A 70,806-nucleotide genomic window follows, 5' to 3' on the forward strand; every position below is an offset into this window, starting at 1 on the left:
AAATGCTTAAAGGTACTAGCAAAAATGCTTAAACAATCAGTTCAACACAAGGCATGAGTGAAAGGCTGACTAAATTGCAAGATATGTTGCACTAAAAATGAGTAGAAATGACTTGACGATTATCAGGTACAAAAAAAAGTAAAAAAAGTGACAGAATGATTATAATTTCATGTGACATTTATTGACCATGACAGAATGCCATAAAACTTCAACATGATTATTACACCCTAATACAGGATAAAGTTTGAAACAATGTCGATTCCAACAAATAACAAAAGTTGGAAACTTAATTTTTTAGTAACACCACCAGAAAATGCTTCTCTTTAGGTAGAAAATGCTTCTCTTAAGGTAGTAAATGCTTTTCCAACAAATAACAAAAATGCTTTTTACACCTGGTAAATTTGCTTTTATACACCTGATAAATTTGCTTTTATAGTTACTACAAAATTGCTGGATGCAGATTGGAGTATTGAGATAAAAAAAATTCATTATGATTTTTGCCTATCATCGGATATGTAGCTTTGATCCAATACTTCTAGTGCCATATTCATGGTTGTTGTAAACGAGTAGGTGTAGCTTGAGATTTAACATTAAACTGCTTGAGAGGACAAAAGTGAAATGCTTTCAATTAATAAGGTGCATAACAAGAATATGGGACAGACCTCAGCTGGTAAGCCTGGAGTGACCTTGGATGAAACAAAGCTTTCAATATCATCCATATGTCCCAGAAGTGACTCCTAGACAACTGAGTGGCATGAACTTTTAAGCTGAAAAAAAAGGAGACAGAACAACACGAAAGAAAAGTGAGATTTTGTGAACCCTCTTGCAGGGATAAAAACTTGTGCATATTAATATGAACAAAAAAAAAAGATTTGAGAATAAAGTTCACGCACTGTTAAGCTTCCAAATGACCCATTTCTGTTTTTGTCAAGCTTGATGACTTTATCGATGATTGTCCTCTTCCATGCCCCAATTCTTGGAATGCAATCAGGAATTTCATATCCGTCAATGACCAAGGAGTCTAGATACATGAGCTGTACATATAAAAAGGAATTTAAAAAATCACAAACTGCCAGAAAAAGAAATTATCTTGTGGAGTTCAAAAGATGAAAAAAGAAAAAGAAAAAGAAACTGCAGGACAAGCTTACCACAAGGAAAAATAAGCAACCCTTCACAGAGTTCCTTTTGTGCATTTGATGTGCAGATTGTCTCAACGAATCTACAACAAACTGACACCAATTCAATGTATTAACCTTGGATAAGTTGACCAGTGCAGGATAACATTTTGGACTGATGCCAAGGCAGGTGGTTGGGCACAGAAATGATGAAACAGCCAACATAAGCCATGTCCTTAGGTAATCTTCATCAGCATTCTTGTTAGCTTTCAGTCTCTTCACTATTGAACCAATCTTCGGTGCATTCTCAGTATCATATTTCTTATGTATAAAGTTGATGGCTTTTACATTGAAGTCATACAACACCTTGTCTCCCTTCTTTGGCAAGCCAAGAATCCTATGAACTGATTCAGCTGTGACACTGATCCTCCCCCTCCCCGGGATCACAATCTCACTGGATTCAGCATTGAAATTCCTTATCACCCACTTGGTAAGGTCAGATGGTAGTGTACTTGTCCCTATATTGAGCAACCCTCCAAAACCAACTTTTGTAATCATGTCACGCTGTGCACCTGACATGCATTTGTACAGCTTAACCAATCTTGATGGTGAAGCTCTGTTCCTGGCACCCTGAGTATGGGACATGGCATCATTTTAAAAAAAAAGCTATACAAAAAGCCACGCTATAGAAAAACTAAAAAAGCACTGCAACACAATACTCCCCTTAAAAAATCATTACTTATAGCAGTTAAAAAAGGCATGATTTCCATACTGTATTCCCTCCAAAAGCAGAAAAGCAAGTTAACATTGTTCAGATAGAAATTCAGGCTTTTCCTATTTGAACCAGTACTTGATCAGCATCAACGCTTATCATAGAACTACTCTATAGGTGAATCTTTACAAATGGAGTGTGACACCATCACACCAAAAAACTAAAATGACTTTTGTTATACGCACCCCACACTGCCGACGATGGTTGCTACGTGATGTAGAAGCCACATCCTCTTTTGTTATTTGCCTTGTCATTACCTATGAAAAAATTACAAACAAAAAATAGACATATGGAGATCAGAGGAGCTGTGTGAAAAAACAATGGAAGAAGAAAAATGATGAATAATTAAAAAAAGAAGATCAGCGTGTATGCACGTGGAATGTTACTTACCTGTTTAAACAAATTTGCTAATACGAAAAAAGTAATTTGCTTATCGTACCATAAGCAATTTAGGCTACACAGTAAAAAGCATTAAAATGCTTATAATACATAAACAAATTGTCCTATTAGTAAGTGTTAAAAAAACAATGATAAAACATAGCATCAAGGGAGATGTCGAATAAAAAAAGGAACCACACAGATTATATATATGTGATGACCTAGTAAATACATAACAAAGTTTTTTAACCATTCGACGATAATACATAAATGACATAAAGAAAAAAAAACCTTGTATATATGTATGAATGTAAATCCACTCATATCAATAGCAACTGTGAACAGGTTGTGCCCTATGACATGGGCTAGCTACAAAACAAGCATTGAACAAAAAAAGAATGAAAAGGTGAAAAAAAACTCATCCAATGTTTGTTGACCTTAAAAAACCTTGTATATATGTATGCAAAAAAAAAGTGAGCATAAAACCATTGTATGAAGAGTGAATGGATCAGGTTATAACTATGATGTGTTTTAGGCAATTTGGGGAAAAAATTTGCATTCAGAGAATCGAGTACGCACATTCAGAGGATGTGAGGTTATCAACGATTTGCACTGGATCAGACAGGTTCCCCCCGAGCAAATGTGACAGAAGAGAAAATGTAGTACGAATTTTGGGGAGAACGTCACCTTGCTGTTCAATCCTCAACCCCCCCCCCCCCTTGCATAACTGATTTGCAATGGATCTATGCAAAAATCACGAATCAGGAAACCCTAGGTCATAAGATTGGGGAGAGAAAAAAACACATACGAGATAACCAAATATGTGCACACTCAGAGGAATCCACGAGCGGGTACGAAACGATTTGCACTGGATCATACCGTATTCCCGAACAGTTAAATATATGTGCGAGAAGCGAAAAAAACAACACATTCAGACGGATTTAGAGGGGGGGGGGGGCTCACCTTCTGTGCAATCCTCCTCCCCCGCCACGCTACTGATTTGCGCTAAATCAACAAAAAACGCGAATCAGAAAACCCTAAAATCGCGCGAGAGAAGGAAAAACACAGCACATTCAAACGGATTTTGGGGGGAACTCACCTCCTGTGCAACCCTCCTCTCCCGCCGCGCTACCGATTTGCACTGGAACAACACGAACGCGCGAATCAGAAGACGAGAGCACGCAGCTTGGTTTTTTTCTGTTGCGAGAGCGACGAACCTGGAGAAGAAGACGAGCGAAACGAAATGAACTAGTGCGGTTCCCGATGTTTGAAAAAGCCTCGCCTCGACGGTTCCGCGGCTAAAAGCTTCGCTGACGCGTGGGTTGGTATACGGGGCGCGGGCAGACGGACGTATCGCGTATCTCAGTCGTCGTATGAGTCACGCATGCACGGTCAGATGGAGAACCAACGACGATCCGAGCGTGCATGCTCACGCTCGGAATTTAGTCATTGGGTTTATTTATCTATCCACCAATCAGTAGAGATCGGTTCTTGTTCCCACTCCCCTGTCCAAGGAGGTCACAGCGCGCACTCGCACGGAACTCCTACCTCCTCCGACGGCATAGCCTTCCTCCCCTTCTCCCAGGACGCCCAAACCCTAGCTTCGTCTCACCGACCTCACCCTCTCCTCTCCGCGAACCAGCCTACCTGCCCGGCGGCATGTCCTCGTCAGGCGGCGGAGGGCAGCAGTTCCGCTACACGCAGACGCCGTCCAAGGTGCTGCACCTGCGGAACCTGCCGTGGGAGTGCGCGGAGGAGGAGCTCGTCGAGCTCTGCAAACCCTTCGGCCGCATCGTCAACACCAAGTGCGGCGTCGGCGCCAACCGCAACCAGGCCTTCGTCGAGTTCGTAAGCCCCTTCACCCCCTCCTCCATCTCGACCCTCCCCCGTCGATCTCCGCGATCCGGTTGGGAATTCGGGGTGGGCGCGTCTCTGGATAACCTCTACGGTTTCGCATCTCCGTGCAATTGATACGATCGGCGACTTCGGTGTAGGTGAATCGCCGGATCTAGCTAGCTTTTTGTTGTGCAGTCGTGGAATTCCGTCAGCGCTGAAGATTCGGATATGATTTGTGCAGCGGGTCGCAAGGCCACGTGCCTATTCAGATGTACTGTAGATAGAAAATGGTAGATCACATAAGATTGTTCATTTTGTGCATGCATCAATCATCCTTGGATTAAACCCGTTGTGGTAAAATCATTGATCAATGTTTAAAGATGTACGATAAGATAATGGTTGTTGAGTTGTATGGATCAGGCATAATGAAGGGATTTAGTGGCTCAAATGCTATTGTCATGTCTACCAGCTTGTTGTCTGGTTACCTCTGGCCTGTGAGCTCTGGCCTCTGACTGATAGGTTGTTTAGGTGTGGATTTGTGCAAGGTTGAGTCTTGTTTCCTTAACATTGTCCGATGGATCTTGAGGTTTGATTAGGCTGTTCTCATTGGAGTTAATGGAAGTTAGTTGCATATAAATGTTATTGTTATAGCAATAGCTCGGTTGGTAGTGCCTCCAGTTGAGAGGCCACCCACTCGGGCTCTAACCCGGTTACTCACAGGTCATGTGAGTACCTCTCTAAAGGGTTTGATATATCCCTCTCTTCAGACAAAGGCAGGGCAACGTCTTCTCCCCATGGTCGAGTTTTTTTTTATTGTTATATCATTCTGTTGGGAATCTATGTGCATGTGTCACTCTTTATTTTGTTTCATGATAGAATGCTCTTAGTAATTTAGATGGCTGGTTGAACTTCCCCACTTTTTCTTCCTCTTTTTTTTTGGGGGGGGGGGGGGGGGGAGGGGGGGATGTAGCGTGGTGGGGGCTGTAGACAGGGCATCAAGCGATATTGGAAACTTCTCTCTTCCTGGAAATCAAATAATTGTGTAATTCTTCTTTGCAGACCGACGTTAATCAAGCAATCTCAATGGTTTCATACTTCGCATCATCTTCAGAACCAGCACAAATCCGAGGCAAAACTGTTTACATTCAGTATTCAAATAGGCAAGAAATAATCAACAACAGGAGCCCTGGAGAGACTGCTGGAAATGTGTTGCTTGTTACCATAGAGGGTGTTCAAGCTAGTGATGTCACTATAGAAGTGATCCATATGGTGAGTTCTACAAGTTCATTACTTCGTGTCTTGTAAACTACATTGATGATTGTGTTAGTATGGTAATGACATATTTAAGTGTGCATGTTGCTGCCTTGGTTGGCATTGACTGAAGGGATCCAAGGGAGTCTACCTGACCTGATCCTTGTAAATCTAAAATTTTACATAGATGTTCATCTCGTAGTAACGTATTCTGCATGAATCAGCAGGCCTATGTTAACACGGAGAAAATGTCGTTATCAACACCTGCAATTGGAGAGATACCATGTTTGTTTTGCTGCCTCTGTCTTCTAACTAGTTCATTCAAAGTTTTATGAAATCTCATCTTGAGGATGCAATTTTCTAATTGTCCTCCATCGTGTATCTCCGGTGTAGGGCATCTCCCTGTTTACCCAAGTTACTGATGGAAGGTTAAATTCCGAACCTTTTAGACAATAAGTATCTCTATGGTGCTTCTTTTTAGATCTTTTTCTGGTGATATTTTACATTATAGACAGTTTTTAAACAGTATATTTAATTTCATTCATTGCTGATCTCTCTCTATCTCATATTTGTTGGGGGTGAGGGATAAGCTTTATTTCCTTTGTTTGGAAATGAGGTTCATGCATTATTCAATTAGGGCAAATATTATGTGCAATTGTTGTGTTTCTGTACTGCTGTTTTTTTACATATGCCATGAAAGCCGTTTGCATTTCCTAGACTAATTTTGTCTTTTTCCTCCTATGTATGATCCTTTTTTGTATCAACTTTCAGGTTTTTTCGGCTTTTGGATATGTTCATAAAATAGCCACTTTTGAAAAGGCTGCTGGTTTTCAGGTCAGTTAAAGTTCCTTTTTCAGATACTTATTTGTTTTAAAATGAAAGGAAAAGGCTTCATCTTATTCTATCTGGTAGGCATTGATCCAGTACACTGATGCAGCCACTGCTTCAGCTGCGAGAGAGGCCTTAGACGGAAGGAGCATCCCAAGGTGACATTCCATAGTCTTTTCTTGTATTATCCATAGTTGTACTTTATTATCTTTCTGATAAACTGAATTGCTTTGGTTCTTGATCGTAGTTACTTGCTTCCGGAACATGTAACATCCTGTTTCTTGCGAATTTCTTTCTCTGCACACAAAGATTTGAACATCAAGTTTCAGTCAAACCGCAGCAGGTAACACCTATAATTTTTTTCACGGAGTTAATTAGTAATCATTATTTCTGATAAAAGACTGATTCCTGTGCCCCATGTCCTCCCATATTTGATTATTCACTGGTTTATGTTATTCCAATGTGAGCAGTTTTGTAATGTAATGCCATAGCATCACTCATTGGAACACAAGGGGTTACGTGGTTCAAATTGCATGGCTGTACAAGATGTCTATCTTCACACATTTAGAAACTTTGTAGAATTAATATACTAATGAGTTTTGTTGGGCTAATGCCATGAGGCCCTGCTTTGCTAAGTCCTAATACATCTACACGTTTAGAAGCTTTGTAGAATCAGTTTATTGTTTAGTATTTTTGGATTAGATGTATCATGCCCTGCTTTGTTGAGGAAAGCAAATTATGAAAGTACAGTAGTTAAAGAAATAACAGGAAAGAGGAAATTCTGGGTGTAATGTAATGCCATAGCATCACTCATTGGAACACAAGGGGTTACGTGGTTCAAATTGCATGGCTGTACAAGATCTCTATCTTCACACATTTAGAAACTTTGTAGAATTAGTATACTAATGAGTTTTGTTAGGCTAATGCCACGAGGCCCTGCTTTGCTAAGTCCTAATTGCCTACATCTACACGTTTAGAAGCTTTGTAGAATCAGTTTATTGTTTAGTATTTTTGGATTAGATGTATCATGCCCTGCTTTGTTGAGGAAAGCAAATTATGAAAGTACAGTAGTTAAAGAAATAACAGGAAAGGGGAAATTCTGGGTTGATTGTTTGTTGTTCGTGTACCCAACCAGATAACTTAGCCATCACCTCAGTTCAACACCTAAGCAAAACTCAGGTAATCTTCAAACTCTGCAATCATCAAAACTCTACAAACTGAGTAACTAACCCCCCTTTTCTCCACAATTGCTCGACCTTCCTCTTACCAATAAAGCAAACAAAATCATTTTTTGTGCAAGTATTTGTGTTTTTGAGCAATTTATTAGTTATAAACCCTTGAACGTAATTTCATAAGCCTTTGAGAGCTTTATTTGGTTGTGGCAAAATTATTTGTCAATCAGCTGTCCACATTGTATGAAGAGCTGAAATTTCTGCTTGACTACCTATGTTTCCTACAATAGCTGGTGACTGGTGAGATTTTCATTATATGGGAATCAATATTGGTTGCCATACATCATATCATCGTTTGTCATTTGACATTTGTTTTTTTTAGTTGTTTGTAAACTCAGGGATTATTTGAAACTTTGCTTGGATGTTTGTACCTGTTGTGGAAATAGCTTCAAATGTGCACTTGTCATGTGATTCACTTTTTCAATTTTGTTGCGTATTAGGCTTTTTGTTGTTGCAAGTATATGCCAAATTACATTAGATATCTTGTTGGAAACATGCTTTTGTTTGAAACTTTCAATCTGACATTGTGTCATGCGCAAGGATTTGGGCCCTTTCGGCCAGCAGTAGTAGGATTAGAGATAAGCCAGATTAGAGATAGAGGTCGAGTTCAGTTAGGATTTAGTTTGATTTGATTCAGATTCGGTTAGAGATATAGATAGAAATAGAGATGAGTTCGGATTGGCTTAGGAGATTGAGTTACTTTCCAAAGTTGTAGCCAACAACTCTATATAAAGGAGCAGTCGGTATCTATTCAGGGCAAACAAAGAAAGAAGTTTATTTTAATTACGTTCCTATCTATTTGCGTAGTACTGTAGCAGAGCACTGGCCACGGTGCCCAAAACTCGCCCACGACCTCCATCTACACATTCATACCACCTCCGATCATCCTCTCATACCCCTGCCCATGACACATTATTTAAAGCTCCTTATCACTGTTATTTTGCAGAGATTACAACAATCCTTATCTTCCAATTAATTATTCTGCCATGGATGCTAGTACATTACAGGTATTTACTTTTTCAGAAGACCACAAGGATTCAAACATTTTACTTGTCTGTTTTGCCCTTTTATATGGACCTGTTGTTTCTACCTTTTGATGTGCCTTGGTAGTCTGCTGTTGGTGCTGACGGAAGGAAAGTGGAGGCTGAAGGCAACGTTCTTCTTGCATCAATTGAGAATATGCAATATGCTGTTACAATTGATGTTCTTCATACCGTAAGTCAAATTTGGAAAACACTTCCATAACATGCTTCATGATTTTTTTGTTGCATGTTTAATCTTTACTAACTATGATTAATCAAATTCCAGGTGTTCTCATCATTTGGTACTGTCCAGAAAATTGCTATTTTTGAGAAGAACGGGGGAACACAAGCTTTAATTCAGTACCCTGGTACGAGCCTAGGAATAGATCATCACAGGCTTCAAATTACCAATCAATCCAATCAGTTTTTTCGGGGAACTAGTGAAGCTTGAACTGCCAAATCTGGGAAACCTTAGATCTGTACAAAAATAATATTTTTAGCTATCAGATGAGGTTCTGCGGGAAAAACAATGTGCTTTTCCTGTCCCAGAAATAAGAGGCTTTTGCATCTTTAGAAGTCATTGCATTTGCTGTGACTCCGCACTCCAGTGGGTAGTCCAAGTGGGTCTGGGACTACATGAGGATCCAGCCTATTTTTGTGCAAGTATGCGTGTAGGGGTTAGGGAACGTGAGGCTGTGAGCACAGAGCATAACCACAACTAGCACATATGTTTGAGGTTCAATATTGCAATGTCGTGAGTTTTAATTGATCTGGTAATCTTGTATGTTCAATGTTGATTGCAATTTCTAAATTTGCAATGTCGTGAGCTTCAATTTATCCGGTAAAAATAGTTGATGATCATTATAGAAGAGAATGTATCTTGGTGTCATTGATAAAATTTAGCAAGAGCTTAACAATAAGTAAGTTACTAATTGCTTTATCTTTGCCTAGAAAATCAAGTACTAGTTTTGATCCTTGTCTAGAAAAAGGAAAAAGAGAGAGCGAAGCAACACTAGCTAGCAGTTGGAGCAGATACATTGCACAATAGAGTACTAGTTGTTGTTGTTGGGATAGATCGATCTTGTTAGTTGTTTTAATATTTGTTTGACAGATATCGATGTTATTGTTTTCTTTATTATTCAGATTACTCACATGATACTTAATTAGCAGAATTTTTTAAATTAGATTGTGTGGTTTGTGCCAAACTTTAAACCATTATATGGCTTAATCATATTTATTGAGTTGGATATTTTCTCCAAAGTAAGCGAGGACCTAATTGAGACTTTCATGACTATGAGAAAGCGCAAAGTGAAGAATCTAGAGTAGTATTGTAATCTCCTATTTATGTAAGACCTTATTTCATATTTGAACAATTTATATTGTATTTTTTGCAAAAGTGTTGAATTTACGATATTATGATATATTTTTTAATACATTTGTATTGTGCTTTTAGGAATTTTTTACTTATATATTGTTCTCGCAGTCTTATGAAAAGTTGGAGTGCCTACCCAATGCAAAAAATCCTAGCTCTGCCACTGCCGCACTCCTTAATCAATCTGCTTATATGACCATTTACTTTCTGTCGGCTAAACATGCAACGGATTCTGTTTATTCTTTCATGCGCTTTTGTATAGAAATAATTCATCATAATCTGATTAAATCTTCCACTACACTTTAGATGTAACTACAGCTGCAGTTGCAAAGGAAGCATTGGAAGGGCATTGTGTCTATGATGGTGGCTACTGTAAGCTTCACCTGTCATACTCTCGTCATACTGATCTGAATGTAAAGGTATAATAGGTGACTTTGTTTAGTGTACTTTAGTCTTAAAAATCATCTAGGCGATACATGTAACACTGTTTATGTGTTTATGTAACACTGTTCATAAAACCCTATGTTTATGTAACACTGGGATGCCGTATTTTGATTTGTCCCTCATATTAACTCGTACATTCCATTCGTCTTTCAGGCACATAGTGACAAGAGCAGGGATTACACAATTCCAGCAGGTATAATCCAAGGGATACCGCAACCCCCTGGTGTACCGGCAACATCCTCTGGGTGGCACGGTAATCCTCAAGCAGCCAGTGCATATGCCTCACCTGGCGTTGCTGCTCAAAGCCACAGTACCAATGGACAAGTGCCAAATTGGAATCAGGGCAACTCAGGGTATCCCCCAGCCCCAGGAGCATATCCAGGCCAGATGTGCTCATCTCCGGTGCAGTATGCAGCATCAGGGGGCTTCCCTGCCTCTCCCGCTGCTCCGCCGCACGGGTCCCATGCTTCGCAGCAGATGCCTCAACCTCACCACGTAAATCAACAGCTCAGACCTGCAGGTGCACCTGGAATGGGCCAACCACCACCACCACCACCGCAATACTACCGTTAAGTTAATTCATCTTGCATAACTGTTCTTGGTCTTTCTGATTTAAGTTTGTTCTGGCATCAATGTAATACTGTGATACCGCCATCCCAGTAATGTTTGATGGTGGTGATCGGAGATAGATATGAGTAACGAGTACATGACTATGGTTTCCCCCTTTGCTGCCATGAGTTTGTGTCAAAAGGGGTTCTATCTATCGTCAATTGGTGGCTTTGTTTCTCAGTAATCACTGGCAGGCCCGCGATTCTTGAGTCATCGAGTTGGCTTATTAGTAGATAGAGATGGAAGTTAAACAAAGTGTAGTGCTAGGTCCTGTTTAGATTAGCTAGAGCTTATAGAAAGCTGGTTTATAGCTTACAGATTGTTAAAAGTTGTTTAGTAAAAAGCTAGATGTTGTTTGAATTCTTGGATTATAAATTGGCTTTTTGTTGGTTTTATGTGTTAATTGTCTATAGTACCTTTACCTTTATTGTTAATATGCAAACGCTTGCAGGTGAGGGTTGAAAGGCAAAAGGGTTTTTTTAATATGTATTAGTTGAAATAAGTTGGCTTTTCTTAGTTTATGAGATTATAAAAAGCTGGATGGTTGAATTATTATAAGCTAGATAAAACGCTAGATTATTTGAATCAACTAACTTTTAAAAGCAACGTTCTATAAGCTCTAGCCGATCAAAGAGACCCTCAGTAGGTCTACTGGCCAAGAGTTGCTGTCACCTCCTGTTAGCACTTCAAATCTACAATTTACCAAACTGTGAAATGGGGGTACGAGGAACAGCATTTCTCACTGTGCACCGGTCAACCATGAAGTGAAACAGCTGCTTCGGTTCTGGGGCACAACGGTCTAACAAAGCAAGCAATGGGATGAGGGTAGGCAACAACCGGGAGCCCAAGACGCGAGATGTCGTAGCGCAGAATTACGCTGTAGACGAGCTGGTGAGTGAGATCTCACTGCTTGCCAATCTTGTGATGTCCCCGACTGGGGGTAGTGCTGCTGGAGCCGGAAGGCCCTACACTTGTGCCCATAGTCAAATTGTTTAGTCACTCTGTTAGGCCAACTCCAACGGGAGCCGGAAATCCAAGCCGCATCCCTGTAGTTCCGATTTTGTCGTTTCCAGCTGCTGCATTCGGTTCCAGCGGAAGAGGCATCCGCTTCTACAGTGATGCAGACGCGCGACTGTAGCACTAGGCAGCCGGCAAATTTGCCGTTGGTTTTGAGGCTCCCGTAACCCTGTAGACTGAGTATGCGTGTGGGCTCGAAGGGAGGAAGAGAGTAATGTAAGGTAGGAAATAGGGTGTCTGTTGGAGATGAAAAAATAGGGAAGACTGTAATAGTGATAGAGGATGCTGTAATAGTGTTATAGGGTGTGAATTTTTAGAGTTTCTGTTGAAGATGATCTTAAGCTGATACGCAGTGATCACCTTGTAATCGCAAGGAAAAAAAAGCTGATGCTAAAACTGGAAGGGCCCCTACACCGATGCTAGTGCGCACTGCACGCACAGCGCCGAGCTGCTCTCCACCTGGCTGCAACTAGCCAAGTAAACCGCAAAAAGCTAAAAGGGAATCGGTTGATAGAATCAAATGAGTTGTGACAGCGGCTAGGTTCAAATTCGCGGCCTGTTGCAAGATTACTACTATTATCTGTCAAATGGGTCGGCTTGTTTGGATTGAACTTTGTTTGGCTGGAAAGTTTCGGTATCTATTTTAAACTTAAAATGAATAGAAACCCCCGGAAACACCCCCGTGCAAGTCACGCTGCAAAAGCAAAAGCAACTAAGCAAGTACCTGTGCTTTCCCAATGCGTGCTTGGCTTGAGCTATCTCCAATAATGCGGCTCCATTGTCCAAATTTGTGCAACCCTTCCGTTTTGGAACAGCAATTGTAAAGAAAATAAAAACTTGCCAGTTGAAACAAACTTGATGATATTCCATGTTGTTCGTGATCTAATCACCATAGAAGGCTCCTAAAAGCCGCACTTGGCGGATGGAACCAACAACCAGTCTGCTATGGAGTGCCTCTAGTAACCACTAGGGACGAAGTCTGGATAGAATCTTGTGACACTAACCATACAGATCGATCAACCAATTTGATGTGGACGTTCTATCTGCCATCAAACTCAGTCAACGCTGAAATCTTTTGAAGCTATATTTTTTCGCCGAACAATATCTGTTCTCCAAGCTTAAAGCAGGCGTCATGATAGACGGCAGTCAAGGAAATCTCATCATGAGAGCTTGAACAATTTAGAAGCAGATCTTTCCTGCTACTTTCTGGAAAATGCCTTTTATTCAGGAGATATTTTTTCGACAATAATGCAAAGATGCAGCATGGAATGGAAAATAGTTTGTGAAGTTGTCCTTTCTTTTAGTACGTATCACATGAGAAGTTGGTCAGAACCTTTATATTGACAGATTATCGTCTCATTATCTATAGGTTTTTATAATTCAAATACCGAGTGATTTATTAAAATCTGAAATGATGATCATCAGGAAGAGTGGCTGGCTTCTTTAATGGACAGTGGATGAAGGAAAAGGTAAATGAGCAGGAAGAGATAGAAAGCTGAGGTGGTTAGGCATCTATTACATATATTAAAGGGCTAAGAATTAGAGCAAGTGTAGAGGTTAAGTTACTATAGTTACTGTTTATATAGGTTCCACATACGTGCACGTGTATACGCACGGATACATATATGCATCTATATACATGTACATGTACGTGTATGTGCAGGTATATATACATATACATGTATGTATGTGTATGTATATATACATGTATGCATATGCATATATATATATATAGATAAATAACGAAACGAATAATAGTTATATTGATAAATCGGCTGGAATAATCTAAAATGCATAGGAAAATATCTAAAAATCAAAAAATATGAAACAAATTTAGTTAGGTTCGTATTACTGTCATTCATATGTTAAAATTATGTGCATTCATGAAAGTACCAATGTTTTCCCCATAATTATATGAATGTGTTAAATATTGATAAATTCATAAATAAATATTGAGATGCCCAAAATTAACGAATTCAATTTTTGTAGTCTTCTTTTATCATGCTCTGTTAAAAAAAAAACCGGACGCGACGTAGACGCACCAATCCACCTAGTTGGCACCTAAAACTACAATAAAGTGACAAAGTCTCGGTCGCAGACGGTTGCTCAATAAAACAAAAGGATAAAATGTTTACCTGCTAATCTGTCAACGCTACATACAACTTCTGAACTTATATGTACATGAAAAGGCACCCAAAGGGGAAAAGAAGGGTTGTATACCAGAACCACCTGACTAACTTAAGGATTTATCGCCTGCCGAAGTGTGGATCAACTTTCTTAGCATTTGGTAATTTGTTTGTGAGACAAATTGTCTGCAAATCTTCCCTCAGTTCATCCTGTTGGTTCTGGCAAGACGGCAATCTTGTCAACTCTGAAACAGCACTGTCCGTGCACCAGTTACCATGAAACTGTAATAGCAAGCACAAATGTACATGGATGCTTCTCAGATCCAGTCCACAGCGATTCCATTGGTGAAGACTGAATAGGGCCGTGCATGTACCTCACGATGCTGTTCTTTGGTTTGCTGTACCTGCACATATAGGATATATAGTGGCCTCTACTAGACGCCAACAAGGTGTAAACTGAATCCTGATCCTCCATCAGCCGGATTCCATGGGCTGTGCCTTCCCATAAATGTGCCTACAGATCTTTGTGTCATTTCACAGTTCACCCACCAGATTGTTGGTTACTGGTTGCAACGGACAACCAGATGCAGAAATAGCAAGAAACTTCAGCCACCTGTATATTGCTGGAGAAGAACAATAGCACAACCACCAGCTGCACTGGAAAACTGTTCACAGTTCACACTGCAAATGCTGAGAGAAGAGAACACAGGACTGGAGGAGGAGGATTGCAAGCAATTTCAGAACCACACAGAGATCTTGTGAATGGTCTCAACCGTGTTGGAGTCTAGAGATCTTGCGATCATGGGATACATATGTGATGGTCCTATGTGGCTATGCAGCATTCAATCTGGCGGTCACGCGTGCAAACACAGGGCAGCTGCAAACTGGCTGTCAGACATAGCACATAAATGGGTCTCATATAGTCGTATCTTGCCTGAGTCACCAGTAAGCGTGCAGCATCACTGCGAAATGAACACAGGGACAATGCACGCGCGTTTCTTTTGTAGCCTACAGGCCCCTCACAGGCAGATGAACAGCATTTGTATGCTGTCAGATTTACTACTACTACTAGTTCAAATAAAAATTGCGGAATTGCTAATTATCTAGCGCATGATTTTGGGGGTCGGGTCAATCCCCTGAAAAAAAATGTTCAGGAGTCGTTTCCGGTTAAGCTCGCGCATACACTTGCACCGAGATTTTGTAAATTCTGGGTTTATTTTATAGCTATACTTTATTTATGCGGAGGCTGAAACAAGTTTCCATTTTTTTTAAAAAAGTTATATTTTATTTTTTCAGACTTACTCAATAAATGAAAAACAAGAATATATATAAAAACTAGGTATTACCGTATTTAGAAGAAAATAGACCTAAATTTGAGCCTAAAAATGCTCAAACTTTAGTGGAGGGTGTACATCCACATCTTTTACAACCCGATCTAGATTCAGTTACTGACTTTAACACAAATGGTCTTCTCTAGGCTATGTATTGATGTCCAAATAGATCGTACCTATTAGATCAGCTTGAGACACAGCATTGTAGGCATGACCTAGCCATGGTATGACCCAAAGGGTAGGCAAGCCGGGCTGACACAGCACAGCTAGCCGGGACGTGTCTGAGCGGATGCCTTAGCACGACTATGCCACAATGTAGCCCTGTCCCCGGCCCTCGCGCTGCTACCCTGCCTCATTGTCGTGCCACCTCGCCCTTGCGCCGACGTCCCGCCCCACCGTGCTGCTCTGCCCCTTAGCCTCTCTGTCTTGCCCCTGCGTCACCACCCCGCCCTCCCCGTCGTCGTGTTGTGCCCACCAGACCACCGAGTCGACCGTGCTGCAATAATGCCTGGGCAGCCTGATGGCTGACGGGTCGTGATGTGGGCCGCACTTTCGGCACGTGGATCAGCACGACGTGGCCCGTTAAACTTACCGGCCCTATCGGGCTATGCCTAGCTGGGCCAACCCAATAGACCTATTTGGACAGCACTACGGCCATATTTGTTCATAACAGTCTGAACTCTGAAGGCCTTTGAGGCAACAAAGCTTTTTTTATGACAACAAAGTTGGTAGGTACATAATTAAGTCAGTACTTAGCTATGGATAATCTTACGAGACTTGGTCTAATGTATTTACCGTTCAAATCTAATTCATAGTGTGACACATATCATATTTTCTTTCTTTTTTGTTTTCTCACATATGATTTTCTTCGGCTCCATCATAAATTTTATAATAATTTTTGTCATGTGTTATTCTATAAATTAGATTCAGACCGTAACTACATAGTTGTTACTAGTATTACTATAATTTCCTTTAATGTGTCAATTGGACCCGTCTCTAAAATTTACTTGATCCAAGTATCTCTCTATTTAAACCCCCACACTAACCCCTTCTCTTCTCTGCACTCTCTAAGTACAGAGCTTCGCTCGCACTTGCACGGTTGCGCGTACGGACGGGCGTGCCGCACTGCACACCGACAAAAATGGGATCACTAGCGACGGTGCTACTCTTTCTCGCCCTGCTGTCGCTGTCCTCTTCGGCACAAGGCTTTGGCGCCGGCCGCTTGATCAACGCCCACGCCACCTTCTACGGCGGCGCCGACGCCTCCGGCACGATGGGTGCGTAGTACCGTCTCCGGCGTCCATGAGCAGAAGCATCGCGAGTTCTTGTTTCTTACGCAGGCATTGTAAATGTGGTTGATCATATATGCTCCGACGCCGTGAAATGCATGCAGGCGGCGCGTGCGGGTACGGCGACCTGTACAGCCAGGGGTACGGCACGGAGACGACGGCGCTGAGCACGGCGCTGTTCAGCGGCGGGCGAAGCTGCGGCGCGTGCTTCGAGCTGCGGTGCGCCGGCGAGCCGCGGTCGTGCCTGCCGGGCTCCATCGTTGTGACGGCCACCAATTTCTGCCCTCCCAATTACGCGCTCCCCAACAACGCGGGCGGGTGGTGCAACCCGCCGCTCCACCACTTCGACCTCTCGCAGCCGGCCTTCCTCCGCATCGCCAGGTACCGCGCCGGCATCGTCCCCGTCGCCTACCGCAGGTACGTTACGTTACATAAGCAATCGGCCAACGCCATGCATGAGCCACTCAGCCTTGGCCCACTCATCAATGGCGCGCCGCGTACTTTGCGTGCGTGCAGGGTGGCGTGCAGGAGGCGGGGCGGCATCCGGTTCACCATCAACGGCCACTCCTACTTCAACCTGGTCCTGGTGAGCAACGTGGGCGGCGCCGGCGACGTGCGCGCGGTGGCCGTGAAGGGCGCGCGGACGCTGTGGCAGACCATGTCCCGGAACTGGGGCCAGAACTGGCAGAGCGGCGCGCTCCTCGACGGGCAGTCGCTCTCCTTCAGGGTCACCGCCAGCGACCGCCGCTCCGTCGTCTCCTATAACGTGGTGCCGGCCGGCTGGGCCTTCGGCCAGACCTTCACCGGCGTGCAGTTCGCGTGAGATCAGGCAAGCCTGCCGCGACGCAGTGCCATGTTTGGTGTTGTATGATATATGGTACATGTACAGTGTGCTTCTCATTGGGATAACATTTATAAGCTAAAATCTACTTGTAATGCGTACTAAAAATGCAACTGTTTGTATAACAGTCTACTACAATTTTCATATTTTCAGTTTTTACGGTCTTGTTATTTATCTCTCGAGTGATAATCTCTTTTTTTTAGACCGATCTCCCTTTTTTCTTATGTACCAAATTTGTGTACACAGACTTTGCTAGTTTGCTTTGAAATTTGTTAATTTTTATTGAGTCTAGAACTAGGAGTATAATCACAAAAATGTAGTCATACCAGATAGTACCAACAGGATGTAACATCTTATACTGGTATTAGTATTTGTGTTCCAGTAATGAACATAATGCCTTTGCATTATTTAATCACTGGTAGCAGGAGTATTGTATAATTTTAGTCAAAATCATTTTAGAATTTGGTCTTCTTACTCCGACGTCTCCTAAATAGATGAATTTACAACCCTTTAAAGTCGCTTGGACAGCCAAGTCCATGTCTTCAACCGTAGTTCGATCCTTCCAACCTCCTGCGTCATTTATAGCAGTTCCTAAGAGGAGAGCATATGTTTAGAAGGTTCTATGTCTGGAGTCATCCTGTTATCGTGGTGATCTACAGAAAAAAAACCCCCGGAAATGCTAAGATTCATATGTCCGAGCGAAGGGTTCTCTTCGGACGCTATGTGGCCCGCTCTCATTCACGCAAGCTCCAACTACCTCGGTCTCAGCTTGCTCTTACAACTCCCTCCTGCTTCACTCGGCTTCGTTCCCCACAGCCCCGCACGCGTTGGTCGCACAACCACCCTCTTGCTCGCTAGCATCTCGTTCTGCTCGAGCTCCCATCCTCTTGCTCACTCTTGTCATAGGAGGTAACGATTAGAACTACGAGGGGTTGGTTCGAGCTTGCGATTGAAGCCTGGGAGGTCACGATTGGAGCATGGGAGGCCACCAACCTGCTTTGCGAGGCCATGAGTGGAGCTTTATGTGGACCACTTTGCTTCCAAGTGTGTATTGAGGCCACCAGTTTTGTTTCCTCTCTCTCCTCTTTGCTGATTGTGTCATATTTTCTCCATGTCCGATGAGGTCTCATTCGATTTGTTGTAGCCCTTCCTCTGTTTGTTGTGTATGTCTCTTAACAAGATGTGTTCAACATGTGAGTTTTGATATTGTGATAATTCTTTTGGTTTACCGCAAGATTAAAATGTTGGAGTTACTTTCATTTGTTCTTTGATTATTCTCATGATTCAGGTCAAGACTGATTAAAATATCTATAGTATAAAATTTATGTTACAACATTTTAATTCAATGTGTGCAACAATCGAAAATAACCTTTGCAACATGAAGTGTCGCTATGTTGCAACTGGATTAGTTTCTTAGATGTTGTATCAGGTGATTTGGGATGTTGCAATATTTATTTTGAAGTGTTGCAGTAGAAATTTTTGAATGTTGCAATTGTTTAGGATGGTTGATATATTTAGGAAGTAAAAAACTCGATTTATAGTACCGGGATTCTTTTCATGCCATTTTTTAGTGTGATTGCGCAATTAGTCGAGCTCACTTAAGATGTCTTATGTGAGCTCAAAGTCGAGTGAGGACATGAGGCTCAAAGCCTGAAAATATTGCATGCAACATGACAGGATGTTGTGGTGTAAATTTTTCTCTAGAAATCGGATGCATACATTAAGCTATTTTGATGTTGCAAATGTTAACTTCAGATATTGCACACGCTATTTTTTTTTTATGTTGCAAGGACCGTTGAAACGTTCGATCCATCGGATGTGCGGATGCTAGAAAGTACGACAATGCTCCTCCTAAGACGTCTGAGGATGCGTTCTGCTCGGACGCTTCATTCGGCGCCACGCGTAACCCTAGACCCAAAATTTTTATTCAATCGAGTTTGCAGAGAAACGTGTCCATCTCTTGTCTCCAACAGAGCACCGCTCTTTGTCCTGCGTTCTCTGTCTCGTCCAACCCGCTATGATCAGGTCCAGGCCTTCTACTCCATGACCATCGATTGCCTTTGATGTTTCGAAGCGCGCACTGTCCACCTTCGCTGCTGTTGTTATAGCCAAGCTCCTGGAGGCGGCCGCGTTGCTGTTGGACGTTGGCGTTGGCCAAAGGCGCTAGAGTTCAAGGACACCGGGAGGCTGTTGCCGTCATCGGCGCTCGTGGGCACGCTCATGGCGCTGCAGGTGGTGCCCTTGGAGCCCTGGTAGACGTCGCCACCATGGTGCTGCAATCGTGGCCTTGTGGTCAATGGCTAGCAGCACACTAGGCCGGGGCCCGTGAGGGCCACGGCTCACCGGCACTTCTGCACGGGTGAGACGAAGTATTAAGGCATTGAATCGAACGGCGAAAAGCTTTTTTCTATGTTGCAGCAGCTGATTTTTGGATGTTAACAGATGGTTTGGGATGTTGCATTAGCTTATTTGATGTTGCACCTTGTGATTTGGTGGGATCAATTCGTTTTACTGATGTTGCAATATGGGGATTGGGATGTTGTAACAGGTGATTTGGAATGTAGGAAAAAAATTATCGATGTTGAGATTATCGTTTTATCATTTTCTTGGGGCATGTTGCATGAAACATGGCACTGATATTGCAATGGAATTTTCTCTCCTAGAATCGGATGTTAGTAAGCTACTTTTTGTTGCGTGCAACACGATGGCGTGTTGCAGTGGGAATTTTCCAGCAGAGAACAAAACGGAGAAGAGATATTCGTGCCTTTTGTTGCATGTAACACGACGGTATGTTGCGATGGGAATTTTCCAGTTTGCATCGAATGGCAGAGCTGCTGTCCAGCTATTTAGATCCGACGACCTCGAATCATTCGGAGCAAGCGCTGGCTCCGGACGTTCGGGCGCTACATTGACAAAGTACTGAAGAAATACAATATGCATAAGTGCTCTGCTACACCTGCTCCTATTATTAAGGGCGATAAGTTTGGGATATTTCAATGTCCAAGGAACCAATATGAAATTGATCAAATGAAGTCGGTTCCTTATGCTTCAGCTGTTGGAAGCATTATGTATGCTCAAGTATTTACGCGCCCTGACTTAGCTTTTGTGACCGGGATGCTTGGCAGATATCAATCAAATTCAGGACCTGACCACTGGAAAGTCGTTAAGAAAGTCCTTTGCTATTTGTAAGGCACTAAAAACTACATGCTTATATTTAGAAAATCCGATAATCTCAAAGTTATTAGTTATTCGGATGCAGACTTTGCGGGATGTGTGGATACTAAAAAATCCATGTTAGGTTATATCTTCACCCTCCCTGGAGGAGCTATCTCGTGGAAAATCTCTAAACAGATACTTACGACATCGTCAATGATGCAAGCTGAGTTTGTGGCATGTTATGAGGCTACCGGACGGCTATATGGCTAAAGAACTTTATCCTGGATTAAGAGTGGTCGACAACATTTCAAAACCACTTATATTATACTGTGATAATCAGCCCGTAGTTTTCTATACGAGTAACAACAAGTCGAGTGGTGCTTCCAAAGACATCGATATTAAGTATCATGTTGTGAAAGATAGAATCCAGGATCAAACAATAAGTGTCAAGCATATAAGTACTAAGTCAATACTTGCGGATCCACTCACTAAAGGCTTACCACCTAATATTTTTCGTGATCATGTTGCCATCATGGGGTTATTGGAAAGCCTATGATTCTGGATAAGAGGACCATAATGCAAACCAACTCCTATTAGTAATAATGAATTTCCATTTCGAGATGGAGTGATACACTATAGATATTTGGGTTTCAGCGGTATATCATTAGCCACTGTAACGCTTTGCCTCAGAGTATTGTTTTATTGAGAGTGGGCTTATGATATCAGCTTTACGATCAAGGGGGCGGGGGGAATGTTGGAATTGATCTCGGCAAACTGCTAATGTATCCTAACTAACAAGACCGAGAGATGGGAGAGTCCCGTCTCCATACGCGATGATCGGAGGCGCAATTAACACATGGTTCCGGTCCCGAATCGAGCAGCGCCATATAAATAAGGGGGTCCGATGCCTAGCGGTGCTGACTAATCCCGTGAGGTTCAAACGCCCTAACAAATCTTTCCCGATACTAACAAGACGCTGGATCGGCTTAAAGATCACCGTACCATCGACAGCATCCACATCTACACCAACGCTCTTCAACCTTACCGTCAAGCACTAATGGCGTCACCGAACGCAGGTACATGTCCATACGCTTCCGCTTAAGATGGTGTTTGATATTAGGGCTAATGATATCGTTAATTAAAGCTTAATCAAATTTATAATCAATGGCGCAGGAGGAATGCTCTCTAACATCTATGCTTGTCCTCATGACACTTCTACGTTCAATTTTAGCTCATCTCATTGTATCACGTAATTCACATTTACAAATGTGCCAGATCTGCGTAGCTCGGTACCCAAAAAAAAAAAAAAACCCACATACATGGCCTTGTGGGTGTTCCTTCTTGCAGAATGCAAGGTGAAGGCATATTTAGAATGCGGGAATTTCATGGATATGTTAAACGAGTTTCACAAGAATTGGTTCAATTTAATTAGGAATACAAAAAGTCATTATTCCAGATTGGGGATGGAGTGTTGGTTGATGATATTGTTCGGTCACGAAGAAACTCGTGTGGCCTATTAGCAAGGCACGCCAGTGATTTGTTATGAATCCATCACTTTCATTTCAACGGACTTGGCAATTGCGTTGCTAGGTTCTAAAATAAATTTGAATGTTCAAAATGAAAGTGTATTGCTACATAACTTTGATAGATTTAGTATCTTCAGTTAGATAATATCGGTTAATCTACGCCTTTTGTCTCCACTAAAATGGTAGATCCTACTCTTTTCTCTCAAAATTGATGAGTAAATTTCTAGAATATCCCTTTCTTTAGATTAATGTGGGAATCTCTATGCAGAGAGAGTGAAAGCAACGCATTAAATTTCACAAATTGTTTATGGATATATAGATTGATAAATCCCTTCTTATGCACCGAATCACTTAGCCGTCTCACTCTCCCATCAATTGGTTAAAACCAATGCGGGTTTGATTTTTGTTGCGATGGTGAGAATTGGAATCACAACACAGTAAATAAGTATATGATGGAATTAAATTTTATTTTCCCATTACACTAGAGACTTGATATTTATAGCCATACCTCAACTACACAGATCTATATTACATTGGTATCCCTCTCTGTCAAGATACTCTCGAAATATCATCAGGGTATTATAGTCATTAATATACCAGTACATGCCATACAAACATGTGATTTTACATCTATTTTCCTTTAGCTATCTTGTATCAATGAGACCTTCGACACGCTGGGTCTTGTTCCCATGGTCACCGCTAACCTCAAGGTTTCTTTAGGCTTCACTCCTTTAGACTTCTATGCAAGTTTCATTCTTTCAGGCTCCTCACTCCACATCGGCTAAACCTTAAGACCTTGCTGACTCTTTTACTGATCTTCGACTTCTTAGAGGTTTAGCTTTCAGGCTCCCTCCTTGGCCATTCTCAGGTGCGTCTTAATAATGGGTTCGAGGCGTTGGCTATTGCGACTATTAAAGGGTTGGGATTCCTCGTCATAGTTTGTACAAGGTTTTGACTCTAGATTCGACGATCTGCTTCGTTCAGCTGCTGCACGGCAAGGTGAAGAACGATGAAGGTCACCAGAGGTGAACAAAATGACCTAATTGTGTTGTTTTAGTTTCTAGGGACCTCTATGTGAAAGGAAGATGTATTTCTTCCAAGTTTAATATCATTCCATCTCTATTCCCCAAAAAAGATAACGCTCGACCAAACCTTAACGTACTACATCATCGAACGCACACCCCAAATGATCCTTGACATGAGCAAATCTTCGCAAATACGGCAAGATTTAGAGAACCACGGTCCATAAATCCTATCCTATCATGCAGTGGATCTTTTGAAACTCCTGTCAAATCAAAATTCGCTGCCGTTGACGCAGGCCACTAAACGCAAACAAGATCTATGCAAGCGCTTGCTGGAACTGGCTCTCGATTGACCACCAGCACCGAGACACTACAGGCCGCCAGGGCAAGATCGATCACCCCAGGATTTGTTTCCATGCATGGCGATCGCGGCAGTAATTGGTACGCGGCTGGACGGGCAAATCTTAGCAGCATCCACCACACTTGCTGCATCGGGCCTGCGGGATCCGGTTGGGGAGCGGCAGGAAGAAGAAGGAATTAAAGCGGAGCGTATCTCGAATTCATTCGTGTCGATCGGCCATTCTTGTCAGACAGCAGTCAGATCGCCGCCCCGGCGTCAATGCTGAGATACAGCTCAGTTTCCCGATCGGAGAATGGCGCCGTGGCCCGCTTATATAGCAACGCGCGTACGTGGAGGAGGACGGGATGGATGAGCTATAGGTAGCTTGGCGATCATGTTGAGCGGCGGCGGCGGCGGGAGCAGAGGAGCCGAGAAGAAGAGGAAGGCCGACGACGTCGTCGCGCCGCCGGCGAAGCGGGAGCCGCGGCGAGGGCTGGGCGTGGCGGAGCTGGAGAGGATCAGGGTGCATCTCGAGATGGCCGGGAGCTGCTACGTGGTCCCGTCTCTGTCGGCGCCGGCGCCTCCGCCTCCGCCAGCGCTACCTCATGCACTCGTCGCGCACGTCCCCGGCGTGGCCGCAGTGGCGCACCACCAATACGTACGCGCCTGCTGATGCAATGCCATCCATCATGGTTTCCACAGTATATATATATAACGTGATATCAAACAAGATCAAATATATATGATTCCAATTCTACTGTAGTAAAGTAACCTGCTGTGTCTGTGTGCACATAACACAGGTCGGAAATGGAGCTGTGCAAGTACAATATTTCAACCCGTATTACCGCGCCCAGCATTACGCTAATGATCCTGCTTTGACCCGGTACGTGCATAGTTTTACTAAACTAGGTCGTCGTGCCTCTTGCTTAACCAGCTAGTTTTCCGATTAATCAACATTAATTGCTTGATGCTGCAAAAGTCGACGCAGAAGACATGGCTTGCTTTGCGCTCATTCTAGTTTTTTTAAAATAAAAAGTGCACTTATTATAATTTACAGCCCTTCTTTTATTCCGTTTCTTGCATGGATTAGCAGGCTCTTTGCATCCAACGGCCATCTTTCCTGGCATCAGAAGAATCAAGTCGATCAGATTCAGAGCGCCGTCGCTGCACTTCCCGGCTTGGGACAGGCTGCATCATCATCATCTGAGGTATCACATTAACTCGCCATGCTTGACTGAGGAATTTGAAATGGCTGTAATATTATTTGTTTGGGTACCTGGCTGACCGGTCTGACATGCAGTGCTCGTCGTCGGCGTACCAGCAGCAGGATCACCATCAAGCGCAGCCGCGGCAGCTTGGCCAGACGGCGAGGCCCCAGGTTGCCTTTGTGGACCTCGTCGACTCCGACGACGACGTCGACGGAGCCGCCGTGGAAGAGCTGGACTTGGAGCTCAGACTCTAGATCGAATTTGCTGTCGAAATGTTAGGTTGTTGAATCAATGTTTAAATTCTTTGTTCTTTTGCATAGAAGCTGTCAAAATTCTTTGTACCTAATCCACAATGGAATTACGCCTTTATGGAGGGTTGACGTAAACTAGAATGGCGCCTTCATCTCAGCCGTCCGAGCGCCTACCCGATACCCGTACTATAAAGATCCTCCTCACTCGCGATTTAAAAAGAAACCATGTAAAAAACAAAAATAAATAAAATAAAACACGACGTCGTCGCCACCACTCTCGCCGTCGACGAGTCACGGCGGGCGGCGGCGTCGGCAGCGGCCGGGAGACCCGGCGGCTTACAACCATGCCTGAACCGACCACCAAACCCCTCTCCCCGCGCCCGCGCCGCCGCCGCAGTCTCTGCGGCCTCTGCCTCGGCACCGCGCTCCTCGTCCTCGTCGTCTCCGCGCTCGTCCACCTCGTCTCCCCGCCGCCGCATCGCGCTCCCCAGTCCACACGCTTCTCCGTCGTCATAGACGGCGGCAGCACGGGAACACGGGCCCACGTCTTCGCCGCGGGGCCCGACGGGCGCCTGGATCTGGCGCGCTCCGCCGTGATGCGCGTCTCCCCGGGTCTCTCGTCCTTCGCCGCCGAGCCGGCGCGGGCCGGGGAGTCGCTGCGGCCGCTGATGGAGTTCGTGAGGGAGAGGGTCGGGGGCTCCTCTGCGGAGACGGAGGTGCGGCTGATGGCCACTGCCGGGCTGCGGCTGCTCGAGGAGCGCGCCCAGGAGGCCATCTTGGCGTCCTGCAGGGACGTGCTCCGGGCCTCTGGGTTCCGGTTCGAGGACGCATGGGCCAAGGTGATCCCAGGTACTGCTGCCCCCCTTGCCAATGGCTACCTGGGAGAAGTGATTGCACAGTTTAGCTCTATGGTTAGTGGCTGATTGCATTGTGGATAGGGGATTGAGTGTTTAACTGAAGTGAGTGCAATGAATTGGAATTGCTGCCTGAATTGGAATTGGATATGCTTTGGTGAATTCGGAAATGGCTCGTTGAAATATGTAGTGGCAATGAAGTATGCGGCGGATGGCTTTGTTGAAATATGTAGATGGCTTTGTTGAAATATGTAGATGGCTTTGTTGAAATAAGTTGAGCTGTGAATACCTTCACTGTTGAAATGTTCTATTCAATTATGGAGAGAAGGTTCCTTTGGGGTTGCTAGATAATTTTTATGTTGGTTTAGTAACAGAACATCAACAAACTAAACCAACCATACAAAAAGGAAAGCAGCGATCCAAGACAATGTAGGTGTGCCAATTAGTAAGCATAAAAGTCGCTGGGGTATGGTATATCTGGATGACTTTCGTGTCATTAGCTGAATACTTTTGATTTGAATGCTTACTCAGACTGGTACCTTTTCTCCAGGCTCTGATGAAGGTATCTATGCTTGGATTGCGGCAAATTATGCTCTTGGCACACTTGGAGGGGATCCTCACAAAACCATTGGGATCATTGAACTGGGGGGCGCTTCAGCTCAGGTCGCACGATGAACACACACATTTTTTTGGTTTGCTCCCTGAGTGCATCTTGTTTAACCACAATAGAAGCTACTAAGCCACTGTAATGTAGTAAAATCCAACGGACTCGCTTACCTGAGATGGTGATTTCTAATAGGTGTCTAAATGGCTTCAGTAATTATGAATGGCCAAATTCCACTAAAACTTCCTCAATGTCAGTACACATAATAGCTTAACTTTCTGGACATATCCCAAGAATTCACAATTTTCTGACAATGTAATTGCTTCTATTTTGTTTCAGCTGACCTTTGTTTCTGATGAAGTTCTTCCTCCCGAACTGTCAAATAATTTTACTTTCGGTGATACAACATACACTCTATATACCAATAGCCTTTTAAACTTTGGTCAAGTGAGTATATCCACTGAATCCTCTACTTATACTATACTGTAAATTCTACAATGGATTAACCAGCTGATTTAATAATTTACTTTCGCAGAATGCAGCACAAGACTCGCTCTTTGAAATTTTGAGGTCTAGAGGTATTTATTTTTAATCTTTATTATTCTGTTGATGATAGAATATAATAATCAGAATAGACCTTTCCCATCCTTGCGATGGTGACAAGGGAATCCAGTATCTGATCGATTAGGGAACACTAATTCTCTTAAAAAAATACTGCAAATGGGAACTGTAAATAATCACATTAGCTGTCCATATCGTTACTTCAATAGAATGCTAATGATCAATTTGCACTATACTATAGCTATTCTGTTATGCTATATAAGTACAAATGTGCCTGAACTATAGTTCAAAACAACAGTAGTAGTTTTTCTAGTTTCATGAACAGTAAACATTGTATTGAGACATTGAATGTTTGTTGAAGCAGTTACATCCCTTGTTACATTGGTCTCACAATATGCGAAATGTGTCATAAACCAGAAGGGTTTAAATATTTTTGCTGATTAGCTTACAAAACTATTAGTCTGTAAATACCAAGTAGAGTATTTTGGCACGATCATGACTCATGCGATTGCAGGCTCTTCCAAAAATAGTACACTTGTTGATCCTTGCACTCCTAAGGGATATTCACGTAATGAAAAAGTAATGGTGGGGACAAGCGGTGCTTCAAGATCGACATTGAATAATCAATATGTTGATAATGGGAATGGAAACTTTACAGAGTGCAGATCTTCTTCGCTGATGTTACTGCAAAAAGGAAAGGGTAAGAAATATATGCAAAACCGCAAATTGTGTGCTCACTCCTTTTGTTATCCTTGAAGGCATATCCGTTTCCAGTTATTTACAGCTGTAAACGCATTTTTTGCTTTTCTTTACTATTTCTTTGCTTAAGAGTGCCAATGTGCCATAAATATCAGCTGAAGATAAGGAAAGCTGGCACCCTCATCATGCAATGCAGAGAGTTTACCTAAAGCTATAATGGACAATAGGAGGCTATTCTGTAATTCTTTGATGGCAAGAAAGATGGATTTCGTAATTGTATTGACTTGATATCTTTTTCAAATCTTGCGCACTTTAAATATTTGCTCAACTTTTTCTTGACTCTGACCAAACAAACTCATTATTATCTCTTAAATGCAGAAAAGTGCCAGTATCAACAATGCCACCTGGGATCTACTTTCGTACCTGAGCTACGTGGACATTTCCTGGCAACTGAAAATTTCTATTTTACATCAAAGGTCCACTACATGTTTCTTTTTTTTTCCCTTGTACATGCTAACCTGTTCTTATGACACTTTTAACTCTTGTACTTTCTCTATCAGTTCTTTGGACTTAAGCAGTCTTCATCCCTATCTGATTTTGTGCTTGCTGGAGAACAATTTTGTAAGCAAGATTTCTCCACTCTTAGAAAAAAGTATCCTAATCAGTCAGATGAAGCTTTCTCTCGGTATTGCTTCTCGTCAGCGTACATTGTAGCTCTACTGCATGACATTCTTGGTGTACCTCTGGACGACAAGAGGCAAGAATATTGTGCACATCGATTTTCTTAAGTGAAATTTACTCTCGAGTAATCTTATATGCTGAGTGTTGAGCTACTTTCACTTTTCCTGAGCAGGATCGAGTATTCCAACCAGGTTGGAGATGTTCAGGTTGAATGGGCCCTTGGAGCATTCATCGCACACATGCAAAATACAACTTTAGAGCCATCACACGCTGCTGCAACATCAACCCATAGCGATAGATCAATTGTTGTTGTGCTGGGGATGTTTCTTTTATGTGGAGTGTTTTTGGTGTCAAGATGGAGGAAGCCCAAGACGAAGATTATATACGACTTAGAGAAAGGTCGATACATCATAACACGCATCAGCTGACGCTGACCCTTGTGCAGCTGAACCATATTTATACGAAGGAATATATGTTGTTCTGTTGTACATCAATGTACAAGTTCAATTCTTTGTATTCGTGCTCTTAGGTAACAGTTGGGTGGGTGGGGCATGGAAGATAGCGCATTTGTGTACGGAAGCATTTGTAGAACATATTGTCATGTGCTAATTGTATTCATTTGATGAATAAATATAGTGGTTTTGGCTCATGTTATGAGCTTGATATTTTGCACATCCATATGCACTGTCATACATGAGTATGCACAGGGGCGGATCCCGGGGGGGGGGGGGGGGAGGTAGTCTTTGGGGGCTCGAGACTACTTATACTTTGTATGGTTATACGTTTAAGGCGCCAGTTTCAGGTACTGGTCCGAAAGGGCATGGGCTCAAGGCATACTTATACTTTGTATGGTTATACGTTTAAAACGTTTTTTGTTCTTGTACAAAATTGCTTAATTATCCTATTAAAATGGTTAATTATCCCCCTTCTGTGTTTTTCTCTTTCTTATATGTGTTACTGAATGCAGAGCACTAGAGATCCTGGCCAATTTTCAATAAAAGAGTTACAAAATTTTGCTACAAGAATTAATCTTTTGTGATATCTTTTAGATTTTTGCGCCGTAACCAGCATCTTTGACCTTTGCAAATACTATGTGAATTCATAAAACATAATACATATACTTATAATTGCTTCTTATTAACAAATCCAAGTCAAAGCTTCCAGTCTTCACTTTTCAGAACTTCAAATGGATCTTAGGCTAACTAAAAAGGAAATAACTTAAGGCAGATCCTAGTACAAGTCTACCGTCTATTGGCGTGGTAACGAAGTCGTGAGTATACCACTCTACATAGCTGGGTTCAAATCCCGATTCTCCTGATTTACATACTCGGGCCCTTCCAACGATTTTACTCATTTGCTTGTGATTGAAGACCCATTCGCGGGTGTATGAGAACAGTGTGCGTGTTATCCATGTAAAAAAAGAAGAAGAAAAAATCAGATTTTTTTTAAAGGAACCAGATTAGCGTATCATTGATAAAACATGAACAATACAAACCACCGATTACAACTCCTAACAAACTGATTCACCATCAGAAACACCACTCGGCCATTACCTCGCCTCGCCGAACATGGACGCGAACTGAAACTTAAGCTCGAAGCTGTTCCCTCCATCGACGAGAATACGAAATTTTTTTTCTCCACAATGAATAGCCCACTAGAGACGAGCGTTGAAAGCACTGAACGCACAGACAACACACCACAGCCAACGACCGTAACCTCACCGAATAAAAAGAGAAATGACGTCTCTAACAACAACCTCGAAACAGAATCCCATATCAACGAACATACAACATCATCCTCTGCGGTCACTGACATAGAAGCTAACGATCTAAAATTAAAACCGACACAAACACACAGGTCTACCTGACACATGCAACCCCGAAGATCTCGCATACAAAACTGAAATCACCGAAATAGGGCCAGGTGCTTTGCCCTCAAAGCCTTCTGGACCCGATACGGGCCACGCCACGTGCGAAATAGAATTTGCACTTCGCGTTTCCGAACTTCCGAAGGCTCCGTCGCAGGTCGCCGCTGCTCCAAAAGCCCTCGCGTCGCCGCCGGCCGCCGTTGGTCATCGCTGACGCATATCCAGCGGTTCTCCTTGCCCCTCGCCCCGCCCCCACTCCTCTCGACGCCAACGATGGAGGGCCTACTCCTCGACAAGCCTCTGAACCCGAACAAGCTCCTCAAGGAGCAGTAAGTCCAGCGTCCCCAGACCCTCCCTGAGGCTGCGCTCCCTACTACTCCTTCCCACCCGGCAGACTCTGAGCGTTCTCCTCCTCCTTGGTGATGCAGGTTCGTGAGCAACCTGACGGGGTCCTCCCTGGCGGAGATCGCGGCGCTCTCCACCATCGTGCCGGTGACAGATTCATTTTTTCCCCCGCGTTGATCCCCCAGTTTTTCTTTACGTGCACGCGCGGTAGAGTTGAGATTTAACATTGGTTTTTCTGTGCGCAGGCATTGGTGGTTCTGAGGAAGTGGAGCAGCGGAGGTCAGTCATCAGAAATGCTGTTAATTTTGAACTCTTCGTACATTTTACTGTGTGATTGAATCGGTTCTTACAACAAATCAGCAAGTAGTTTTCAATGGTATGATTGGAAATTTGGAATCTCAAATTCCCAGTATGCTGCATTTTTTTATATTTAGCACTTGGATCAGTTGTGATTGATGAGTACAGTGTGAGATTCTGCCATCCAGCCCAAATTCTTCATCAGCCTCAGCATCGAATATAAAACTAAGTTTAAACTTGGTTATGGAAACTTATGCCATGTTCCTCCTTTTTTTCCAAATTGTGCTGGTAAATATGATGCTATAAATGCAATGCCACACATTCCGACTTCACTGTGTTTTTTATTTAACTTGGCCTTTCAAATTCGCAGCATTTACAAATAAATAAGTTTCTTTTATGTATGGAGTAGATCTGAGAGCGTGCTGTTTCCCTTGTTCCATCATGCTTTAGATAATACTTGGAGGGATACAGCAAAGAAAAACGATGATGTCCATCCTGTTCGCAAAGATTGGATGCATTACTTTTCTGCGCTGCTTGTAGATTATCTCACTGTTGTATTGCCGATCTTGTTGGTCTTCACAGTAAGTACCCCTTTACTATATATGTTGATACTGCTTAGATGTCAGTGTTTGTAAACTAAAAAAGCCAAAAAACACGTAGAGAAAGAAGCCTTGCAGTGCAGTGCAGAGTTTAAGTTGAACAATTTTTTTTTATTTGCAAGGAAAGTGAAAATAATGATCCTTGGGTTATTCCTTCCTTGGTTTGTTTTGTAGGTCTTGGCCGAATGGGTTTATACTTGTGCCATTTCTCTTGTAATCCTGATTCCTATCTACATCATGAATAAAGGGTATTTGGTACAATATATTACACCTATTTTTGCTAAAATATTTTTTAGTTTCTGCAACTCTAAAGTCCACTTTTATATTTCCTTCTTGCAACACACAGTCCATGCTGTTCTGGAATTGATGTAATCCTGTACTCTCAGGTTTCAGTCTCATCTTAAAGCTGAACTCAATCGGCTTCCTTCACTCAGGGCAGACATTTCTTCTTACCGAGTGTCAGTGGTGTGTAAAAATGATTGATTGGAAAAAAATATTAGTTCTTCAGTACTAGAGATGTAGCAGCACTATCGAAGTATTAAAACTGATTGCATAATCTGTAGGTTCTAGTGACATGTTTGTGCATATTGGCGGTGGACTTCAAAATCTTTCCAAGACGCTATGCTAAGGCTGAAACATATGGTAGTGGCATTGTAAGTCATATCTTCAGGGTTTTTTTTTTTTTTTTTGCTTATCTAGTTCCTCATCATCAAGTATTAAAAACAATTGTGAAAGAGTTGTGCATACATAGCACAGCTGCAAATTGTGCATACATTCATAATAGTGTTTGAACTGCTAATGATATATGACTTTATTAGCTTTGCTTCAATGAACGGAGTGTTGGTCACGGAAACATAGACTAATAATCATCTGTTCTCTTTTGTTGCTGTGTTCTGTATGGACAATTTACCCCACCCTACCCCCTGGTTAGGTTGGTTATTGTTTAGTCTGCAATAACCCGTATTCATCTATGCCTTTTAAGGTTTTCTGCAATAACCTTGCTTATTGTTTTCATCCTATGCTGCCATGCATATGATTTGGAATGTATTTGCTACTATTTTTGAAAGTTCAGAAGTTGCAATGTACAATCTGAGATCATCTTCCCCATTTAATGATATAAAGAATTTGATCCATGGTCTAACAGATGGATCTTGGAGTAGGATCTTTCGTAGTGGCTAACGCACTGGTATCCAGACAAGCACGAAACATAACCTCAATGTAAGTCCTTGATTATGATGTGTTCTCATTTATCTTAACCAAAATATCTTTAGGATCATTTGGACTCAGCATGGTGTCCACTGATTCCAATGTATGCTGACAAATTATCTTGCATTTGTCTAGTATCATCACTAAAAAGTAGAACTTCTTTCACTGGCCTTGCTTTTTGGATTTGTTCATTCTGTGGCATTATTACAGTAGTTTCTGTTTGATAGGTCTGCCAATAAACAATAGTCTATACCACATTCTTATGCTGTATCTTCCAATATGCCTGCCTGTGTTCCTCAGGAGCTTCAAGGCAGCGCTGAGTTCCATAAGTCCATTAGTATTTCTTGGCTTTGCTCGCATTGTCTCCACATTGGGGGTTGATTATCAGGTAGTTTTTTTTCTTTGTGCCAATTATCCTACATTACTATTTACTCGTTGTGTCATTCATCATAATTGTCATATGCACTGACATGGAACTTTGTGTTGGTATGCCGTTTGTGAAAAAAAAAAATTATCTTTTTTGCCTTCTTTCCTCAATGGTTTATATTGTGATGCCCCATTTCCTCTTTTCTGGACACTGAAACCATATCACACAGAATTATATATACTGTACTATAGCATTTTCGCTTTTCAATAACACTGGAAGTTGAGTGATTTGATATCAATTTGCCTGGTGCAATAGAAAAGTGATTCAGTAATTCCATATTATAATCATGCATTCTGAATATGCTACATCGATTTGTTATCTTGCAGGTTCATGTAGGAGAATATGGTGTTCATTGGAACTTTTTTTTCACCCTTGCAGCAATTTCTATCCTTACATCCATTGTCAGGATTCATCCAAAATATTGTGGCTTAGTGGGTCTGCTTATCCTTGCAGGTACAAATTTTTGCAGGTACTTTACATTGCAATAATCCTGTTTTCTAAGGGTTCATTTCCTTTTTTTCCAGGATACCAGATATGGCTATCTTTTGGACTGAATGAGTACCTCATTTCTGATGAAAGAAATGCTGATATAATCAGCCAGAATAAGGAAGGTGTCTATAGCATACTTGGTAAAAAGAAAATTATACATAGTTTGTCATTTCTGTGCTTAAGATGCTGAAAAACATATAGCCCTCCAAACTTGTCAGTGTACAGATGCAGTAATACATGAAGGTTTTGCACATGCATCTTACTAACCCTATTTTTCTTCTTTTATCCTATGTGCTGTATGCTACAGTTTTTTACTTTGCTGAGCTTAAGTAAACTGATTACCTTTGGCTATTGGACCCTTTTCATATCTGAAGACCATAAATTTGCGTGCACCTTATTTTTCAAATAATTTGGTGCAACATTAATCGATTCCCTCCCCTGACACAGGATACTGGGGTATGTTTCTAATTGGTGTTTCTCTGGGTTACTATCTGTTCGTTGATACTAGTTCGAAAGGCAGGAGCAGGAACACTCAAGTGGTAAAAGTCTGGGTTCTTGCTGCATCTTTTTGGTGAGAAACAATAACCACATACATGACTAGTGGTTTTTAATATTTCCTGATTATTAAGTTTTCATCCCATGCCATATTCACAGGATTTTGGCAGTCGTCCTTGACAGCTATATTGAGAGAGTTTCTCGACGAATGGTAAGATACTAATTAACTATCCACTTGGATTCATTTTTTACACTAGCATGAAATCAATAAAGTTAAAGCCATCTTGGAGGAAGTTTTTATAAGTTACTATGCAGTTTCACAAACTATGCAGTTTCACAGCAGTTTTATGGCATGTAGAGCAGAATGTTGTGGTCTTAATAACGGAATGGCAAAATTATGTTAGTCGGGAAAGTGTATGCTGAAATGGATGAGTAATATGTAAAAGGAGTTATAGCATTTAAATTTAGAGTAAGTAAACAGCAACAACAACAACAAAGCCCTTTTTTCCCAATCAAGTTGGGGTAGGCATTAGATTAAGTACGCATGATATAAAAATTAAAAGAGACATAGCATTTAAACTTAGTTAATTTTTCCCATGAAAACCATTAGACAAAGTTATGACATGTCTTAACAAGTTAGATTTCTTGACATATTCTCTTGAGAAATTTTAGGAATTTCTTTTCATTTAGGTTTGTACTGTAAGCAGGCTCTTTCCCAAAAGTCCCAAGTTGCCAATGAAGCTTAACCTTTTCTTCTCATAGTCTTTAGATTCAACCAGAAGTTTATACATATAGCTTGAAGCCTTAAACACAGATGCAAATGAACATTATTTTCTTGAAGAAGTGAAGGGACATAGGTCTTGTTACAAGCACTGGCATTTTCTTGAAGGCTAAAGTGAAGGGACATAAGTCTAGTTGTTGCAAACACTGGCATTTTTCTTTTCTTTTTTATCAGATAAGTCATGTGTAAGAATGATAAAGTAACCCCTGGAACTTAATTCATGCCCTTTTACTTCGTGGCATAAAAAAATGATCCGAGCATTCCATTTTGCAGTGCAACTTCGCTTATGTTATGCTTGTTTTTGGCCAGAATTTTCAGGTATCTCGATCTTGCTTTCACAAATTATAATATGCATCCATTGTCACATCGGGACTCTCAGTTTAGTTAAATTGGCCTTTTCTTTAACATTTGGGGAATATCTCTGTGTATGTCAAGCTGCGGACAAGCTAGGACCACATCATGAGTTAATGATACAATATGTATTCTATCTGATAAAGTGATAATACCTACAAATTGCCCCACGATGAGACCAAAAGAAGGGCAAAAGCATTAGCTAGAAATGCCATATGCAGTCTTATATGCTTTGCATATGTTTGTAATCTTTAAATGAGGATGCTTAATGTTTCCAATCGATATAATGTGCACAGCATGGTCCAAAATTGCATTTCTACCCGTTATATTCAAAGCTAGGCCAGCTGATGCTACTATTTGACGATCGGGGAGCAACTTTCTCATATAATCAAGAAAATTGGAAGGGTGATTGTGAAGGCCACGAAATTCACTACTTGTCCAAGTATATTAGCCTGCTTTCTTAAGGGTCTACAAACATAAAGTTTGTCTGGGTTTTTTTGGGTTGTTGTTACTAGATCCATAATTGGTTTTGTTCAGGCCCCACTGTTGATGCTGACTGTGATTATCCAACAGGTTTTATCTATCCTGACGTTAGCAGGGTTCGTTTCATATGAAAATAACTTGGTTCTTGAAGATGCATTCAATCAAAATATGCTTGGTTCATTCCTTCTGGTAACATCATCGCTTGCCTTCTTTATTGACCAAAGAAATGGAACCTTTTGACTTGTGAAACGTCAAACTTGTTCAGATATTTAGGTTAAAGGAACTGAAACTTAAGTTTATTGTTGTTGTTGCAGGCAAATATCCTAACTGGCTTGGTAAATCTCTCAGTTGACACACTGTCTTCGTCTTCCCTTGCTGCCTTCATGATTATGTCAGTGTACACCTTTACTTTATGCATGGTTGCGGGTCTTGCCCATTTTTGTGGTTTTAGAATGAAATTCTGGTGATTGTGAGTTATTTGATATGTTGTATGTATTAATTGATTCTTCAGCAATCTAGCTCATTTGGAATAATGCCAAATTGCTGACCTAATTAGTTGATCCAGTCATTAACTCTGCCTACACTCTGGATCTGACTTTTTCTGGCTTGTTCACTTCATGAAACCATTGCCAAGAGAAGTGCCCAAGTTTCCTTGTGTCCCATCGAAAGAGGACGATAGCATTTAAACATACTTGACTTATCCTGTTCCAAACTGAAAAAAGCTGGCATTGAAGGTGTTGGGCTATCCTTGCACTCATACCTCCCATGGGGCGAGGACCATGGCGTACAGGTGATGGTAGTGCCCAGGCAACGAAAGCCAGGTGGTGTTCGCTCATTTGATGAGTTTGTGACTCTCAGGGCCCTGAATCAACCAAGCCGAGCACAGCTTGATAAGCTCTGCTGTAACGCAGTCATCTTTTCATATCCCCGATGTTTCATGTGATTTTTCTTTTACAGAATCTCTGCTTTCTAAGCATGCTGTAAGTTTTCGACAAAAAAAAACCTAGCAATGTTTAGCTCAAACGTAGGGGAACATCACATTCGAATTGGACGCTAACCTGGATGAGCCGGCCATGCTCCTCAGCCTATTTGCAATATCTTGCCCGCGCCAGCCTGACTGGAAGGACGGCCTTGATGGCGGTGGTCGCTGTTGCAATAAGTTTGCACGAGGACTTGTGAATTCTGTGGTGTTGGTTGACCTAATTGGAATTCCCTCAGGGTTGATGAGGAGGTGTAACTGTTGCTGGATATGACATGAAACTCTGCTAGAAAGACAGCATAGATGGGAAGTTCGAACTTCTTTTCGACTACTACTACTAGCTACTGTAACCGAAGGGAGAAACGGCGCTACCAGGCCAGCATGTGGTTGATGTGTTGTGCTGCTCTGTGGAACATACTCTGTGGAAAGGAACCTTGCTGAATTTTGCATGATTTTGCTGCTCCTGGTCTTGATCACCCTCGGTTGGTTGATCGGACGGTCCAAAACTCGCCGCCCTGGAAACGCAAGGGTCTGCTCGCCTCCTTGTATGTTTCTTCAACACAAGGAAGGTAACATCTCGGTGATTCCTGACAACTGCTATTCGCACAGTACCGTGTACAACGTACTTGCCACCGGTGCTTCGTTTCTGAGTGACGACGATTTCGTCAGTATCAGTAGTGCTCCGTCACTTGCTGGCACATGCATGGTCTGTGCCTGATCTTGCTTGCCGCTTAATCAAGAAACTTTGATGCAAAAGAGTGCGTTACTGATCAACAGCACGCAGGACACACATGGGTACAGAATGCATGAAAGCTGTACTGGACGGAGCCCCTTAATTTCGGGGCTGGGAGAAGTACAAACCGGCTCATTATTGCTGAGCCTGATCGTTGAGACCTCAAGTTTCGCCGGAAACTGCTACGCCGGTGTGATTCACGGGCGCCCCACATTGAATTGTGTCGATCGCGAGAGCTTGTCGCCTCGATCCATCGCCGGCTGACCCGGTCTTCTTCTGCATGCAGCTTTGGTTGGTTGGTGCCCTGATTAAGTGTATAGCTTCTTTCTCTTGCATTCAGGGTTAATTTGATAGATTCTTTCTCTCCATTTGCATCTCCAAATTCATATCACTTTCCCATACACATTCACAAAATTTCTAGAGTGTAAAATGGTCTTAATAAAAAAAGGCACCAATATCGACTATCGCCTCATCAAAGGATGCGAGACATTGACACCAAGAGTGCTACTCCCTCTATTCTTCTTTTTTTTTTTTTTTGAAGTTGCATTTCCCTTTACATGGAACATGAGTACATGACATGGTAATGCTGGTACATATAGAGTACACTTGTGCCACTTCTACACGTTGCAACTCTCATAAATTCCCAAGATTTTCACTAGGTTCGTGCTAATAGTAGTTTTTGTGCCTTCTTTTAGAATTCCTAGTCTTGGATGCATATTTCAATCCCGATGCAAGAGTTGATGTGCCGTGGACCGCGTGTTCACTTTTGGTCACTGCGCACCATTTATTCCCGCGGGTTGACCTTCTAGACATGCATTGTCCTCGTGTGCATGCATGGGCTTGCAGGAGTTCTGTAGCTTAAAGCCGGTACTGCAGCACTGTACTGGGTAGTACTTAAAGTACCAAGGCATGTACGCATGCATGCATACATGTAGAAGTAGTACTACCTCCCATCCCAGATATAACTATACATTGACACGGTTTCTAAATTGCCAGTTTGACGAATGATATGTATAAAAATATATTATTTTAAATAGAAAAGGTTGTGTATTATAAATGTATTTGTAGTGATGAATATATTAACATTAACATTTTGTTGAGTTATATATATGTTTTTTTTAGTATTGATGGTTAAAGTTAAAAAGGTTTGACTTAAGACAAACATAAATAGACTTATATTTGGGATGGAAGGGAGTACAAGTTCACTAGCAATACTTCATATATCGATTGAGCATATCTCTTGCGTTCGCGAGAAAAGGTCAAGAGGTGAGGACATGGCAAAGCCAATTACAAGATAATTGAGTAAGAGAAAGAGCTGGACACTTGGGGTCCCAGACGTCATCGAGGCAAAATGCGATCAGCGTCGAAATGGTATGTTTTCTTCTTGGAATGGCGAGCGAGCTTAATTTGCGTCGAGCCGTCAGTCGTCCGTAGCCAACAAACTAGATAGCTAGCTGTTACATGCGGCGCGAGTCAAACATCAATCGCTAGCTTGCACGCGTGCATCATCGCATCTGTGCCGTGCGTGCGAAACTTGAGCTTCATGCGTGCGTGTCTATCGGTGGCTCGAGCGTACGTGCCCATTTGAACTGCATGCGTGTGAGCCGCATATGAGCTAGCAGTATGCCAGTCTCTTGGCACGATCGATGTGATAGCTTGAGTAGTCCCTTTTTATTACTCTTTTTTTTTTTAAAGAGAGAGCTTGAGTAGTTCACAAAGCGAGGGAAAGGAGAAAGAAGCGCCAAAAGATGCACGTGAGTTGCGACTTGCGAGTAGTCAACTACCGGACGATATATCCACTGGATGAGGATCGCTCTGAGCAGAGGAGTGTGTCATGACTCATGAGCTAGCCAGCTTACGGTAAATGAAATGATCTTCCTGAGCTTTGGCTCTCCGACTTGTGCTCCTTCTATACTATGCTACCATGAATACAAGATCACTCTACCCTCTGACTTTGCTTTTCCTGAACAAGGTGAGCGCTAAGCTATCTACAGTGCTACTACATACATACACATGTTTGTCCTTGCCGTCTCCGTGTGCCGTGTACGCCTATATAAATACACGGGCCTCTACCCCTGGCCGGGACCCTTGTCCTTGGTACGCGTACACTGCACCTTCAACCACCAAGCATAAATCTCCTTGAACTCGATCCCTTTCTTGATTCATCGATCGATTGATAGATCTGCGCGTTGATGGGGCGGCCGCCGTGCCGCGACGAGGAGGGCGTGAAGAAGGGGCCGTGGACGCCCGAGGAGGACCTCGTCCTCGTCTCCTACGTCCAGGATCATGGCCCCGGCAACTGGCGCGCCGTCCCCGCCAAAACAGGTACCGACTGCATGCTCACCTGCAGGCGTGTCGTCGTCGTCGACCGCACGTAGTTTTCGCGCGGCGTGACTTGCTTTGAGCATGAGCGTGAGCAGGGCTGATGCGGTGCAGCAAGAGCTGCCGGCTGCGGTGGACCAACTACCTCCGCCCGGGCATCCGCCGCGGCGGCTTCTCCGACCAGGAGGACAGGCTCATCGTCCACCTCCAGGCGCTCCTTGGCAACCGGTGGGCCGCCATCGCCTCCTACCTCCCCGACCGCACCGACAACGACGTCAAGAACTACTGGAACACACACCTCAAAAAGAAAATCATGCCCCAGCAACAACAGCTGCAGCAGCAGCATCAGCAGCGCGCCTCCCCCTCGGCATCGCCGCCGCCGCCCTCTCAGAGCCAGTGGGAGCTCAGGCTGCAGACGGACATCGACCTCGCCAGACGCGCCCTGCGCGAGGCCCTCTCCGTCGACGCCGCCGGCCCGATGAACACCACGAGCCAGGCGTTGCCTGGCGAGCCGGCCGCGCGCGCGCACAGCGCGCGCAACATCTTCGGCATGCTGGACGGGTGGGCACCGGCGCCAGCTGGGAAGAGCCCGGCGACGCCGCCTCGCGCGGCCGAGAGCACCTCCGGGTCGACGCCGGAGCTCACCGACGGCTCCGGCTCCACCTCCATCGCGTCCAAGCGCGCTGCGCGGGTGGCCGGCCCGCTGTTCGGGCGCGACGCGGAGGTGCCGCAGCTCTCGGCGATCGAGTCGTGGCTGCTGGAGGACGACAGCGGCGAGCAGCAGCCGGCGCAGGAGGGCCTGCCGCTCGATGCCGCCCTGCATAATTTTGCGTTCTAAAGTTTAATTATCAATAATCAAAGATTTTCTAGGCTGCTTAATTTATCAATAATCGAATGTAGGTAGTGGTTGCTAATCTAATTCTCGTCCGTACAAGAGTACGCGGATCGACTATTTGCATTCCCAAAGTAAAACCATGATGCGAGTGACGTTGAAATGCACGTGTTGTACTAGCAAGCATATAAATTTATCTTATGGCCTGCTTCAAAAACATGTTATTTCCCCCCAAATTCGTACGGGATTTGAACTGATCTATGTGAAGTTTTTTTTTTATAAAATCTTAGTGAAATTCATACGCCCCAAATAGACAGACAATCGTTGAACCGGTCCAATAACCCACCTGACATATAGCTACAGACTGAATTCGCCAGCAAAGAATCTGACGAAATTATGCGTATACTTATGGCCCGTTTGGTAGCGCTGTGTGATTCTATGTGAAAAATAGAAGTTGTTTTTTTCAGCTTTCTAATTTTTAATTTATTTCAGATAATTACTCTCACAGATTTCACTCAGAGAGCTAAAAACTGAAAGCTGCTGTTTAACAGAGCTCTTCTAATTCCAACTAAAAAGTTACTCTAAAAACTCTGCCAAACAAAACCTTACAACGAAAACCATATCATTCTGTCTTTTCAGCGATTAAACCGTGTGAAATTCAAGACCTATAATTATGAAACTGGAAGCAACCGTTTTTTGCCAAAAGATTTACGCAACTCGAAAACTAGCATAATTAAATAGAGCTTGTCTGGGTGCTGAATGCTGATCCACGGAGCAGGTATGGGCATGGGCATGGGCGATGGGACGCGACGCCACCTTGTGCTGTGCTCGACTGCTCGTACGACGGTTGCCCGTTGGCCTATAAGGTTTTTCATTCTAGAACCGAACTTCATTGGGCCGACACCGTGCCCTCCTTCCAGCCATTACTCATCTCAATGCATCTGGTAGAGGTGCCGACCCCAAAACGCGTGACTTGTTGCTTCGTAACTTTTAACCAACAGACACCCAGTGAAAACGGAGGCACCAATTCATTTTTATACAAATCCAGTGGACACAAAACTGGCTTACAAAATTATTTTGCAGGCGCGCTGAATTACGATCTGATCTCACACCCTCTTTCTGTCTCTCTGATCTGTCCTCTTCTCTCGCTCGACGCCCTCTCTCCTCCCCATGGCCAAGGTGCATACTGAAATACAGCCACCATTGCATCCCATTCTCGAAGAACAGTGCATGCATAAGGTGGGCAAAATCCAAGTAACCTTTTTGTTTTAAAGTTAAAATCTTGAGTTCAAAGATCCGTATTGCTTGAGTTCATGGTAGAATTTCGGGGTTCAAATTAATTTGAGTCCAAACCTGATTGATGTGTATTCAAAGAAGTCACTTCTTTGAGTTCAAAATTGAAATTCAGGGGTAAAATGTGAAAACTAGGTGTTTAAAGTTTGTGATTTGTTTGAGTTCAAATATATAACTTGGTTGATCTCATGACTCACATGTTAGTGTCTCTGTTCCTCAAGATCTGATCGTCTACTTCTCTATTACTCAGTTCAAAGTTGGAGGAGCAGCTCGCTGACTTGAGCAAGCCACTCGCGCCCGTGTGTTAACTATTAAACCCCTCTCCTTACCTATTTAGATCCTTTGGTATCAACGTCACGATGATCCTCGTCCCATTTCCAGATTTTTACTGTGTGACAATGCCGGTGCCTGTCATTTCTTGCCCCCAGAAATCCTGCCATTTACCACCGGTTTAAAGGGTCGGTATGGATGTCAAGATTCATCAGTTTTTGTCACAGCTAGGTAGGATCTGACAGTGACTTTCTAGGCCAGCGATCGTACTTTCAGTCCTTTGCAGTGCAGTGCTACTTGCTGTTAGCCGGCCCTGCACTTCCTGACGCAACACAGTGATGATGCTGTACCGGCCTCTCTTGCGATTGTAGTTACTAATTAAGCATTTAAGTTGAGTTGAAATACCATTACTACTTTTGTGTGATGGACTCGAGTCCAGCAGCTAAGCAACTTGAAGTGCCTGCTGTTTGGAGAAAAGTCAATTAATATCTTCTTCCTATAAAATATGATGCAAAGGATATTATTTTTAAAAAAAATCACAAAAGATTTTAAAATTGTCTCTAGTTTTTTTAAAAAACAATTTGTGATTTTTTATTTTTTTTTAATTTTTAGGGTTTTGTAACAAAGCTAAGTTTTTCAACAAAACAAATTCTGAAGATAAAATTGAAAATCCAAGTGACTTGTGGAAGGTTTTTCATTTTTCCCATTAGAGGCTCTATTGGCTGAAGCGGAGAGGGTATGGAGCAGCTCGGAGGCTTGTCCGCCATCCCACGTGGTCGTTAGCTCGTTAAGCTTATGGCCTTTTTCGGATTTGATGGAGTCCGGCCAATGGACGTGTTACTTCTCAACCATATATATTAGGCAAATTATACAATACAATTAAATAATTATAGACCATCTATCTTATTACATCGTAATAAAGAATGTAACCACCTATTAACTCCTATATGTAATGGGTCACTCATAATTATTATTTTTATTTTTATGCTTTTGTTTTGAAAAGTCAATTAATATCTATTAATTAGTTGTTTTTTCTTTTGGAAAGTTTTGGTATGGATGGTTGTGGTCGCATTCTGCTCCCATTGGATTTTGGTATGGTCATAAAGTTTTGGTACGGTTGGTTTAATGTGATGGATGAGTTAACAAAAAAGAGTATTAGTCCACGTGTACCTATGAACCAGCACCGGATTTTGGTATCATCACAAAGTTTTCGTACGGTTAGTTCAACGTGACGGTTGAGTTAAAAAAAACATATTGATTCATGTGTACATAACACGTCTTGGTTTCATGTATACACAGTAACATGATGGTTCGGTTAAAAAATGAAACATATGATGGTTTATGTGTACCACTCGGATGTGTGTACGTTCGGAAGGTTCGTATGAGCATACACATGATAGGATGTACTAATTGCGCACGTTGATTAATTTTTTGACCGGAATTTTCTTTATAATTTATAGAGGTATGACTAATCCCTAATTATTAAATTTGGAATGATAACATGTGATGATTCATAGGGTGTACACCACACATGCTAACATATATGAAATTTTTGTGTTACCACACATGTAACATAGCTAAATCCAATGATATGTAGAAAATTTAAAGGACGTGCAGTTTTCATTGGGCGCCCTATATGAAATTTGAAATACCTGATAATGTGATAGTGTACCACACAACGTGTGAATGTAACAATTGTTTTAGCATGTGTATAGTGTCGTTCCTACCTAGCAACGTAATTATCAAGTGACGTGGTAGAGTACACCATTGAACTTGGAAATGTGACGTGAAGCGTGACAGTGTAGCATCATGTAATGTGAGAACGTAAAATATATGTTAGTGCGTATAAGGTATAGTTCCGATCAGATAGGCATGATAATTGAGTGACACTTACTTCGAGACATCTCTCTAGATTACGCGATATTGCGAATGTTATATTGGACCAGTGTACCCCTGATGAACATGTAGTCTACATATTGATGTGAGGTGTATAATCTAATCATCACATGATATCCCTATTGTCACATGTGTTATAAAAGATGCTTAAAGTCTTAGGTCCTTATAGGGAAGCATCCACGAGAGCGAGGGTCAACGAAGCGGAAGCAAGAATATTGGCTTGAATAATGAAAACATTTGCGAGAATCCAATGGCCCAAAAACATTGTTAACAAAGCGGCACTACAGGACATCACATATGTAGCGTCACATCAGTGTCGGTTCAACAGTAATCGGTACTGAAGACGTATCAGTGCCGGTTCTTAAACTCCCGCGTATGAATAATAGCTGAAGAGATAAGAATCGGTACTGATAGTCAATATTAGTGTCGGTTTTTTGGCTAGAACTAGTATTGATACATCAGTGCCGGTTTCAGCCACGAATCGATACTGATAGTGATTGTACTGATAATCAGTATCAGTGTCGGTTCTAGTTATGAATCGCCACTGATGATTGCTATTGTCACAGATCATCTTTAAAAATTCATAGCTTTTTCACATAAAGTCGGATGAAAAAAAATTTATATGAAAATTATAGCTCTCGATGAGATCTACAACTTTATAGTTGAAAACTTTTAAATTTGAGGTTATATAAATACCCAAATAATTATAATAAAGTTACAGCAGTGATCGATGATAGCTCACATTAAAAAATTCATAACTTTTTCACACGAAATCTGATGGTGAGAAACTTTATATGAAAATTGTAGCTCTCGATGAGATCTACAACCTTGTAGTTGATCACTTTTTTATTTGAGATCATTTAAATATCTAAATAGCTATTCAAACGTTCAGTCAAAAGATATCAAAAGAATTTATTTTGCTACTATACTCATGAACGGACGATAGCTGAGATGGTTAGAGGGGTTATGTGTGCGCACAGACTATGAGGTCTTGAGTTCGAGTCTTGGTTACCGCATATGAGTGAATATCACATGACTTTGCGAATATTGGGCATGATCGGATGGGCAGCCTCTGGTCAGGTGCATTTGGTCGCGAAAAAAAATTGGAACTTTTTTGGTCCGAAAAACGTTAAATCGAGACCGACTATCAGTGCCGGTTGATGGCTCCAACCGGTACTAATAGTGATTTTCATTGCCGAGTAATCAGTGTCGGTTCAAAATCCGCTACTTATAGCGATTTTTAACCGGCACTAATAAAATGTCTTGGTGTAGTGTGGAACCTTGTTTTCGTGTGACTTCATGATGTGTCTTGATTGATGTCATAGTTATAAAAACGTTTGAACCTATGTTTGTTTAATTGTGACATGTTTTTTATTGATTTATTTTTGTAATGGTATCATTTGATTTGTACTGAAGCTACCGGAATGCTGTCTCCGTAAGCAATGGTGCAGTGAGCTATTCGGTTTAAGCCATAAACATATTGAGCACAGGTTCTTCTAATGTTATCTAGTGATGGAACCCCTTTCTGTTCCCTTTGCTCGATTGCTTCAGATGTTCAATGTAGACAGATGAATATGGTTTACAAGTTAACCTATCTCTGCCTCTAACAAGTCACAGCTCTAGAAGTATTCCAGCCCTGAATGGAAACCTTCAGCTTCCACAACACACAGTATACCATACCAGGATCAAACACACAGTACTGGCAAGCCTCAGCTTCTGGCCGACCACAGTTCACAGAACAAGAAAATTAGAATAGTAGCTTATGGGCACTAAACACACAGTATACCATAACAGGATAAGATCACGCCCATAATTGCAGAACAGACTATTACATAAATGATTTATCAGGATACTCATGTACAGACGGTTTTGTAGAGCTATCTGTGCAAAGATTATCACATACGACTCTAAATCAGAACCATCTGTGATAACGACAAGACCCCTCCGTAAGTGGTGTCACGCTTTTAGTACAGACAGCTCTAATTACGAGCCGTCTGTATTAATATCATAGATAGTTTGTAATTAGAGCCGTCTGTATTAATATTACAGACGGCTCTAATTACGAGCTATCTGTAATAAAACCAGTATCACAGACGGCTCTAAATTGGAGCCGTCTGTAATATTAATACAGACGGCTTTTATTTGAACCGTTTGTAATGAAAAAAAAAATATCACAGACGGTTCCAAATAGAAACCGTCCATATAATTAATATAGACGGCTCCAAATACGAGCCATTTGAGAAAATGGTCAGGGAGAGGTGGGATACTTTATTACAAACGGCTCCAAATATGAAGCCGTTTGTACTATTAGAATAGTACATCATCCCCTATCTCAGGATCAAAGCAAAGTAGTGGTGTCTAAACAGTAAACAACATCGCGCAGCTTTTGGAAGAAGAGGGCGATTTTGACAAAAAAAAATCGTTAGATTTCGGTGAAAGCATGAAGATTCATTAGCATTTGTGTCTCCAACATCGCGCAACTAAATTCTATTTTGATTTAGATGGTCTAGATTTTGGTTTGGAGAACTAGGTAGATCTAGATCTAGATTTTGTTTTTCATAAAGATATAGTTTTGTTTTATTAATTAGATGATGTAGATTTGTGCTCTAATTTAGTCTTGAGAGATCAACTATATCTACATCTAGACTTAGATTATTTTTCATGATGATCTAGAATATATTAGTTGTTCTAGGTATATATGAAGTTCAAAGTAGAGATGAATGTTTAATTATGTGATACTATAAATGACTAGCTTTAATCTAGTGTTGTAGATAAATTTTGAATTTTCGGTATATAAATATAAAATTATCAATAACTATAGTATTTAACGATAAGTTTTGAATTAATGTTTGCCCTTATTTTTAGGTATTAATGTATATAGTATAATAATAATTATTAATTATTTTTGAATTAATTTGTATGGTTCATTCATGCATGCAAAGCAAGTTCTTTGTCCATTGGGAGTAGATGTAGAAAGGATATATACATGTCCGAACGACTGTATCCTCTACCGTAAAGATCTATCAGACTTGCATTCAAGTCCAGTGTGCAAAGCATCTCGATACAAGTGTAAGAGTCAATCAGACGATGGCGAGGTAAAGAAAGGAATTCCTGCTAAGGTGCTGTGGTATCTACCTATAATTTCGTGTCTTAAGCGTTTGTTTGCGAATCGAAAAGAGGCTAAATTGTTGTGCTGGCACTCGGAAGGCCGCAAGCAAGATAAAAAGCTAAGGCACCTTACCGATTCTCCCTAGTGGAGAAACATCGACATGATCTTCGATGATTTTGGTGCAGAACCACGGAATATAAGGTTTACTTTGAGCACGGACGAGATGAATCCTTTTAAGAACATGGGTAGCAAACATAGCACTTGGCCAGTTGATCTCAGTATTTACAATCTATCTCCTTGGTTGTGTATGAAGTGTTATTAATTGCAGTCTATGCTTAATGAACTGCCTAACTCATCGATATGCTCATTCATCTACATTACTCTTATGCGTAGATTTATGATTCAAGAAGCTAGGAGAGAGAATTTGAGAATTGGATTCCTCGACCCACAGGTCATATGTGGGTCAACTATCACTTGGTCTCCGGGGAGGTCGAGAAATACGTCACGGAGGCCATGGTTGCTCTCTGTGGATCGAATGACCTTATTCTTCTACTGTACAACTACCGAGACCATTGGATACTAGTTTGTATCTATACACATAATCAACATTGCATATACTTTGACTCGATGTACTACGACCCAGAAAGGTATTCAGATTTGATAGATTTGTTGATAAGGGCATTCGCGAAGCATGTTTCTATGGGCGAGATTGTACGGAGAAATAAACCCTCAGCGACCCAACAACATAAGTTCCCAGTAATAATTCCTCTATCGCACATCAATTTACCGTATAATATGCATTCTATAGAACAAAATGTACTGTGCACAAATTTCTGCAGTGTCACAAGCAGCTGCAGGGTACCAACCTCTATGGGTTCTATATTGCCCAGTATATGCTGCAAATCGTTGGCTCTAGTCCATCAATATATCTGCTGGTTAGTGTAATTATAGTATATTAAAAAGCATTTTTCATCGTTGTGCCTAACTACTTAAATTTTCTTCTATAGACGTATAAATTTCCTACATGTAACCTCATGAAGGGCAGTCTAATGTATATTCAAAAACGGCTCATCCAGTTCATACTTGTGAAGATCATAAAGGAGATCAGCGAATTTTATGATCCTGAAAACTTTAGGAGCTAAGGTTTGTAATCTCAACAAAAGCTGATCATTTTAATATATTAAAAATACTTGCATTTTGCAGTCTATTGATGTATTATACCTTTATGGCTATGATATAGAAAATAAAGCAAATAAACTCATTACTTCCTTTTAATCCAGTTTGCTAAACCTAATTTGTTGATTTATATATTGTCAGGCACAGGATTGACTCAAGAATAAAGAACGAAGAATGCTTTGCAAATGTTGTGAGCCTTTGTAATATTGACATTTTACTTCTATTTATGTGTGACTTTGTGACTTTGTAATGTTGTAAGGCTTTGTAATATTGACTTTGTGGTATTGAATGAAGATGGTCGATCTACAAAGTGTATGGAGTTTAAATGTAAATGATCTGTTATATGTATGACATACTGTTTTGTGTATTTTGTTATTCATATGTTAGTTACAAATGGTTTTAGGAATACAACTGTCTGTACAAATACTTTTTATAATGACCTTTGTTATATAGTACAGACGGCTCGAAATTAAAATCATCTGTATTGTCTCATAGTACAGATAGCTCCAATAACAAGCTATCTGTACTGTTACTATATCACAGACAGCTCAAAACTTCGAACCGTATATGATATTACATAATACAGACGGCTCTTGTTTGGAGCCATCTGTATTATTACTATATCACAGACAGCTCGAGACTCTAAGCCGTCTGTGATATTCTATAGTACAGATGGCTAGTGATTAGAGCCGTATGTACAAAAGTTCTGTACATATGATTCACAATCCGTTTGTACAAATTTGATTTGTATAGATTTTTTTTCACAAACGGTTCGAAAAACTGTCCTACACGGGATTTTCGAACCGTCTATAAAAATAATCTTTCCAATAGTGAGATGCAATAGATTACTCATTTGCGAGTACCAAAAGAATTATTCAGACATAAGAATTTAAACTAATAAACTTAAATGAATTATCCCATGTACAGCCAGAGAAAAAAGCTGTTGTTGAATAAATATTTCAATAAGCTTTTCCTCAAAAAATACATAATTTAATAACCTACACTCAAATGGTTTCATACCGTATACCTTGTGAAATCAGTGTAGAACAAGGCTTGATTTGTTGATTAATGGTCCATGCAGCATCCAGTGATACTAGAATTTTTAGGAACTAGCAAAATCTTACTACACAAAGTCAAATATTAAAGAACCATAGCTTAATCTATTGATAAGGCGTATGCTCATAATTCTCTCACTGCGTTACATGCATTTTGTTCTTCTGTTCTCTGATTTACATAATACATCATTTATATGCTGGGGATTAACATTTAAAGAGATTATGCTACAAAACTTATTCATTTGATAAATGAAACGCTGTACCAAATTGTATCGGTAAATACAAGAACCAATTCCTTACAATGCGGCACCGTGAACCCTGTATTGGCATTTCATCCAACACATCAGTGGCAATGTGGCATGACAAACCAAGAATGAGAAGGAACAACTTTACCAGTCCAATTTCCATCTTTGTATGCTACTTGTCTTAGCATTTCGTTCAACACCTTAATGACATGACATGGTAAAACCAAAAATAAGAAGGAACAACACGATAGAGGCAAAATCCAAAATTAAACAACATATGTGAACGTATGTATCGAAATAGATAACATGTAGTCGTATTTACGAATTTAGCATCCGTATTCGGCACACGGTCGATTTTTGGTACATGGTGTACCGGCACACCGTGTGCCGAATATGCCACTATTACCCGTATTCAGCACACGGTGTGCCGAAAATCATCTGTATCTGGCACACGGTGTGCCGAATACGGGCAACCGTGCGTATTCGACACATTGTGTGCCGAAAATGCCTATTTTCTGACAAATTTTTTGGTTTTTTCTGCATGTGTTATTATTTTATGTAATGTCCAAATATGGTTGTGGCCGGTTGCGGTTTGATTATGTCATTTAATACCGGCATGTTGTTATTTCATGTAATTGGCAACTTTCAACTAAATTTGAAATTATTTGCTAATTTAATTGTCATTTTATGCCGGTGTGTTGGCACTTCATGTAATTGGAAAATTTCAACAAAATTTAAAATTATTTACCAGTGTGTTACCATTTCATGTAATTGCCAACTTTCAATAAAATTTGAAATTATTTGCTAATTTAACTGTACATTTCAAATTGCATGAAGAAAGAAAGCATATAGTCTCTAAGTGAAAGTGCATCTAGCCCTCCTAAGTGGGTTTTGGCTTATTGATGACAAAACGATTAAGGAACTAATATGTTTATCGAAGCTATGAACAGGTTTTAGTCTCAATTGTGAAGACTCACGACGATTGACGTCCCTCAAAAAGAAAAGAGAAACAGTGTGTAGTACTCAATAGGATTTAAATTTTTCTATATTTGAAATTGAGTCTAGGTTAGCCGTACTATTAAGAGTGTTGCAATTGTTAGCTTTCATGGTGTCTCAATGCTCAAAATAACCTTTTAGAACCAATAGTTGAGAGACATATTCACCCACGAACACCGGGAAAAATAGGCAGTGTGTACTGAGTCTGGAGTCTTCGGTGTTCACCGGATACTCCGGTACTCAGTGTTTAGGCTGGAGTCTCTGAGAAAGACTCCGCCAGAAGAGCCTCGGTTCTGAATATTTTTAATTGTCTGAAGTCTCCGATGTTCACCGGATACTCCGGTATTTGGTGAATTTTTGACCGGAGTCTCCGAGAGAGACTCCGCTAGGGGTGCCTCGGTTAAGCTTTTATTTTTAAAAGAAAAAGACCGGAGTCTCCTGTGTTCACCGGATACTCCGGGTAGAAAATGTTTTTGGCCAGAGTCTCCGAGAGAGACTCCGTTAGGGGTGCCTCGGTTAGCATTTAATTTAAATGACCGGAGTCTCCAGTGTTCACCGAATACTCCAGTACCTGGAGAGGCCGGAGAGTCTGGCAAGTCTCCAGACTTTTTCTCCGTGGTGACTAAGTCTAGTCCGGAGACTCCAGTGTTCACCGGAGACTCCGGGCAGTTCAACAAAACCGTAACGGCTAGTTCTAACACCATTCTAACCCCGTTTTGGATTTCAGGCTGAAGACTCCGGTGTTCACCGGATACTCCGGGGTAGGTATGTCAGAACTGTAGTGGCTAAATTTTGAGAGTGAGCTATATATACCCCCACACCCCCTACCATTTATTGCTTGCTATTGCTGCTGAGCTCCACTTTCACAAAGCTTGCCAAGAGCATTTAAAAGCCCTCCAAACATCTCTAGTGCTTAGTTTTGCGTCAAATTTGAGAGATTGTATTTGCGAGTGAAGTTGAGTCAATTGAGCATTGAGTTCATCATCGAGCATACATTGTAATCATTTCTCTTGGAGCCTTGTACTCCTAAACGGCAAGGCGTCACCCGTAGAGTACTCAATCATTGTGAAGTGCCACGGGAAGTTTGTAATCGACATCGACTTGAGTAAGAAAACTAGCTTGATCTTTGTGGTCGCTAGAAGAGGATAGGGTTGGAAAAGACCCGGCTCTTTGTGAGCTCCTCAACGGAGATGTAGGCACTTCTTTGTGAGTTGGCCGAACTCCGGGATAATTTGTTGTCTCATCTCTTGTGCAAGTTTTACTAGTTGTGTAGTTTTGGGATTTTTCCCATATAATTACTTTTTGTGATCATCTTGCTATTAACTCTTCTTGTTTAGGCATTGTGCTGGTAATAGAACTAGTACTATCTTTTAGTCCTTAGTTATACTTCCTTAGCTTCAGTTGTTCTCGAGATCCTGTATAGACCGGATAATCCAAACTAGACCGGATACTCCAGACAGATCGGAGTATCCGACCTTCACCGGAGTATCAGGCATCTGTTTAATCCGTTGTTTAGTTTAAATTTTCAGAAAAGACTATTCACCCCCCCTCTAGGCAACTTTAAGTACATTCATTAAGGCAGTGGAAAGCTTAACACTTAGGTATGTTTGAACATGCACAACATTAACCCAAACCCTTGTATCATTGAGCGTCTCAAGATGGCGGTGGAAAGTGCGACGTAAATTAGTGAAGAAATGTCAGTTGTGCCAATCAAGGCTATCAGGGTAAGATGGTTGTCGTCTCCGAGGTGGTGGTTGGAAGTTCTGAGGACGGGTACAAGGAAATCCAACATCATCTTCACAGTCATCACGGTTCTCCGGAGATGGAGGCCTCAGAGGGAGGGGTGAGGTGGCATGAAATCGTCGCCGTCATCATCTTGAGCTATCACAGTAGGAGCACGTCCTATTTCATTGTTGGTGGGACACCATATCGATGTGGCGTGTGAACGTCCTCTTGTAGTGTTCGTTGAACTTTCTCCTGTATGGCTGGTAGAACGTCGAGACATTGGTGGTATGAAATCATCATCCGCATCGGCCTCGTCATTTTCAAGTAGAATAGTGGAGGACGCTCTTGTACCCCTTAGGTTCGCTGATCTTCGTTGTCTTCTACGCAAACCAGGTATCACACCCTCGCCGAAGAGCAAATGTATTGCCAAGAAGTGTGGGATTTCTTTGTTTATCAACTCTGCACCTTCTGGGAACGCCTAACACAGAAGAGGAGCATTCGAATCAACGACAATAAGATAAGTAGGGTGACCAAATAGGAAATGATGAACCTAAAAGTGGGATGCATACTGGTCGGGCAACATCGTCATCTTTCTTTGCCTCATACAGAAACCTAGCATAGAAGGATGGTCAACTAGTTCGCACACCCTGAGGTATATTTGGTGGCGCTCGTGCAAGAGGGCCTTAAGGTCGCAGTTGTTACATGTAGGAGCGAAGCGGTCAACGCAGAACAGGGATGCTCAAGCTACAAGTGTATTGCTTAGTGTCTTGCGTCCGAAGGAGTTCAACAAAGTAGATGGACTCGAGGAGGCTAAGCAAATTTGGGAAACTCTCCAAGTTGCTTATGAAGGCACTACAAGCGTGAGAGAGTCTAAGATAGAGCTACTTGAGGGCAAGCTAGGAAGATTCGTAATGAAAAATCTTGAAACTCCTCAAGCCATGTATGATCGGAGGATGGTGCTTGTAAACAAGCTAAGAGGACCTGGGAGTGAAGACATTGATGATCACAAAGTGGTGAAAAGATTGTGTAGAGCTTTTGCTCCTAAAAATCCCACTTTGGTGACACTTCTCCGAGAGAGAAGAGACTACAAAAGTCTTACACCAAGCAATGTGCTTGGAATGATACTTGCAATGAGCTCATGGAAGAAGAAGCTAATAAAGTGAAGATTCATGCCAAGCAAAGCTCAACCTCTAAGAACAAGGAGGTTGCATTCAAGGCAAGAAAAAGCAAACAAATTCAAGAATCAAGTACAAGTGAAGAAGAAAGCTCCGAAGATGAAGAGATAGCCTTCTTTGTGAAAAGATTCAAGAAATTCATGAAGAAGGGAGGCTACTCCAAATGCAAGAGAGACATGTCCAAGAAGAGAACATCTAGAAGGGCATGCTATGAATATGGCGAAATTGGCCATTTCATAGCCGATTGTCCCAACAAGAAGAAGGGAAAAGACAATAAGAGAAATACAAGACCCGCAAGAAGAAATATTCGGGTCAAGCACACATTGGAGAGGAGTGGGATTAAATTCTGACTCCGACTCCGATGATGAAGGGGTTGCCACCATTGCCATCCGTGAGCCTACACAAAGAAAATCACTCTTAATGAGTGATGATGATGATGACTCCCCCAAGTGCTTCATGGCTAAAGACCGCAAGGTAAAATCTCAATCCAAGTTCCTAGATAGCGATAGTGAGTATGATAGTGATTGTGATAGCTTGTTTAAAGACTTAAATAAAAATGTCATGGCTAAGATAAAAGAGTTAATGGATACAATAGATAGTCATGAGGAGACCCTCGAGAGACAAGAGGACTTGCTCATCCTTGAAAAGGAGAGAAACCTTGAACTCGAGGAGCTCTTTGCTAAAGAGAAGGATAAAGTTGAGAAATTGTCAAATGATTGTGATTTAGCCAATTTCCCAATTGCTAATCTTAAGAGTAACAATTCTATGCTTCAAGAGAAATTATCATGTTTGGATAAAAATTATAAAACTCTTGAAATGCAAATTGATACCTTTAAGAGTGGCTCATCCAACTCTAATGAAGCAAACTTGCTATCTAGTGCATCCACTAGCAACGGATGCTCTCGTTGTTTCAATGTTGATATAAATGTTTGAACCATTAATGTTGAATCCTTGCAAGCATTACAAAAAAGAAATGAGAGGCTAAACAACTTGGTCAGATATGGATGCATCAAAACTTATAAATCAAAAGATGCACTCTACAATACCATTCAAGCCAAAGACAACAAGCTAAAGAGAGGTCTTGGATTTGACCAATACACGAGCAAGCCAAATGGTCATGTGATGATAAATGGAGTGGAATGCCTCAAGTTCGTCAAAGGAGGCAAGCAAGATGGTCACACGGCTCAAGCAAAACAACCAAAGGCTCATGCTCCTCAATCCACATTTTGTGCCTCTTATATACTCAAGAGAAACCACCGTGGTAAAGTGGTTGCTCTCTATGTTGGTCCCCGCACAAAGATAGAGTTGTCAAAAGGAATGTGTGGGTACCAAAGGTGCTTGTGACTAACGCTAAAGGACCCAAATAAATTTGGATACCTAAAATAAAAGCATAACTTTGTTTTGTAGGCATACTCCTCCGTGGATCAAGTTGGGCCATTGATAGTGGATGTACAAATCACATGACCGGAGAAAAGAGTATGTTTTCTTCTTTTGAAGAAGATGGAGGACCTCATGAAAACATCGTTTTTGGCGATAATGGAAAAGGAGAGGTAATAGGCCTAGGTAAAATTGCCATGTCCAATGATCACTCTATTTCAAATGTTTTGTTAGTCAAGTCTCTCAATTATAATTTGTTATCCGTGTCACAATTATGTGAGATATGTTATAATTGCTTTTTTACTAATGAGGGTGTGATCGTCTCTAAAAGGGAAGATGCCTCAATAGCTTTCACCAGTAAGTTGAAAGGTAAACTTTATCTTGTTGATTTTTCAACGGATGAAGTAAAGCCTAAAACTTGCTTGATGGCTAAGTCTAGCATGGGTTGACTTTGGCATCGCCGACTAGCCCATGTTGGCATGAGGAATTTTTCTAAACTTCAAAAGGGTGAGCACATTCTAGGACTAACAAATATTTCTTTTAAGAAAAATAGAATTTGTAGTGCTTGTCAAGCGTGAAAACAAGTCGGAGCACCTCATCCCGCCAAGAACGTGATGACAACTACAAGACCATTATAGCTTCTCCATATGGATTTATTTGGGCCGATTGCCTACATAAGTATTAGCGGTAACAAATATGGTTTAGTTATTGTTGATGACTTTTCACGTTTCACTTGGGTATTTTTTTTGCATGACAAAAGTGAAACACAATCCATATTCAAGAAATTTGTAAAAAGAGCCCAAAATGAGTTTGAAGTGAAGATCAAAAGGGTGAGAAACGACAATGGAAGCGAGTTAAAGAATATATAAGTTGAAGAGTTTCTTGATGAAGAAGGGATCAAGCATGAATTCTCGGCACCCTACTCCCCCCAACAACATGGAGTGGTCGAGAGAAAGAATATGACTCTAATTGAGTCGGCAAGAACAATGCTTAATGAATACAAAGTATCTAATCAATTTTGGACGAAAGCAATCAACATCGCAGCCATACCATCAATCGGTTGTATCTTCACAAGATATTGAACAAGACCGCATATGAGCTCCTAACCGGTAACAAACTGAATGTTTCTTACTTTAAAGTCTTTGTACCAAATTCTTTATTTTGAAAAAGAAAGCTAAGAGTTCTAAATTTGCTCCAAAAGTAGATAAAGGCTTTATGCCTTGGTTATGGATCAAATGCCTACGCCTTCCGTGTTTTCAACAAAACCACCGGTTGTGTTGAAATTGCGAGAGACGTGGTATTTGATGAATCTAACTACTCCCAAGTGGAGAAAGTTGATCCTAATATGCTAGGTGATGAAAAAATTCCAAGCGAAGCAATCAAGAAGATGGCAATTGGTGAAATCAAGCCTCTAGAACCACAAAAGCTACAAGGGGCTCAAAATGATCAATATCAACCATCTTTATCAATGCAAGTGGAACCATCAACATCAATTTAAGATCAAGGAGATAAACAACCTCAAGACCAAAATCAAGCCTATGAAGACTCAAATAAATTCTTAGATGATGAAGTGGAAGATATTCAACATTAATCTCAAGTGTCATACCCACATGTTCATCAAAGCATCCAAAGAGATCACTTGGTGGACAACATACTTGGTGATATACAAAAAGGGTTAATTACTCGCTCAAGAATTGCAAATTTTTGTGAATTTTACTCTTTTGTTTCCTCTTTGGAGCCTTTGAAGGTAGAAGAAGCCCTTGATGATCCTGATTGGGTGATGGCCATGCAAGAGGAGTTAAACAACTTTAAAAGGAATGAAGTCTGGTCCTTAGTGGAAAAACCAAAACAAAATATAATTGGCACAAAATGGGTCTTCCACAACAAACAAGACGAAAATGGGATAGTCACAAGGAACAAGGCAAGGTTGGTTTCTCAAGGGTTCACGCAAATTGAAGGTTTAGATTTTGGTGTATGCTTCCGTAGCTAGGCTTGAGTCAATTCGCATATTATTAGCCTATGCTACTCACCATGATTTCAAGCTATACCAAATGGATGTGAAGAGTGTATTTCTTAATGGACCAATTTTCAAATTGGTATATGTGGAGCAACCATCCGATTTTGAAGATTCCAAGTATCATTCACATGTCTACAAACTCTATAAGACGCTCTATGGGCTAAAGCAAGCCCCAAAAGCATGGTATGAATGTCTTAGGGATTTTCTTATTAAAAAGAGCTTTGAAATAGGCAAAGTTGATTATACTCTTTTTACTAAATAAATTGATAATGATTTATTTGTTTTGAAAAATATATATCGATGACATTATATTTGGTTCTACTAATTAACAATTTTGTGAATATTTTAGTAGGATTAAGACAATATGGTTTGAGATGTCAATGATGGGAGAATTAAAGTTCTTTCTTGGATTTCAAATCAAATAAATCAAGGAAGAAACTTTTATTTATCAAACAAAATATATCAAAGATATGCTCAAAAAGTTTCATATGGAGAATGCCAAACCCATCAAGACACCCATGCAAACCAATGGTCATCTCGATCTCAATGAAGACGGAAAAAGCATGAATCAAAAGGTATATCGCTCCATGATAGGTTCTTTACTTTATCTTTGTGCATCTAGGCCCGATATCATGCTTAGTATGTGCATGTGTGCAAGATTTCAAGTCGATCCAAAAGAGTGCCATTTAGTAGCCATTAAGAGGATTCTTCGATATTTAGTTCATACACCTTACCTTAGCTTATGGTATCCTAAAGGATCATCCTTCGACCTTATCGGCTATTCGGATTCCAATTATGCCAGTTGTAAAGTGGATAGAAATAGCACCTCGGGGACTTGCCAATTCTTAGGTAGGTCCTTGGTGTCTTGGTCTTCAAAGAAACAAAACTCCGTAGCCCTATCCATCGCCGAAGCCGAATATGTTACCGCGGGAGCTTGTTGTGCTCAACTCCTATGGATGAGGCAAACATTGAGAGATTATGGCAACAACATGTCCAAAATTCCACTTTTGTGTGATAATGAGAGTGCCATCAAAATAGCCAACAACCCCGTGCAACACTCAAGAACCAAGCACATAGATATTAGAAATCACTTCTTGAGAGACCATGCAACAAAAGGGGATATCGACATTCACCATGTGAGAATCGAAAGATAACTAGCCGATATCCTCACTAATCCACTAGACGAGCAAAGGTTTTGCGAGTTGAGAAGTGAATTAAATATCCTAGATTCTCACAACGTGGCTTGAACTGTTGCATACATTTGATTGTTATAGTGTTATAGTTTTCTTAGCTAGGAGTTTGCAAAAATTGCATTTTGTGTGCTATTTTTTAAATTATTTGATTATTTGATCTTTCGATCATATTTTGCTACTTGTGATCATGGTTATGTAATGATGCTTGTTGGTTGATCATAAGTGGCAAAATAGTCTTATATGTCCAACTATTCATCTCCCGAAAAATTCCTTCTCAAATCTCAGCTTTCTCAAATTTTGTCATAGTTCCAGGTGCCGGAAGGTCCGGTGTTCGCCGGAGTATCCGGTACCTGATACTGTTCATGCATTCGTTGTTTTCTGTCCAGACTCTAGATCCCGGAATGTCCGGTCTTCACCGGAGTATCCGGTAAAGTGTCAGGTCTGAAGTCTTCGGTCTACACCAGAGTCTCCGGGCTCTCCAGATCTTTTTATCTCTACTCTACCCGAACAGTTATCCTTCTTCCTCAAACACATCTTCTCTCAACCTCTCTCCTCTCAAGCAATCCCCTCCGGCGATTTTCAAGAGTAACCAAGGAGTTTCATCATCTCTCGTTGTTTCTCACTCGAATCCAAGGTCGGAAACTCCGGACTTCCCTATTCATCGACTCTCCGAAGTATTTTGCCCTAAAAAGGTACTTTTTCGAAAAATCTCCCGATCTCTCAATGCCCTTCTCTAGAATCAATTTCCTTTGGTAGACTAGCTCATTATCCATCTTAGAACTTTTTGCTCCAACAGTTTCATCTTTTGTTGGACGAATCTCCCAAAACCCTAAGCTTTTGGGTCTGGCTCGGGTTGACCAGAGTATCCGGTGAACACCGGATACTCCGGCATCTGTCAGAATCTCTGATACAGCTCTTTCATCAAGCATATCTCACGGCCTCTTAAATCCTTACTTCTCATGTATCTCAGGGATCTCGATATGGCGGGAGATAGATATGTGCAAGGTCACACATTTGAGAGAAAGAAGAAGCAAAAGAGTGATCTTCGTGCACAAGAGCTAAGTGCACCGGCACAATCTGAGGATAGTGGCAGTGGGCATGCAAGTGGCGAGCGAGTTCGGAAGGTGGTAAAGAAAGTGAAATCACCTCAAGCCACTGGATGTGGCATTCGTCTTGAAGAAGACACTTTTGATGAAGGGTCACAAAGAACCAATGTTGGTCCAGGCAGGACCAAAAATCAAGCTGGCAGAGGTCGAGAAAGTGGACGAGGAAGGGGATCAGCCCCTGTGACAGCAAGAAGAGGTAAAAGAAGCATGCCTTCTTGAGAAGAGAGAGGCAAAGGTATTGCCATAGGGAGCAGCTCTGAGTCTCCTGATGCCTTTGAAGAAGAGCATGAAGAGGAGCGAGAGGAGGATAATGTGATAGGGCCTCTGAAACTTCACAGACCTCCCAAAACAGCTTCATCATTTGATACTCCAAAGCAAACAGTCAACTACACGAAGCATGTTTCGAAGGTGAACTCTGAGAGGCACACAAATCCATTTGAATATGAGAAGAATGTCACTGACTACCATTTCTGGATTGATTTCCAATCGGACTTTTACGAGACGGTCATTCTCACCAAAAAGAAGCCTATAACCCATACGCAATGGATAGATTAAGACTATATGGCACAGAAGGATGATTCTGTGTTCAATGAGGTTATAGCTGCATGTGAGCACAAAAAGGTGAAGAACATCATGGCTTTCAAATATGATTGGTGGGAAGAAGTAATTGCACAATTATATGCCACGGTCTGGTTCGATGGAGCAGAAAATCCATTCAAGCATTGGATGACAGAAGGAGAGCAGTACAAAGTGAGCTTTAGAGCTTTTGCTCACCACTTTCGGTTTGATACTCGTGACACACATAAGGATCAAATTCACAACGAGCATCAACTCACTTTGGAAGAGTTAGGCTTTATGTATCTCAATCATGGAAGAGTTGAGTTTGGAAAACTCATCGGTATGAGGCCTTTCAACAGATGTTTGAACTCACTATTTTGACTCACATTGGCACCCAAAAGCGGAGATGCAAATACAGTGCAGAGTATCTCAAGGAATCTTCTCGCCTCCATGTCCAATGATCATGCACCTTTTAGCGTTGCATATTTTCTGTGGGAAGAAATATTCTTTACTTCAAAATCACCTGTCAAGAGTTGTGGGTACGCTCCTTACATCATGTCCATCATCGAGCGTGTATCCAAGAAGACTTTTGTGAAAGAGATCAAACACGAGCCATATCGTAGGAGGCCTCTGAATATCAAACCTCCATCTCCTTCGCCATCTCCTCCTCGTGTCCCCCCTGAGCACAAGGAAGATTGCTTCAAGACGTGCTCCACCATGATGATCATCTTTTATAAAGAGCGCTCTCAAGGCCATCTTTAATGTGTGTACTCATAATGCCACTCAGATTAAAGAGCAGAATGCTAGACTGAAGAAGATGGAAAAGCGCCAAAAGGTAATGTATGCTTCAATGAACCTTCAGCCGCCCTACTCTCCTATTGCCTCAGACGAAGTAGAGAGTGCACCAGTTGAATTTGAGAATCTGTGGGCTTGGTATGATGAAGCCCAAGCGGCTGCTGAGAGCTCTCAAGTGCAACATGACGACGATTCCTCTAATGCCGAAGATGTCCCTACAACAAGCTCTTCTCACAATGGCAACAACGATGGAAGTGGGGATGACGACGACGGCAATGATATCTACGAAGAAAGCAGTGATTAGTCTCTCTCCTCTTTTTGGTGCTTGATGCCAAAGGGGGAGAGATGTCAGTTTCTTTCTTTTTTCAGCTTTGAACTCTTATCTCTTCATCGCAGTTGGACATTGAGACATATCTATTGTTTGTGATGAACTATGTGGTTTGTTTAAAAATTTGTAAGACATCTTATGTTAGTGTGATGCTTGTCGAGCCTATCGTGCTTTATTTATTAGATTGAGTGTGATATATATCTTGTCATATGCATCTTGAATACTTTTGTATACTCAATCATGCATCCCACGGATCCTAGGATATAGGGGGAGCTCTTGCAAAATTTTCTTTTACATATGTGCATTTGAGCTAAACTCGATTCTCAATCAATGCACACATTTAGGGGGAGCTCGCCATATCTTCTAGAATTCAAAATCCTTTTCATTCAGCTATCTTTTGTAAGCTTTAATCGTGTTATCATCAATCACCAAAAAGGGAGAGATTGAAAGTGTACCTAGGCCCCGTAAGTGGGTTTTGGCTTATTGATGACAAAACGATTAAGGAACTAATATGTTTATCAAAGCTATGAACAGGTTTTAGTCTCAATTATGAAGACTCACGACGATTGACGCCCCTCGAAAAGAAAAGAGAAGCAGTGTGTAGTACTCAATAGGATTTAAATTGTTCTATATTTGAAATTGAGTCTAGGTTATCCGTACTATTAAGAGAGTTGCAATTGTTAGCTTTCATGGTGTCTCAATGCTCAAAATAACCTTTTAGAACCAATAGTTGAGAGACACATTCACCCACGGACACCGAAAAAAATAGGCAGTGTGTATTGAGTCCGGAGTCTTCGGTGTTCACCGGATACTCCGGTACTCAGTGTTTAGGCTGGAGTCTCCGAGAAAGACTCCGCCAGAAAAGCCTTGGTTCCGAATATTTTTAATTGTCCAGAGTCTCCAGTGTTCACTGGATACTACGGTAGTTGGTGAATTTTTGGCTGGAGTCTCCGAGAGAAACTCCGCCAGGGGTGCCTTGGTTAAGCTTTTATTTTTAATAGAAAAAGACCGGAGTCTCTGGTGTTCACCGGATACTCCGGGTAGAAAAAGTTTTTGGCCGGAGTCTCCAAGAGAGACTCCGCCAGGGGTGCCTCGGTTAGCATTTAATTTAAATGATCGGAGTCTCCGGTGTTCACAGAATACTCCGGTACCTGAAGAGGCCGGAGAGTCCGGCAAGTCTCCGGACTTTTTCTCCGTGGTGACTAAGTCTGGTCCGGAGACTCCGGTGTTCACCGGAGACTCCGGGCAGTTCAACAGAACCGTAACGGCTAGTTCTGACACCGTTCTAACCCCGTTTTGGATTTCAGGCTGGAGACTCCTGTGTTTACCGGATACTCTGGGGTAGATATGTCAGAACAATACCGGCTAGTTTTTTAGAGTGAGCTATATATACCCCTACACCCCCTACTATTTATTGCTTGATGTTGCTGCTGAGCTCCACTTTCACAAAGCTTCCCAAGAGCATTTAAAAGCCCTCCAAACATCTCTAGTGCTTAATTTTGTGCCAAATTTGAGAGATTGTGTTTGCGAGTGAAGTTGAATCAATTGAGCATTGAGTTCATCATCGAGCATACATTGTGATCATTTCTCTTGAAGCCTTGGCTCCTAAACAGTAAGACATCGGCCGTAGAGCACCCAATCATTGTGAAGTGCCATGGGAAGTTTGTAATCGACATCGACTTGAGTAAGAAAACTAGCTTGATCTTTGTGGTCGTTAGAAGAAGATAGGGTTGGAAAAGACCCGGCTCTTTGTGAGCTCCTTAACGGAGACGTAGGCACTTCTTCGTGAGTTGGCCGAACTCCGGGATAATTTGTTGTCTCATCTCTTGTGCAAGTTTTACTAGTTGTGTAGTTTTGGGATTTTTCCCATATAATTACTTTTTGTGATCATCTTGCTATTAACTCTTGTTGTTTAGGCATTGTGCTGGTAATAGAACTAGTACTATCTTTTAGTCCTTAGTTATACTTGCTTAGCTTCAGTTGTTCTCGAGATCTTGTATAGACCGGATAATCCGGACTAGACCGGATACTCTGGACAGATCAGAGTATCCGACCTTCACCGAAGTATCCGGTATCTGTTTAATCCGCTGTTTAGTTTTAATTTTTAGAAAAGACTATTCACCCCCCCTCTAGGCAACTTTAAGTACATTCATTAAGGAAGTGGGCAGCCTTAACACTTAGGTATGTTTGAACATGTACAACATTAACCCAAACCCCTGTATCATTGAGTGTCTCAAGATGGCGGTGGAAAGTGACGACGTAAATTAGTGAAGAAATGCCAGTTGTGCCAGTCAAGACTATCAGGGTAAGATGGTTGTCGTCTCCGAGGTGGTGGTTGGAAGTTCTAAGGACGGGTACAAGGAAATCCAACATCATCTTCACGGTCATCACGGTCCTTCGGAGATGGAGGCCCCGGAGGGAGGGGCGAGGTGGCATGAAATCATCGTCGTCATCATCTTGAGCTATCATAGTAATAGCACGTCCTATTTCGTTGTTGGTGGGACACCATATCGATGTGGCGTGTGAACATCCTCTTGTAGTGTTGGTTGAACCTTCTCTTGTATGGCTGGTAGAACGTCGAGGCATTGGTGGTATGAAATCATCGTCCGCATTGGCCTCGTCATTTTCAGGTAGAATAGTAGAGGACGCTCTTGTACCCCTTAGGTTCGCTGATCTTCGTTGTCTTCTACGCAAACCAGGTATCACACCCCCGCCGAAGAGCATATGCATTGCTAAGAAGTGTGGGATTTCTTTGTTGATCAACTCTACGTCTTCTGGGATGCCTAACGCAGAAGAGGAGCATTCGAATCAACGACAATAAGATAAGTACGGTGACCAAATAGAAAATGATGAACCTATATGTGGGATGTATACTGGTCGGGCAACATCGTCATCCTTCTTTGCCTCATACAAAAACCTAGCATAGAAGGATGGTCAACTGGTTCGCACACCCTGGAGTATATTTGGTGGCGCTCGTGCAAGAGGGCCTTAAGATCGTCAGTTGTTACATGTAGGAGCGGAGCGGTCAACGCAAAATAAGACGGTCTTGCATGCAATTTGGACACAGCTTAGATTAGGTTGCTCTCATTGAAGGGATCATCATTCCCTCCATGCACAACCTGTAAGGAGGCATTTAGTGCTATATCGATCGTTGTATGTGTCCATAGATAGTCTGTACTAGAATATCCCACCATATATGTATTGATCTTTGACTGCAACGTTCTTGCTCTGTACCAAAGTACGAATCGTTGATTATTTAATAAACATTAAACATGTATTAAATATCATAAATAATATATACAAATACTTAATAAGTAATTCATAAATAAGTTATCTGTCCTAATTATTTGACATATATTATGTAAATTAAATGTAATTACTTTAAACTACAATGCATAAGATATAGTACAAATGAGTACACAATATAGTGAATAACACATGTGTCATTAACAAGTGCAAGTGCACCGAACAACTGCACTGGCTCATTAACGACGATGACGCCACACGCAATCCCTAGGAGTGTAAGCGTTTGGCGGGTGTGTGGCCCTCATCCCAACGACCTGCGTTGGCCCCTGCCACGTGTGCTCTTGCTCATCATCATCATCGTCGTGTCATGTTGCACCTCCACCGAACGTGTATCCAGAACCGTTTACTCGGCCCTGCATGTACCACGATGTAGGATCCTCATGCGGAAGTATGGACGCGGTAGTACGTGCTTCGATAGAGTCCAGAATACCGAAGTCTCATCATGTTGGTACCATTGTGAACCCCCAGGTGCATCGGAATATTGGGGGTACTGGCCGCTTAGTAGTTCGGTGAAGCTACCCGCCTGTAATGCAGTAGCCCATTTAAAATCTTGTGTGTCGCTCCAGGTTGGCGTTTGCTGTGTGCAGTCAATGATATTCCCGTGATGAGTTGATACTACTGGTGGAGGTGTATGCATAGTCTGAGGAGATTGTGTCCACTGAGGGGCAGGGGACCCAGTGTACACTGCTCGAGAGCAGGAGTCTCCGTGAACTCCTCGGCTTCAGCACAAGAACGTGGCACATGATGGGTCACAGACGAAGTTGCCTCCCATGATTGTGCCTCACGGGCACTGGACGAGCGCCTACTATACCCCCTCGAACGCGGGGCACAACCACCTAGACCACATAACATGGACAACAAGCGAGACCCTCTCGTCCTCATGTAGTCTCAGAGAGGGTTCCGATCTCTCCGTATTGATGACCCACTTGCTTCCCCATATGCTTGTTTCGCCTACGTATGCATTTCGTACCCCGCTTCAGTCTGTATTTGATGAGGGTCATATCAGTAATACGGATGTATAACTAATGAAAATCGTTAGAAGTACAGCATCACTTACCACCACATGAGAGAAGACGGGCACGATCCTCGGGGAAGGGTCTGGGGGCTGGCGATACGATTCCACTAAGTAAGGTGGCACATGTGTGGGAATGGTACCACAAAAGGTACTCTCAGTACGTGCCATCGTCGTATTGTCCCACAGGAACGACGACATCCACTGCACCTAACTCCGTCCACCTGTTTATGGGCTCCGCATTAATCTTAGATCAGTCATGCGTGCCTGCGTTCCCTTATGCGCTCCTCCTGTACGTGACATAAACAGTTATAATTTTGTAACATGGATCACCTAACGTAATAATGGTACGTACAATAACATCCGTAACGGCTATAGGATTTCCATCCGCAGCGGCTACAAAGGAATTGTTGCTTACCAGAGTTGACTCGGCTAATTCAATTTGGGTCGGTAGAAGAACCATTACCGAAGTTGTTGATGATTTCTTAGAAAGTAAATTTATAGGATTCTGTGTAAAAAGATTCTCGTAAGATCTTATCTATGTTATTCTTGTGATTCAATTGTTGTACTGAAGAAAAGATAGTGAGTGAACACGTGTCATAACAGGAAAAATAGTCTTTTATAGAACTAAATCCTATAGAATTTGCTTCCTATTTATTGGACCGGTATAAACAACTGTACCTTCACATATGCTAAGTTCGCCAGTAGAATTGGCTCATTGGCATGTGAACTATTTACAAATCTTAAATTTAGTGTTACAATTTGAGAGATAATTGATTTCGTAATCAGCAACAATGTGAAAATTGGGTTTGTATGCGTTGTTAAATAGGGGGGAAAAGGTCCAACTACTCAACATCATGTATTTTAATTATTTCCATTTATGAATATATTTGTTCAACACTCAACTTAGTGCATATTTTCAGACGCACAAACGTCCTTTCTTGTACTATGGTTTCTTAATTCCTCAGTTATATGGATTATACTGAATGGATCAGTAATGTGAAGTACTCATCCTGTCCTATACTTTATATGTGCTATTCATTTTTTTCTCTGCTACCACCTTCCTAGAATTTGTTGCCAATCTGTTTTGTTCATACATACATAATCTTGTGTAATGCGGAACATATGGATCTCTAACTTTTGTACCAAATGTGTAGCTTCTATTATACAGTTGTAGGTATTTTTTTTAATCTTGTTGTTTTGCTTACCTACTGTTATAAAAAACTAGAGGTATTACAAATATAACGTAACCAAAACAAACATCCAACCCACACTAAAATTTAGATACCAAATAACCTTTAGTTTTTTACGGTCTAACATTTTTAAATCTACCATCTATAAATTGCCTTTTAGAATCTCAAGCTAAAACAAAAAGACCTTAGAGCCTATTTATTTTAGCTAGAGATCGTGAAAAACAACTAGTAAATTATGGATTTTAAGAAACTAAATTGTAAAAAGGTAGATTGCACAATCTACATAAGCTAGTGGACGATAGTCGTTAGCGACCCTTAAATCGGTATCCCCCAGATTAAAGAGACTTCACGACATATTACTGAATTGATACAATCTAAAGACTAAATTGTTAAAAACTAGATTATATAATCTGTCTATTTATTTCGGTTTATAAGTTATAATCACAATCCACGATCAATAAAGTGAAACAAACATGGTCTTAATCTGGGCGCCTGCCGTGCAATCAAGACCGTTAAACGGGTCTCCAACGTGTTCCTGATTCACGGATTACGTCGGCTTGCGTGCATGGCTATTGGCTAGGAATCGCCGCATATATCATAGCGGAGACTTGTTCATGTCCAAAACAACGAATAAAAAATAACAGACGGAGTATGCAGATCGATTGTGAGCTCGTGACAATATATTCACACACACAAAAAAGAAAGAAAAAAAAAGAAATGAAATAAGATGCAGAATAACCAACCGTCACAAGGTTCAGATATGGTTGCAAAAAAAACAAGGAGCGTTAGACGAAACCATTGTAAGCACAATCTTTTTTAGCATCCGTACTCTGTTTCTGATGAAGGAGAAGATAAATTCAGTTTTACATTAATAACAAATGCATATGAGTAGACAGTTTGAGAGCGCTTGGGTCATGAACATCAAAGAGTGACGAATGTGCAAGGACGATAAGAATCCATCTTAACCTCTGAAAAGATATTACACTGATCCGACTGAATGCGCTACATTATAAAATCAAAGAAGCTACCATCTTGCTCATCATTTCACTGCAAATCTCCCCAGGACTCCTCAACTCCCTTCTGACAACAGATTTCTCACTCTGCAAAAAAGATTTGAAGGGATGTACACCATAAGCCATGTTCAGAACCCTGCTTGCCCCCAAGATGGCTTCAGAGAAGCGCATTTGCCTGCTTTCTCGGCCTCAAACTCCCCCTTCGAAGCTTCAAGGAATGGCCGGAGCGTCAGTTCCGGTTGTGTATCGGGTCCGAGCCTCGCCAGACTCTCCATTTGCTCATCTGCACCGCACCGACGGTCGTTGTCATCGCCACTGTGAACTGCTTCTTCGTTGCATCAATGCCGACTTTGACGCAGGCACCTGCTGTAGGCGCCACGGCTGGCGCCTGTGCTGAATCAGGCCTCAGGACAAGCTCCTCTCTCCTCAGGCCGTTCACCATGGCAGCTGGGTGCAGCACCAGGAGACAAACAAAGGCTGAGAGGACAAAGAACCTCGAGCAGCGTCTTGTGTTTGCCATGTTGCTGCTCCTCAGGTGGAAACATGCAACTCCTGCCTGGGCTCTATTAGTTTGGTTGTAGTACAATGATCAATCACAGCAATGTCTTGTTTGTAGATATATCCCAGGCCATGCTGAGTCCAAAAGCACAAAGGGACAAGGGAAGCATGCCTAAGGCTGTCACAGAAGGTTCTGAGACCCTGACGGTTGAGGCACAGGTATATTTTGGCAAAGTCATTGGAGGGGAGGGGAGAGGCCATCTCAACAGACAAACCTAAACTGGCAACGTAGGGGATAAGAGCAACAGCAAAAACCAAAGGCTTGCTTTAGTCCCTTGTTTGTCATCTTCTATATTTCAGTCTTCAGTAAAACCAGCACTGAAGCACCCATGGAGATAGGTGAAAACAAGTGAGCAGTGGTGAGAAGCAGACAGGAGTACAGTGCAAGACTTCGTGCTTTTGTATGCTTTTCATTTTGTGTCCTTGCCATTCTTGCTAGAAGCACCCTTTTCCCTTTGAATCTTCCAAGGTGATCAAAGCTAACCATTCAAACTTAAAAGGATCTGCACCAAGTTTCAATAGCTTCTTTTCTCACATTTTTCTATGTAGGCTAACATCCAATGCTTTACCTACTTTAGTGCAGAATGTACGGAGTGGTGAATCTTAAAGCATCAACAAGAGTTTTCGGGATCTGACGGGTGTGATTTCTTGCAGCTGTGTATGTGTGGACTGGTCATGGTCCAAGGATAGCATTTTCTTGGTGCCAAAGTGGAAAAAAGATAAAACAGCAGCTAGCTTCTTTGAAGTAAAGATAAGGCCACCTTAGCTGCAAATATACTATTTATATACATGATTGTTGAACGTTGAGCACTTAGATGCAGAAAACCAGAAGAGAAACCATTATAAAGATATGCAAGATTATTCTAAGATCCCTACTTGTTAAGTGGGTAAGGGAGCCCACAAGATCTTCCTTGCTGCAAAAGAAAAGGAGGAAAATTAAAGGTAGGTGAAGGAATTTTCATGGTTTGGCCTTTTCTTTGGAGAGATTCTTAAAGTACCCATTTAATTAATATATTTTGAAAGCTACATTTAGCTATTGCTAAAGTGACCATGAATTAACAATTTGCAAAGCTCTCATCTAGGATGGCAAGTTAGCTGGTTACCTAAAAATTAGGATCCCAGGAGAAAAAGAGCAATCATATAAAGTTAGTTTATGGAAGCAAGTTAGGTCTAGACTACTAGATAGAAATGACATCACAAAATAACAAATAAAAAATTACTTCTCTGCTAAGCAATAGGTAATGCAACATGGCAGGAATTAAAACATGAAAGCACTATGATCTTAGAGCTGATAACATATTGATCTGATCAAAGTAATGATGATGCCCTGATTAAAGTAGAAACACTGTTTATTTCAAATGGCACAGTTATTTCTACTTTTGGTCGTAGATGGTTGCAAAGTTATAAGCTAGTATGCTAGTAAAGACATACAAGTACAGAACAAACCTGCCTTTACCAAAGATTGCATCGGATCTAATACATGAACTTTCCCCTCTCTTTAATATGAGCTGTTGTGAGATATTGTTTGCATTTACTATCCATAGATAATGTAATCTAGAGCAAGTAATATTGATTATGAAACAACTTAGAGATTTTGTCATCTAAGCTATGAAACAAAGGGATTAGCAGAACAATAATTAATGAATATGATGATCTGATATATATGATGATCAATCGTCCATAATTTCATGTCCACCTAAGTAAATGATACAAGAAATTTGCAAATTTTGGAGGGAAATATCAGTTATGACTGTGAGCAAAGTTAGGCTACATGCCAGTGCTTAATTTACCAAAATATACTTTGTATTCCCCAGTACTATTCATTATCATGAAATTTCTCTGCTATTTCTTCTTGAATTTGATTTGCCGTGCTGCTATTTTCAGTTAAAAAGAGACGTATTTAGCTAGACTGAGTTCTACCATCTTAGCTATACAACTGAAAAATGTAGCTGGCACGCAATTATAAAAGAAGCTCAACAAAATAAAAAGTAAAAGAGAAATTACAACATGTTCAAACAGACCTCCATACACTTGCTTATGCGAAATGTGAGCAATCTGTTCCAGTTGTGCCCTTGTGCTTTTCTAGAGAACATGCACTGATTCTGGATCTTCCTGTGAAACGGTGGTGCTAGGTATCTTCGAGCTGTAGAAGGACGCTACCTTGGCTTGTCCATATCTGCAAAGAATCTCACCTGAACACCTGATAAAATTATGTGAAGAAATATCCTGGCATTAAATCAAGATTTCCAAAGGAATCGTTTCACAATGCTCTATGCCATGATCAAGCAAACTTGCAACTTTAGTCTAGTGCAATTGAGTTGAACGTACAGCCCTTACAAGCTATTAAGCTAATGAAACGTTCTTACTTAAAGTGCATAGGAAGCAAAAGCAGCATGCCCTGTCAGGTATGAAACATCCCCAGAGCACTGCATTCCTTGGTGTCTGATGGAAGCAGAGACTTTGCTTCCGGCTTCCGACACCATGCATGACCAGCTATCCTTGTATGCTGATCGGTACCTGCATACCATACACTCTGTGGCAGCAAATCGGAGATAGATGTATGCATCACCATCCACAATAACTATAGAAACCCATAGGCCAGACGCAGGGCCACAACTTGTTCCATGCATGCTAGCGTGGGAGCCATGGCTGCAGGAGCCAGATCACGGTTGCCTCCTCCCTCATGGCTCGTGACTGTTTGTTGAGGCATTCCATCGAGCAGATGGACGGCGCTCTCTATCAACACACGCACACAACGTAGGACAATCGTAGCACTGAGATCGAAGTGTCCACGAGCACAGAAGCACGTCGAACATTGACCAGAGCTGCCCAGGAAGGC

The 70,806-nt window shown here is 41.7% G+C and overlaps 5 protein-coding genes across 12 annotated transcripts; all 5 read left to right on the plus strand.

Annotated features, from left to right (window-relative positions):
* Positions 1-3,745: 3,745 nt before the first annotated feature.
* LOC133912597 (polypyrimidine tract-binding protein homolog 1-like) lies at positions 3,746-11,262 on the plus strand. Its single transcript, XM_062355425.1, has 10 exons — positions 3,746-4,113; positions 5,161-5,370; positions 6,124-6,186; positions 6,265-6,338; positions 6,428-6,523; positions 8,359-8,419; positions 8,523-8,627; positions 8,721-8,802; positions 10,113-10,225; positions 10,404-11,262. Exons 1-10 carry the CDS (start codon positions 3,925-3,927, stop codon positions 10,821-10,823), a joined length of 1,413 nt encoding a protein of 470 aa, XP_062211409.1. The 5' UTR covers positions 3,746-3,924; the 3' UTR covers positions 10,824-11,262.
* Positions 11,263-14,819: 3,557 nt separating this feature from the next.
* Positions 14,820-17,445, plus strand: LOC133911078 (expansin-A15-like). 2 transcript variants are annotated; one of them, XM_062353296.1, is made up of 4 exons: positions 14,820-14,835; positions 16,500-16,610; positions 16,727-17,039; positions 17,139-17,445. In XM_062353296.1, the coding sequence occupies exons 1-4, from the start codon at positions 14,820-14,822 to the stop codon at positions 17,443-17,445; spliced, it is 747 nt and encodes a 248-aa protein (XP_062209280.1). The 2 variants fall into 2 exon arrangements, with proteins under 2 accessions (XP_062209280.1, XP_062209279.1); XM_062353295.1 differs by lacking the exon at positions 14,820-14,835 and having other exon boundaries at positions 16,411-16,610.
* Positions 17,446-25,188: 7,743 nt separating this feature from the next.
* LOC133912598 (probable apyrase 6) lies at positions 25,189-29,037 on the plus strand. Of its 2 annotated transcripts, none has more exons than XR_009908826.1 (8): positions 25,189-25,815; positions 26,371-26,483; positions 26,764-26,871; positions 26,960-27,002; positions 27,500-27,685; positions 27,840-27,960; positions 28,063-28,160; positions 28,245-28,266. XR_009908826.1 is itself a non-coding variant. In XM_062355426.1 (8 exons), exons 1-8 carry the CDS (start codon positions 25,311-25,313, stop codon positions 28,791-28,793), a joined length of 1,506 nt encoding a protein of 501 aa, XP_062211410.1. In that variant the 5' UTR covers positions 25,189-25,310; the 3' UTR covers positions 28,794-29,037. The 2 variants fall into 2 exon arrangements, 1 of the variants encoding a protein (XP_062211410.1); XM_062355426.1 differs by lacking the exon at positions 27,840-27,960 and adding an exon at positions 28,538-29,037 and having other exon boundaries at positions 28,245-28,441.
* Positions 29,038-30,308: 1,271 nt separating this feature from the next.
* LOC133912599 (uncharacterized protein At4g17910-like) lies at positions 30,309-37,042 on the plus strand. 6 transcript variants are annotated; one of them, XM_062355429.1, is made up of 16 exons: positions 30,310-30,561; positions 30,661-30,724; positions 30,823-30,856; positions 31,325-31,455; positions 31,648-31,721; positions 31,860-31,938; positions 32,037-32,126; positions 32,618-32,691; positions 32,980-33,067; positions 33,433-33,559; positions 33,631-33,717; positions 34,043-34,166; positions 34,250-34,301; positions 35,145-35,189; positions 35,796-35,894; positions 36,020-37,042. In XM_062355429.1, the coding sequence occupies exons 1-16, from the start codon at positions 30,506-30,508 to the stop codon at positions 36,170-36,172; spliced, it is 1,377 nt and encodes a 458-aa protein (XP_062211413.1). In that variant the 5' UTR covers positions 30,310-30,505; the 3' UTR covers positions 36,173-37,042. The 6 variants fall into 6 exon arrangements, 3 of the variants coding, with proteins under 3 accessions (XP_062211413.1, XP_062211414.1, XP_062211411.1); XM_062355427.1 differs by having other exon boundaries at positions 30,311-30,561; positions 33,631-33,735; positions 36,020-37,039; XR_009908827.1 differs by having other exon boundaries at positions 30,309-30,561; positions 33,631-33,735; positions 34,853-35,894; positions 36,020-36,072.
* A 2,140-nt stretch (positions 37,043-39,182) lies between these two features.
* Positions 39,183-40,849, plus strand: LOC133912600 (myb-related protein 306-like). Its single transcript, XM_062355431.1, has 3 exons — positions 39,183-39,277; positions 39,390-39,742; positions 39,838-40,849. The coding sequence occupies exons 2-3, from the start codon at positions 39,610-39,612 to the stop codon at positions 40,575-40,577; spliced, it is 873 nt and encodes a 290-aa protein (XP_062211415.1). The 5' UTR covers positions 39,183-39,277; positions 39,390-39,609; the 3' UTR covers positions 40,578-40,849.
* The last annotated feature ends 29,957 nt before the right edge of the window (positions 40,850-70,806 follow it).

The sequence above is a fragment of the Phragmites australis genome, chromosome 3, assembly GCF_958298935.1.
Source record: "Phragmites australis chromosome 3, lpPhrAust1.1, whole genome shotgun sequence".
Lineage (NCBI taxonomy): Eukaryota > Viridiplantae > Streptophyta > Magnoliopsida > Poales > Poaceae > Phragmites > Phragmites australis.

Coding starts and splice junctions, on each gene's coding strand:
- LOC133912597 (XM_062355425.1), top strand. CDS start 3,925: ATGTCCTCGTCAGGCGGCGGAGGGCAGCAGTTCCGCTACACGCAGACG. Junction 6,524..8,358: donor TTTCAGTCAAACCGCAGCAG/GTAACACCTATA, acceptor GTTATTTTGCAG/AGATTACAACAATCCTTATC. Junction 8,803..10,112: donor AGCTTTAATTCAGTACCCTG/GTACGAGCCTAG, acceptor ACTACACTTTAG/ATGTAACTACAGCTGCAGTT.
- LOC133911078 (XM_062353295.1), top strand. CDS start 16,475: ATGGGATCACTAGCGACGGTGCTACTCTTTCTCGCCCTGCTGTCGCTG. Junction 16,611..16,726: donor CGACGCCTCCGGCACGATGG/GTGCGTAGTACC, acceptor AAATGCATGCAG/GCGGCGCGTGCGGGTACGGC. Junction 17,040..17,138: donor GTCCCCGTCGCCTACCGCAG/GTACGTTACGTT, acceptor GCGTGCGTGCAG/GGTGGCGTGCAGGAGGCGGG.
- LOC133912598 (XM_062355426.1), top strand. CDS start 25,311: ATGCCTGAACCGACCACCAAACCCCTCTCCCCGCGCCCGCGCCGCCGC. Junction 28,161..28,244: donor ATTTCTATTTTACATCAAAG/GTCCACTACATG, acceptor TTTCTCTATCAG/TTCTTTGGACTTAAGCAGTC. Junction 28,442..28,537: donor GTACCTCTGGACGACAAGAG/GCAAGAATATTG, acceptor TTTCCTGAGCAG/GATCGAGTATTCCAACCAGG.
- LOC133912599 (XM_062355427.1), top strand. CDS start 30,506: ATGGAGGGCCTACTCCTCGACAAGCCTCTGAACCCGAACAAGCTCCTC. Junction 30,725..30,822: donor CGCTCTCCACCATCGTGCCG/GTGACAGATTCA, acceptor TTCTGTGCGCAG/GCATTGGTGGTTCTGAGGAA. Junction 34,302..35,144: donor AGAGAGTTTCTCGACGAATG/GTAAGATACTAA, acceptor TCCATTTTGCAG/TGCAACTTCGCTTATGTTAT.
- LOC133912600 (XM_062355431.1), top strand. CDS start 39,610: ATGGGGCGGCCGCCGTGCCGCGACGAGGAGGGCGTGAAGAAGGGGCCG. Junction 39,743..39,837: donor CGCCGTCCCCGCCAAAACAG/GTACCGACTGCA, acceptor GAGCGTGAGCAG/GGCTGATGCGGTGCAGCAAG.